The following is a 60948-nucleotide window of genomic DNA, read 5'->3' on the forward strand; positions in this document are numbered from 1 at the left end:
GACGAGTACTCACAGTTAGGGGACGAGGAGGTCCGGGGGTTCGTACTGCTGGCCCGTCGATCGGGTCTCACTGGGCAGGCAGAAATGAGGTGCCCCGACACCCCGCAGTAGAAACAGAGACGGCTTGTCGTTCGTCGTTGGCGCTCTGCCGGGGTGAGCCGTCCTCCACCCAATTGCATGGCTTCCTCAGCGTGGGCAGTCGGCGGGCTGGCAGCCGTCGGAGGAGTAGGGAGAAGACCCGGAGCTGGCTCAACCGTGGCTGGTGCCCTCATCCCCCGGGTGTTGAAACCTGGCTGCCGCCGTTCCTCGTCTCTCCTCTCGCGGTGACGTTCCCGCAGCCGATTGTCCAGCCGGATGGCCAGTCTAATTAGCTCCTCCAAGCTGGTGGTTTCATCTCGCACTGCAAGTTTGTCCTTGATCGACGGATTCAGTCCTTGACGAAAAACGCTGCAAAGTGCAGTCTCATCAAAACGGCTTTCTGCGGCCAAGATACGAAAAGCGATAGAATAATCCGCGACTGACATGTCCCGCTGTTTTAGGCTCAGCAGACGGCTGCCCGCCTCCTTGCCTTTTACCGGGTGATCAAAAACATTGCGAAACTCAGTAAGGAAGTCGGGTAAGTAATTACGTAATGTGGGGTTCGCGTTGCTTACTGCCAACGCCCAAGCAGCGGCCCGACCCGTCAAGAGACTCATTATGTATGCGATCTTTGATTGATCGGAAACGAACGTACGGGGTTGTTGATCAAAAATTAAACTACATTGATGAATAAATTGACTACATAACCCAATCTCCCCCGAGTAGTGCTGCGGATGTGGCAAGTTGGGTTCTCTACCCTCGTGCGTGCCGGCAAGGGGGGCGGGGGCTTCCGCACTGGATCGAGGTGGCGAGCCGGGTGCCTCCCGGGCCGACATCTGGTTAACGCGAGTAGCGAGCGAGCCAAGCTGTGTCGTGAGGGAAGACACCGCTTCCATGAGCTGTCGGAGGGTTTGCTCATGTGTGCCGAGAAGTTGTCCCTGACTGGACAACGCATGGCGGACGTGATCGGAATCTGCGGGATCCATCGTGGTCGGGCTATTATGTTATGGATATGTGTGTGCGTGCGTGCGTGCGTGCGTGCGTGTGTGTGTGCGTGCGTGCGAATAAGGATCCCAGAGCAGCTAATCCGAGACAAACAACAATACTTTAATTTAACAAAGGGCGCATGGAAAAAGTTCCAAGGAAGTAACAACGTACAAAGTAGCAAAATAATAAAACTATACAGTATGAGTACCTAACAACCGAGAGTGCGCAGAAGGGACAAACCGCCGCGAGCGAGAGAACAAAGGAGGGAAACTACTATGCGTCTACAAATAACTAAAAAGAGCCGAAGAGTAACTAAGGACGCGCGCGGGGACAAAACCGCTGCGGACCGGAGAATGCGTCATAAAAACAAACCGTAGCAAGGCGAGGAACGAGTGGTCGCGTTGGCAGCAAGCAAGGGAGCAATGCAGAATAGCCCGACGTCTCCTGTCTGCCGACACTCTGCTTTTAAACCCCTGCTGATTATAAAGTGACAGCAGGTGCGCCGTGGTAGACACCGCCCTTCTGGCACCATGGCAACTTCAACAGAAAACAAACTCAACAAGATAGTCAAAACATAACAGTATCCCCCCCCCAAAAGGGACGCCCCCTGGCGGCCTACCTAGGCTTTGACGGATTGAGCGAGTGGAAGTCACGAATCAACGCGGGGTCAAGGATCCAGGAGCGGGGGACCCAGGAGCGCTCCTCAGGGCCATACCCCTCCCAGTCGACCAGGTACTGGAGTCCTCTACCCCTCCTTCTCGAGTCCAGCAGCGCTCTAACTGTGTACACGGGCTGATCGTTGACCAACCTTGGAGGAGGTGGAGGCACCGTAGGAGGGCTCAGAGGGCTCTCAGAAACAGGTTTAAGCAGCGATACGTGGAATACAGGGTGCACCTTGAGAGTGGGTGGCAGCCTCAACTTCATGGCCGCCGGGTTAATGACCGAGTCGATGACGAAAGGGCCAATGTAGCGTGGCCCCAGTTTCCTCGACTCTCCGGCCAGTTGCAAGTCCCGTGTCGAAAGCCACACTTTCTCGCCTGGTTGATAGGTGGGGGCTGGAACCCGGTGTCGATCCGCAATCTGCTGGTTCCGAGCCGTGGTGCGCCCCAAAGTCGCCCTGGTGTCACGCCACACTCGTCGAGCCCTGCGAAGATGAACCTGGACAGAAGGAACAGAGACACTCCTCTCCTGTGTTGGAAAGATCGGGGGTTGGTAACCATAGGCCGCTTGGAAGGGCGACAGTCCGGTGGCCGAACCGACAAGGGAGTTGTGGGCATACTCGACCCAAGGTAAGTGAGTGGACCAGGTTGATGGGTGTTGCTGGCAGACACACCGAAGAGCCGATTCGAGGGTCTGGTTTGAGCGCTCTGCCTGTCCATTAGTCTGGGGATGGTACCCAGATGATAAGCTGGAAGTGGCCCCCAAAGCCTTGCAGAAAAACTTCCAGACGCGGGAGACAAATTGCGGTCCTCGGTCTGAGACCAGGTCCACCGCGATGCCGTGGAGGCGGAACACCTCCCTGATGAGAATCTCTGCCGTCTCCAGGGCTGAGGGAAGCTTAGGCAGCGCCACGAGGTGGACCATCTTTGAGAAACGGTCCACCACGTTCAGGATGACTGTCTTCCCACGTGACTGTGGGAGGCCTGTAACAAAGTCCAGCGCGACGTGAGACCATGGGCGAGCCGGAATGGGTAAAGGGTGTAGCAGCCCAGCCGGGGGTTGGTGAGAAGGCTTGTTCCGGGCGCAGACTGAACATGCCGAGACAAACTCACCAATGTCCTTCCGAAGCCCTGGCCACCAAAACCTCTGGGCTACGAGGAAATGAGTCCGGGCTATCCCCGGATGGCACGCCAACTTGGAGGAGTGACCCCAATCCAATACCTCCGGGCGCAGGTGGACCGGAACGAACAGTTTGTCTGCTGGGCATCCGTCGGGTACATAAGTGTCCTTGATGGCACCCGCCACCTTTCTTTCAACTTCCCATTGGAGAGCCCCCACCACCCGGGTTGCCGGAACAATAGTCTCTCGGGTGGCGTGGTCCTCAGTCGGACCAAACATCCGGGACAAGGCGTCGGGCTTGGCGTTGCGTGACCCAGGGCGGTAAGTGATTGTGTAATCGAAGCGGGTGAGGAACAACGCCCATCGGGCCTGGCGTGGGTTGAGTCTCTGGGCTGACTTTAAGTATGCCAAGTTCTTATGGTCAGTCAGGATCTGAAAAGGTTCCACCGCCCCCTCCAACCAGTGCCTCCACTCCCCGAGTGCCAACACTATTGCCAGCAACTCCCTATTACCCACGTCATAATTGCTCTCGGCTGGGGTCAGGCGCCGTGAGTAAAATGCACATGGATGCAGACGCTGGTCGACTGGGGACCGCTGAGACAACACCGCCCCCACTCCTGTCTCCGAAGCATCGACCTCTACAACAAAAGGGAGAGCAGTGTTAGGGTGAATGAGAACCGGCGCGTGAGAAAATAAATCCTTCAGACGAGAGAAAACGGCTTCAGCTCTTGGGTTCCACCGAAACTGGTCCTTGTTAGATGTAAGCCTTGTCAGAGGTTCCGCCACCATGCTATAATTTCGAACAAAACGCCTGTAGAAGTTGGCGAAGCCCAGGAACCTCTGCAGGTGCTTCCTTGATGTGGGTGACGGCCAGTCGACCACAGCCTGTATTTTGGCTGGATCCGCTTTTAGTTGGCCCTTCTCCACTATGAAACCCAAGAACTGAACCGAAGCAGTGTGAAATTCACACTTTTCAGCCTTGACGTAAAGGCGATTTTCTAGAAGGCGTTGGAGGACTAGTCGGACATGTTGACGGTGCTCGGGGAGGTCTCTGGAAAAAATCAAAATATCATCAAGGTAAACAAAACAGAATTTGTTTATCATGTCCCGCAACACATCATTGATCAAGTTCTGGAAAACCGCAGGTGCGTTGCAAAGGCCAAACGGCATAACCAAATACTCGTAGTGGCCCATGGGTGTGTTGAATGCTGTTTTCCACTCATCCCCCTCTCTCACCCTGACCAAGTGGTAAGCATTGCGCAAGTCCAATTTGGTAAATATGGTAGCAGACTGTAGTGGTGCGAACGCGGAATCTAGCAGTGGCAATGGATATTTATTCTTTACGGTAATGTCATTGAGACCTCGGTAATCAATACAAGGTCTTAACGTTTTGTCCTTTTTGTCCGTGGAAAAAAAAACCAGCACCTACTGGTGATGTTGATGGGCGAATGAGCCCTGTTGCCAGCGAGGTTGAGATGTATTCGTGGAGTGCTTCCTGTTCGGGCTTTGAGATCCGATATAGTCTCGCGTGTGGCAGGGGCGCGTTAGGTACGAGATTGATGGCACAGTCGTATGGCCGATGTGGTGGAAGAGACAGTGCCCTGTCCTTACTGAAAGCCAGTCGCAAGTCATGGTATTCTGGTGGGACGTTCTCCAAGTTCAGAGGTTCTACAGCTCTAGCTGGAATGATGGGAGCTGAATTGGCCGATCTCAGGCAGTTAGAGTGGCAAAACAAACTCCAGTTGGTTATCTCCCCCTTTTTCCAGTCAATGTCTGGGTTATGCATTGCTAGCCAAGTCAGTCCCAACACTACAGGGGCCTTGTGCATGTGTGCAACAAAAAATTGTCTGTTCTCCACGTGGTTACCCGACAAGCGTATTTTCAAAATATCCGTGATATGTGTTACCACGGCCAACAACCGTCCGTCCAGATCAAATACCTCGGTGGGCTTCTCCAGCTCTAACACCGGGCATCTCAACTTGTTAACAATTGATTCGTCTAAAAAACAGTCATCAGCCCCGGAGTCCACCAGGGCTACGATTTCAACCCTGGCCCCATAACCCGACACCTCCCCTCGTAATTGCAGTCTTTTCCCCTCCGACGGTTTCAACATGGTAGCTGGCTTCGCCTCCGAAACGGCCGACGAGTACTCACAGTTAGGGGACGAGGAGGTCCGGGGGTTCGTACTGCTGGCCCGTCGATCGGGTCTCACTGGGCAGGCAGAAATGAGGTGCCCCGACACCCCGCAGTAGAAACAGAGACGGCTTGTCGTTCGTCGTTGGCGCCCCGCCGGGGTGAGCCGTCCTCCACCCAATTGCATGGCTTCCTCAGCGTGGGCAGTCGGCGGGCTGGCAGCCGTCGGAGGAGTAGGGAGAAGACCCGGAGCTGGCTCAACCGTGGCTGGTGCCCTCATCCCCCGGGTGTTGAAACCTGGCTGCCGCCGTTCCTCGTCTCTCCTCTCGCGGTGACGTTCCCGCAGCCGATTGTCCAGCCGGATGGCCAGTCTAATTAGCTCCTCCAAGCTGGTGGTTTCATCTCGCACTGCAAGTTCGTCCTTGATCGACGGATTCAGTCCTTGACGAAAAACGCTGCAAAGTGCAGTCTCATCAAAACGGCTTTCTGCGGCCAAGATACGAAAAGCGATAGAATAATCCGCGACTGACATGTCCCGCTGTTTTAGGCTCAGCAGACGGCTGCCCGCCTCCTTGCCTTTTACCGGGTGATCAAAAACATTGCGAAACTCAGTAAGGAAGTCGGGTAAGTAATTACGTAATGTGGGGTTCGCGTTGCTTACTGCCAACGCCCAAGCAGCGGCCCGACCCGTCAAGAGACTCATTATGTATGCGATCTTTGATTGATCGGAAACGAACGTACGGGGTTGTTGATCAAAAATTAAACTACATTGATGAATAAATTGACTACATAACCCAATCTCCCCCGAGTAGTGCTGCGGATGTGGCAAGTTGGGTTCTCTACCCTCGTGCGTGCCGGCAAGGGGGGCGGGGGCTTCCGCACTGGATCGAGGTGGCGAGCCGGGTGCCTCCCGGGCCGACATCTGGTTAACGCGAGTAGCGAGCGAGCCAAGCTGTGTCGTGAGGGAAGACACCGCTTCCATGAGCTGTCGGAGGGTTTGCTCATGTGTGCCGAGAAGTTGTCCCTGACTGGACAACGCATGGCGGACGTGATCGGAATCTGCGGGATCCATCGTGGTCGGGCTATTATGTTATGGATATGTGTGTGCGTGCGTGCGTGCGTGCGTGCGTGTGTGTGTGCGTGCGTGCGAATAAGGATCCCAGAGCAGCTAATCCGAGACAAACAACAATACTTTAATTTAACAAAGGGCGCATGGAAAAAGTTCCAAGGAAGTAACAACGTACAAAGTAGCAAAATAATAAAACTATACAGTATGAGTACCTAACAACCGAGAGTGCGCAGAAGGGACAAACCGCCGCGAGCGAGAGAACAAAGGAGGGAAACTACTATGCGTCTACAAATAACTAAAAAGAGCCGAAGAGTAACTAAGGACGCGCGCGGGGACAAAACCGCTGCGGACCGGAGAATGCGTCATAAAAACAAACCGTAGCAAGGCGAGGAACGAGTGGTCGCGTTGGCAGCAAGCAAGGGAGCAATGCAGAATAGCCCGACGTCTCCTGTCTGCCGACACTCTGCTTTTAAACCCCTGCTGATTATAAAGTGACAGCAGGTGCGCCGTGGTAGACACCGCCCTTCTGGCACCATGGCAACTTCAACAGAAAACAAACTCAACAAGATAGTCAAAACATAACAGTATCCAAGTGAGGCTTGAATGAATTCAGTGATTCTTTCACATACCACTAGAGGGAGTCTCTTACTTGTGGAACACATTGGTGGTTGTGGCGTTATCATTGACAAAGCAGAAAATTGTGATATTTAAAAATGTTTTTTTTATAGAAAACAATTATTCAGTGTATCTGCAATAATGTATTATATGTACATTATTAAATTTCAAAATTGCATATAGATAGATAGATAGATCGCTAGACAGGCAGACAGACAAATTTTGATATCTAGATCACGATTATAACGTTTTCCTCTAACCCAGAATACAAAATGGTGATGTCTCGTCATGTTATTCTCAATGTAGCGCTGCTGTGAAATATTAAATGTGTCTTGTTTGTTTTGGAGTTAGCAGCCACTATCGACCACCTCATTCTTATCACTCCTGATTGCAGAAATGCTGCTCGCCACAATGTGGTTGGACAAACCAAAACTGATAGATTGTGCCACTGATTTCTAGGTGTTATTCTGGTTATCTTTGTAAAGCCAGCTGGATTGGACCCCATTGAATTTATAGTAGTAAGGAGATACAGTGGGGTTTTGAAGTTTACATCACTGTGCTCAAAGCTGTGATGTTTTGATACTAGTAACTAGTGTGTGTCCTTGCTGCTCAAGCTCCTCCTTGACCTTTATGGCCGTTAATTTGATCGTGTCCTCTCCACCTAATCCAATAATTACCTCCATCCTTTATTTCAACTTTGATCTGATTACTGGTGACCATTCAGAGCAATTCATCACTCCATGTATGCTGTTCCCAGTTTAGCGTTCACACCTTTGTACTACAAACAATACAAGTAAACAAACGGTTTTGTCAAAATGTGTGGGCTGAGTGAACTCGTATTTGCTCACTACAACAACACTCTGTTCCGAAGTGTTGGACTTTCCCCTCAAGATCAAAGGTGGGCTCATTGACCGGAAAGCAATGAAGTCAAAGAAGCCAAACTTGACTCCATTTGTGTCTTTGTAATTTTCCTCAGTATCCATGGAAATCTTGTCAAGGCAATGTTCTCATTTGATTTCAAAAACAAGACCAATGCTGTGACTGTGAGACATTTTTTTTTTTTTTTTTTTTTTTTTTAGGAGAGCCGGCAATATCAAAATGATGCGTTATTGAAAGTGACACCTCGCCAACTTTATCGTTATTCACTCGTGCGCATTACTTTCGGGGGCTTGAGCCTGGCTGCAGGGAATATGTTGTGTATCACCTCCTGAGGCATCCATGTTTGACATCTCCACAGCTAATATGACAGCGTATTACCACAGCAGCCCGGCTTACCAATAACCTTGGCGCAGTGTGAGATTGTTTTGTGTGGTCACAGCTCATGTAGCCCCTCTCGCTTGTTGTCATAAGATTTCGACAAAGTGCTAATTCAACCTTGCAGGCTGTTGGATTTGATCATCTGCAATTGGTATTGTTGTGTTCATCTTGTGAGAAGTTCCATGTGCAATAATAAATCACTGTTTTCTACTGTAACTCACTGGGACACTTTTATGTGCTTTAAGTTGGGCCAAACTGGATTCAGTCGGTAAATAAAATCGGGCAATATTAGAATAATCATAATCAGCTCAAGTTTTGTCGATTGAATGCCCCAACTTTCTCATGAAACAATATCATGTTTTCACAATCCTGAACATTTGGGCATTTTCGTTACCCACAATGCAACGTGCCTTAGGCGGTGAAAACAACCACCATATTGTATTGCTTTTGCCTGTGATTAGCATATAACGTTCAGAAAATCATCCCGAAAAGCTGTTGTGCAGTTGAATGTTCCAACTTCCAACCATAACTTGATGGAAACTAAATTCCATATTTTTACCATGGACCCCGAATGTCGAAGAAAGTGGATAAAAGCAGAGAAGATAGTGAAAGCAGATGCACATCATTCAAGGACTGTCGGCGTTGCTGTTGGATGATGCTTCAGTGGCAAGGGCCGCTCCCTTGGATGGAGCACAGCTCCCCACAAAAGTTTCAAAATGCCACTTTGAATTTTTTATTTTTTTTAACTGAATTTTGACAGCATGTAAATGTATCATTGACACACTGGATTGCATATTTATCCATTATTTTTTTGGCTGTCAACTGATATTATCTAGGTAAAATCAAATGTAAAAATAACTCCCAAAGGTGTCAAAAGTCATAAAGTGCAGTTTCCAATATGTTCCGACGCATCATAAAAAAATGAGTGGCCGATCGGAGGATAATAACAGTAAAGTGTCCAGAGTTGCCCATGCGGGGGCGGAACATATCGCTGTTGGGGTTACCTCCCTGTTGATTGGTTTCATATTCATTAGTTGTATTTTTGTCCCTTGATGCAAAAATGCACATGCAGGTACAACCTTTTGTTTGCCGAGTTCATTCCCAATGTTCAAATATAGTACTTTAATGCTTGCAACAAATAATTTATTTGGATATACCAGAAAATGTTTTTTTTATTATTTTTTTTTTATTTTTTATAACCAGTAGCCTAGGCTACATGCCACAATAATAACTATCATGTTAAATTATTACCTCTGATATTGCCAAACAAAATACATTTTATTGTCTTTAAAGTCAAAATTAGTTGACAGATTCATTTATTATAAACCATAAAGGTATAAAACAGTACTTGATAGTAAATTAAATTAATGGACAATAACTTTGAACATTCTAGCTAATAAGAGGCAACTGCAAAAAAAGAAGCATATAAGTCTAATATGAGGTCTTTTTATTTAAGCAACACACTAACCTGTACTTTTTAGACATTTTTCTTGATGTTTTACTGGATTGAATGTGTTCAAAAAGTATGACACTTTGAACGAACCTACTATAAATCGTACCACTGAATCAATGGCTCGGAGATATTTTAATAAAGTGAATGTATTGAGCTGATATTCTCTACTTGATCAATTTTCTGCTATATTAACATGGTGCTTTTATTCAAAAAAAAAAAAAAAAAAGATCCAGTGTTGTGGTCTGTGAAAACCTCAAAGGCTAAACACTGCAATTTAGTGAAATGTCTTCATTCCTAAATTGTTATTCAACACTTTGCATCACTTATGTAAAGTCCTGTTCAACCAGCACATTTTGGCAAACATGATTTCACCCTGTGCAACTCATTTATCCCTTGTTGCGTCATTTCTGTTTTTTGTTTTGTTTTTTGTTTTCTCATCCCTTCAGGAGGGCTCTGGCTCATATGCGAGTAAATTGTCTCCCAGCTCACATACATTCCCATTTCCAGGTAATTAAAACCTTGCCTTCCTACCACTTGAAATGGGTCCAAAAAGTGCGCTTGCAACGCGTATGGCTCGTCTCCCCCAAACAAGCGTCTCAACTTTCAAGGTCACCCTCGACTTGCACCTAATTGAAAATCCCGGAGCTCAATTTAGCGTGTGAGTGTTTGAGATAAAGTGATCAACGCAGCGGGGCCTCCGCAATGCAGTGCGCCACTCGTCTCATTATTCCCAAGCTACGTCTCGCTGTGATTGGCAAAATCAAACACTAATATACTTCGTCTGACACTTTTCCATTGCAAATTCACATTACGTGTTAAAAAGACTATGAGCCACCATATTAATAAGTGGGCAGATTCCAATTTCAAATCCCAGCACTCGGTAATTGAAACTGTAAAATGTAATAAACTCAATTTTACGTTTAGATTTCAGTCGTGACTGTGATGGTTCTGTTGTCTCTCTAGCAGTTCCAGAGTGTGGCAGGAGGCGGCGCCAACCTCGCAGGCAGAGGCCTGCTCCCACACCTGAGGCTCATCAGCCTGATGAGCCAACAACCTATTTAACCAGCCCCTCCTTTGGTTCTGTGCCGGAACATTCCCTTGTTATACCTGCTACGTTTGCTTGTCTCCTCCTGCCACACCCGTGTTGTGTTCTAGTCCCTGGTCTCCGGCTTGTAGTGGTTTTTGTTTCTCGTTCTACCGGTCTATTAAGACGGCTCTTTATGTTGCTACTTTGGTCCCTAGTGTTTTATGTTGCTACTTTGCGCTTTAGTGTTTCTTCATCCCTGAACAAGGTGATTTTTGGTTGCTACTTTGTTTTCTAGAACTTTTTCCCTGAGCAAGGTGATTTTCTGTTGATACTTTTGTGAACAATAAACTGTGGACTTTGTCTCTCACTCTGCATCCTGGGTCCTGGCCTTGCTTTGCCTCACGGCACATAACAGAATGTTCCGGCCATAATGGACCCAGCAGAGTCAGAGCGCTTAAGGAGTGCGCTTTCGGCACAAGGAGCACTTGTTGGACAACACCAATCAACCCTGCAACAAGTGATGGACCATCTACAGCAACTCACCACCAGTGTGGACCAGCTGAACAAGCAGATGGCAGCCATGAGTCACCAACTGCCGTCGTCCAGCTCCTCTGGTTGCTCGCCCTCTCCATCGGCGGCAACCCCTCCAGCCTCCCAGCCGTCTTCTCCCAGAGAGCCATTTATTCCGATTCCTGCTAGGTATTCTGGAGACTTAGGCACATGTGCTCAGTTTTTGCTACAATGTAGATTAGTGTTTAACCAGCAACCCAGTACTTATGCTACTGCCCAGTCAAAAATCGCTTTCATTATGAGTCTGTTATCAGGACAAGCGGCCGCTTGGGCCTTGGCAATCTCAGAACAAGGATCGGCAGTGCTAAATGATTATGAACAGTTTACCGGAGAAATGAAACGCATTTTTGATCACCCGGTGCGAGGCAAGGAAGCAGTTGGCCAGTTGCTGGATCTGCGTCAAGGTAGCCACTCGGTCTCTCAATATGCATTAACTTTCCAGGTTCTGGCAGCCAGTAGCGGATGGGGGGACTCTGAGCTACAAACAATTTTTCAAAAGGGGCTCGCTGGGGAGATAAAGGATGAGTTGGCTTTAAGGGATGAATGTAACTCACTAAATGACCTTATTACATTAGCAACACGGATGGACAATCGGCTCAGGGAGAGACGGCGGGAGAGGAAGATGGACATGGCTCGTCGCTCGTCAACTTTCTCACCGTCCAGCTCAACCGTCATGGGGAACTCCACCGCCTCATCTCCGAGCACCGCTCCTGAACTGCATTCCAGCACGACACCTCGCGACGAGCCCATGGAGTTGGGCAGGGCTCGACTCACCCCTGTCGAACGACAGCGACGCATGAGGAGCCGACTGTGCCTGTACTGCGGCCAGGGTGGCCACTTCTTGGCAAGCTGCCCCGAGTTGCCAAAAGCCGGGGCTCACCAGTAGGAAGGGAGGCACTGGTGAGCCGAATATCTTCCCCCTCGTCCTCCCAAATACAGGTACCAGGTATGATTCACACGACACTTTGCTCGTTACCTGTCCAGGTGCTGATAGACTCCGGAGCCGATGACAACTTCATAGACATTGACTATGTTAAAAACAACAATCTTTCCCTGACTCCACTGACCTCCCCCAAGAAAGTTCTTGCAGTCGACGGGAGGCTTCTAGAAAGGGTTACACACAGAACCACACCCATTAAACTGACACTCTCTAGTAACCATCATGAAGTAATTGAGTTCTATGTGATTTCCTCCCCCCTCAACACCGCAATTCTAGGGATTCCCTGGTTGAAGCTGCATAACCCCCACATAGACTGGTCCACAGGCACAATTCGGAACTGGAGCAACTATTGCCATGCCCACTGTCTAAAGTCAGCCCTACCTGCCAGGGGTCCTAACTCTCCCCACTACTCAAAAGATATTGACCTAAGTAACGTCCCCAGTGAATACCACGATTTAAAGGCAGTTTTCAGAAAGGACTTGGCGTGCTCCCTTCCCCCACATAGACCCTATGACTGTGTTATAGAACTGCTCCCTGGGGCTCCACTCCCAACACACAGACTATACAACTTAACCAAACCCGAACGGGAAGCAATGGAAAAATACATCACCGACTCATTAGCTGCAGGACTTATAAGACCGTCTTCATCTCCATTAGGCGCAGGGTTTTTCTTTGTGGAAAAGAAGGATAAAACTCTGCGTCCTTGCATTGACTACACTGGCTTAAACACCATCACAGTTAAAAACAAGTACCCTCTGCCGCTCCTGGACGCTGCATTCAGCCCTCTCCACAATGCAATGGTGTTCACCAAATTGGACCTCCGAAACGCCTACCACCTGGTAAGGATACGCGACGGCGACGAGTGGAAAACTGCCTTCAATACCCATTTGGGACATTTTGAGTATTTGGTCATGCCCTTTGGGCTCACAAACGCTCCAGCAACATTCCAGTCATTTGTGAATGATGTACTCAGAGACCTGCTCGATAAGAATGTTTTTGCATATCTAGACGATATTCTCATCTTTTCTCGATCACATGAAGAGCATGTGGGGCACGTAAGAGATGTCCTGCGGAGGTTACTAGAAAACAAACTGTATGTTAAAGTTGAGAAATGTGAATTTCATGTTTCCACTGTTAATTTCCTGGGCTATGTGATAGAAAAGGGGCGGCTCAGGGCCGATCCCTCTAAAATCGAAGCGGTTAAAAATTGGCCTCTGCCTACCAATCGGAAGCAGCTGCAACGTTTCCTTGGGTTCGCTAACTTCTATAGGAGATTTATCCGAAACTATAGTAGTATAGCTGCTCCTCTCACGTGTTTGACCTCAAACAAACTTCGCTTCGTGTGGTCTGGTGATGCTCAATGTGCTTTTAACCATCTGAAAGAACTCTTTGTTAATGCCCCTGTTCTCGCCCACCCAGATCCCGAGCAGCAGTTTGTGGTAGAGGTGGATGCGTCAGATTCAGGAGTGGGGGCCGTCCTCTCTCAGCGCCTGCCTGCGGACCAAAAACTACACCCCTGTGCTTACTTCTCCCGCCGGCTTTCCCCGGCGGAGCGCAACTATGATGTGGGCAACCGCGAACTCCTGGCAGTGGTCCTAGCCCTCCAAGAATGGCGGCATTGGCTGGAGGGTGCAACTCATCCCTTCATTGTTTGGACGGACCACAAGAACTTGTCCTATCTTCGCACCGCCAAACGACTGAACTCTCGTCAAGCTCGTTGGGCTCTCTTCCTCGGACGCTTCAACTTCACCCTCACCTACCGCCCCGGCTCCCGAAACCTGAAACCTGACGCCCTCTCCCGGCAGTTCGCCTCTGGAGAGGAAGAGAGGGACTCAAGCACGATCCTCTCCCCTGAGTGTGTGGTCGGGGCGATGCGGTGGCGAGTGGAGAAGAAAGTTCAGGAGGCACTTGACAACCAACCAGTTCCAAATGAATGTCCTCCAGGGAAACTGTTCGTGCCACCTGCCGCCAAGACTCCTGTGCTCCTCTGGGGGCATACCTCAAGAATCGCTTGCCACCCTGGGATCCACCGGACACTCTCCCTGATCCAACAGCGCTTCTGGTGGCCAACCATGGCTGCCGATGTTCGGGCTTTTGTTGCGTCATGCTCAGTTTGCGCCCGCAATAAACCTTCTCATCAAGCCCCGGCAGGCCTATTACGCCCCTTGCCCATCCCCTCTCGGCCATGGTCGCATATCGCGGTGGATTTCGTCACGGGACTTCCCCCATCCGAGGGCAATGACACAATCCTTACCATCGTCGACAGATTCTCCAAGTCAGTTCATTATGTCCCCCTCCCAAAACTCCCCACCGCCTTGGAGACTGCTAACCTATTGGTCCAACATGTATTCAGGCTCCACGGAATCCCCACAGACATCGTGTCGGACAGGGGTCCACAATTCACCTCTCAAGTCTGGAAGGCTTTCTGTCGGGCACTAGGGATCTCTCCCAGTCTCTCCTCCGGCTACCACCCCCAAACCAACGGTCAGACGGAGCGTGCAAATCAAGACCTGGAAACAGCTCTGCGCTGCGTAGCCTCACGCCTTCCTGCCTCCTGGTCCGCGCACCTCCCATGGGTGGAATACGCGCATAACACACTGATCAGCACTGCCACAGGCATGTCCCCATTTAAGGTGACCTCGGGCTACCAACCCCCTCTGTTTCCCAGCCAGGAGTCCGAGGTTGCCGTCCCGTCCATCCATGCCCACTTCCGCCGTGCCAGACGAGTCTGGAGGGAGGCTCGAGCAGCGCTGTCCAGGACAGCGGAGCGCAACCGACGCCTGGCTGACCGGAGGAGAACCCCAGCCCCCGACTACCAAGTGGGACAGCGTGTCTGGCTTTCCGCACGTGACCTGCCCCTTCAAGTGGACTCCCGCAAAATGGCTCCACGCTTCATTGGCCCTTTTCCCATTGACAAGATCATCAACCCGAATGCTGTCCGACTCCGGCTCCCGTCATCCCTCAGGATCCACCCCGTTTTCCACGTGTCTCTTCTGAAACCGGTCGTGGATAGCCCCCTCCAGCCACCCGCCCCACCGCCACCTCCTCCCCGGATCGTTGATGGACACCCTGCATACACCGTGAATCGCATCCTTGATGTCCGCAGGCGGGGCAGGGGGTTCCAGTATCTCGTCGACTGGGAGGGGTACGGCCCGGAGGACCGCTCCTGGATCTCACGTGCCCTCATTTTGGACCCGCAACTGCTGCGTGAGTTCTATGCCCGTAACCCTGATAAGCCTGGTCGAACGCCGGGTGGCGTTCGTTAGGGGGGGGGTACTGTGATGGTTCTGTTGTCTCTCTAGCAGTTCCAGAGTGTGGCAGGAGGCGGCGCCAACCTCGCAGGCAGAGGCCTGCTCCCACACCTGAGGCTCATCAGCCTGATGAGCCAACAACCTATTTAACCAGCCCCTCCTTTGGTTCTGTGCCGGAACATTCCCTTGTTATACCTGCTACGTTTGCTTGTCTCCTCCTGCCACACCCGTGTTGTGTTCTAGTCCCTGGTCTCCGGCTTGTAGTGGTTTTTGTTTCTCGTTCTACCGGTCTATTAAGACGGCTCTTTATGTTGCTACTTTGGTCCCTAGTGTTTTATGTTGCTACTTTGCGCTTTAGTGTTTCTTCATCCCTGAACAAGGTGATTTTTGGTTGCTACTTTGTTTTCTAGAACTTTTTCCCTGAGCAAGGTGATTTTCTGTTGATACTTTTGTGAACAATAAACTGTGGACTTTGTCTCTCACTCTGCATCCTGGGTCCTGGCCTTGCTTTGCCTCACGGCACATAACAGTGACGTGCACCCATTCTGATTCTCGACGTGTGGTACGAATACCACTCATGGTACGCAGGCTCCCTCTAGTGGTACACAAAAGAATCACTGAATTAAATACAAATCAAATTTACTATATTTAAAACGTAGACTTTGTTCAACTTTTTTTGAAAGGGGACTGTATTTATTTTTGTATTTTTTTTTTTTTTAAACTTCATGGTACTTTGTTACTCTTCATGTACAGTGTGTTGTTTACCTTTTAAGTACAGTACAGGTATTTAACATCAGCAGTACAGTACAATATATTTGCATTCAATAGTTTAAGACTGGATTGTTTTTAAACATTTATTTGAGTACATTTTTGGAGGGATGTATAAGTCCTTGTTTAAAATGATCTGTCACTATTTTTTTTGGATAATTTTATGTCTCAAAAGTACTACTGGTATTGGTGACTACTGACTACTCAAGTGTTGAATACTTGTGCTAGTATCAGTATGGGGAGAGAAGTGGTTTGAACATCCCTAATTCAAATATTAGAAAGAGGTTTACTTTTTGTGTTGTTGTTGTTTCGGCCCTCTACATTACTTTATTTTAATGTTGGACAGATGGGACTTTCTGGAAAAAAAGTTTTAAATCTGACGTGTGTGAATCTAGCATCATCAGGCTGAAGACATTTCATGTTTTACACCTCTTTTCTTTGCTGTGTCCCACATTTAACACATTCACTGCCATTGACGGTTATAGACGTCAAAGTTCCATTTTAACTAGGCTGGCAGTGAATGAGTTAAAAAAAATAATAATAATTTCCAGCTCATTTCATTGTCAAGTTAATACACCCACGCACACACATCCCGACTTTCTCCTTTTGTGTCACAGACGACTTGGATGGACCCCATCATTCCTTCTGTCACTGTGCCAAGTGAGTCCAGTGACGGGCCGTTTGTCAAGTAAAATGTTTATTGCTGTTGCTGGATTCAAATTATTCCTCCATTATAACTTGTGTGTTTCTGACACGCGCGTAGTCATTTGCCTCTCAACTCGGAATTAGCTGTTCACAAATCATGCGGCTCATAAAACTGCCTAATGGAGCTTGAGTATTTGGGATTTTATGGAACGCAGCCATAAAAACAGATGCTTTTCCATCATGTCTCCTCACAAATATATGATTTCGTTCAACAGTGTTGAGGGTAAGTTTTGGTCATTTTTGATGGCTGATTATGGAAAAGGGAAAACGGAATCAATTAATTGTACGGTAGGTGCCCTGTGGAATGGCTGTTTATTAATATCCTGAACCACCGTAACATGAAAGCTCACCAATTTATGAAAGTGCATGTGTCCCGATGAAAATTCACATACAGTATTTTCATAGTATGACCCCAAAAAAGTAAAAAAAAAAAAATAATAATATAATAATAATAATAATATGAATCCACTGAACGTTTCACTGACAGACATGACATTCTAAAAGTCACTTTGATTTGAAGCGGCCATTTTGTGTCAATTTCAGCACTCCAATTCACTCAAATGAACCATGATTGGATGCCGGTTTCCTATGACGACGAAGCTATTCTTCCTAAGCGATGCAATGTGGCCGGAGGATTGTGTCAAAGTTGATGGTCATTTGAGGTTTGCTGTGAAAAAAGCCCATGTAGATGATTATTATAGGCTTTTTTAATATTCATTTTAGATATGACAACATACTAAGATAAGACATTTTGTTGACGTTTTTCTTTTTCAGTTTCCACAATTTAACAATACAGTAACTAGGGCAGCATAGTGGACAAGTGGTTAGAACATTGCCTCACACTGTACCAAGGTTGGGGGCTTGAATATGGGTTGCATCATTCTAAAGTAGACATAAAAAAATAGGGCTTTTTTTTTATTAGTATTTTTTTTTTATAAATGTTAAAGTTTGATGATGGCAGCAGTTTGAGTGTTGCACAGATAAATGAGATTTTCATTATCTCCTATTGAAATGGAAATCGAAATTCAAAGAAATTGGTGGTTGGCCAGTAACCTGGTGCACATTATGTTTGACATTTGAGCTTACTCCCTATTTTTTTTTTATTATTATTGATATGAATAGAGCAATGCATTCTGACCAATTACCGACCTACTATGGATAAGTCCAAATCAATTTTAATAAAAATGACATACAATCTTTCATTTGCTTTTAAGAGATGAATGATATCCTTTCTTCACAATCAACAATCAATAGTAATGTATCCAGACTTGCAAAATATGTGGCCTAAACTCTCAGCCAAGTTTGTACCACGTTTTATCGAGATTGTACTTTCATTATTGCAGAAATACAGTGCATCATAGTGGCGCAGACTTACTTATGAGTCAGTGAAATGAAGCCAATCATCCGATCCTTGCTCACAGAGAGTCACGGAATGTCGTGTTTAATAAGATCAATCACACATTCAACAGGAGTGATTTGATCATTTGTTAGCTGTAAGATATTGTTTTGTTTGGCCTTGATGCTCAAATCAAGTCAATGTGCACCCGAGTTGAAAGCTGCTGCATAAATTGGTGGGTGTGTCACAAAGCAAAAATGATTACATAGATTTTCTTTGGAAATCTCCAAGTAATCCACTTCTAATTTATTTACTCTTTTGTGTGAATACCAAATAATAGAGGAGGCTTGTAACAAGCGAAGATGATTAATGGTGAAAGATGAAAGATAACCTGAATATATGAGCTTTTAATGTTTTACTGAAGCTATTTTACTTCCAATGCATAGTAACTATACTGTATGGTGTTGTGTCATTATTTTGATCTCAATTCTTTGTCTGTATTTGAATTAGAATCCAAATTATTATGGAATGTAGCTGGATAATTGAACATTAGAATTTGCAGAGCTATTAAAAGAAAGGCAATTTGAGAGTCAAAATGGAACCGAATGAAATGACCCAATTAGAAAGATGTTTTGTTTTTTTACTCTCAGGATTTTAATAGTAATTAGTGCATGACAGACATCTGTCTAGTTTCAATCAATCAATCAACTTTATTTATATAGCACCTTTCATACATTCAAAATACAACTCAAAGTGCTGGACATCCATAATACAATTAAAAAAAAAAAAAAAAAAAAAAAGCCCCCCCACACATCCCCATGATCGTACCCACAGTTCATCCACAGTGATTCCCAGGTTACTATGAATATATGTATGTGGTCATTCTTATAGCGTTATGTGGTAGTGTTAAGTTGATTTTCTGGTGTAGGCCTACTTGAGAATTTATGTTTCTGATGACTTTTACTTTTACCCCCTGCATTTGAAATCAGATACCCGTACTTTCTACTGCTTATGCTGTCAAAATCGGCAGATGTTTTTCAGCTCCAACAGAGACCGACACAGTGGTACCTTGAGACGCGAGTTCAATTTGTTCCATTACCACTCTTATAACGCGAAGGAGAATTAGTATCTCAACTCATCTTTCCCCATTGAAATTCAAATTCTATTTAAACCTTCCAGCTTCCCCCAAAACAACAAAAAATTTTGTTGTTTTTTTAATAAGGACATTTGCACTCTATAATATTATAATAAAACATTCAGTAATAACACAATTAAATGGAATATAAAGAATAGTTTGTGTGTCATGTTTCATTCATTTGAGCTCTTACTCATACAGAGCAAAGAAGCAAGGAAGAAATTGAATGAACTTTTGTGACTCCGTAAGCCCAAGTAAAAAATTTTGCAGAGGATAAAGAATAGAGGTGCGTTTTTACTATTTTACCAGGTATTATTATTTTTCTTTAATTGTTGTTGTTTTGGTTTTGTTTTAGTAGTAGTAGTAGTAGTAGTATTTGCCACCCGATTTCTCCGTAGACTCCATACAATATATGTGTACTGTACTGTACTGTACTGTACTGTACTGTAATAAAGAAATCAATCTAGTCGTGGGCGTTTTATCGTCCTCTGGCGGCGGCTGTCAGCGTTGCAGCCTGCAAGGCTTTCCTGTGTGGGAGCCGGTGTTGTGCATGTCACAAGCGCCGCTTGCATGTGCAGCCAATCGCTTCCTCATGACGCCACCGAGGCTGGACTCCACGGGGCTTCGATCCTATTATTCCACACATCCACGGAGGATGCACACTTGGAAGGGAGACAAGGCAGCGGGAAGACCTCCAGCGATGACGGGGATGCTCGCACCTGTCGGCCGCTCTAAACGTCGCTGACTTCGGACAAGCTCGTGACTGCGCAGCATCCGAGCGGATCAGCTGTTATCTACACGGAATATCATCATCTTTTTATTTTTTATTTTTTATTTTACAGGACTTCTTTGTTTTGTGGACTGTATCTTTTTATTTTTTTGACTTTACATGCGCAGTGGATTAAGATCACAGATATGTGAACGAGGAGGCTCGACGATGTCTCGGACCATTCACCTGTTTAGTCAAAACTACTTGGACTGTTGTCGATCAAATAAAACGATGGACTTTTTAACCCGAGCAAGGAATCCAGTTGACGCCATGAGTGTAAGGTGCGCGTAAGCTGACTTGTTTAGTGGACCAAAACAACAAAGGATGATCATGTTTCGTAAATTCAGAGTCTTGCTCCTCACGGTGTTCCTCGTGGCGTGCACGGTGCACATCATGATAGACTTGCTGCCCAAACTGGAGAAGAGGACGTCGGGAGCGGACAGCGAGGACAGCGGCTGCCAGTGCGCCGACCACGCCGGCGCGGAGTCGGCGGGCTGGGCCAAACAGCAGCGCGTCAGGTCGGTGGCCGATGCCGGCGCGTGGCCCAACAAGCACACGCTGCGAATTCTTCAGGATTTCAGCAGCGAGCCCAACTCCAACCACACGACCCTGCAGTCTCGGGAGAAGGGCGTGGGTACCGGCCAGCGAGCGGCGGAGTCCCACCGGACGAGGACGGACGCCGACGTCTTGGCCGCGAAGGCGGATGAGCACAAGCCGCTCATTGGCGAGGCGAGCGGGGGTCGCACTGTAGCTGGACCCGATCCCGGTGCATCCCGACTCGCGGCTCTCTTTGAGCATCCTTTGTATCGGATTGGACTTCCGCCTCTGACGGACCGGGACACTTTGTTTAACGTCAACACCGATATCAGATTTTATCCCAAAGCGACTGACCAACAAGGATGGTAAATTACTTTAACTCGAATAATATTTCTAGTCTGTCTGTCTCTTCACCTGTCCATCCATGTCCACCATGCACCTCCATTACATACATACATTTATTGATCTATTGTATCCATAACTATTCATCCACCCATCTAATCATACATTCATCTGTCTATCCTTCTGTCCATGTGCCCATATTTATCCGCGTGTCCATGTGTCCACCCATAAAGTTTATCCATCCATCCATCCATCCATCCATCCATCCATCCACCGATCCATCCATCCACCGATCCATCCATCCATCCATCTACCCATCCACCGATCCATCCATCCATCCATCCACCGATCCATCCATCCATCCATCCACCGATCCATCCATCCATCCATCCATCCATCCATCCACCCATCCATCCATCCATCCATCCACCGATCCATCCATCCACCGATCCATCCATCCATCCATCCATCCACCCATCCATCCATCCATCCACCGATCCATCCATCCATCCATCCATCCACCGATCCATCCATCCATCCATCCATCCATCCATCCACCAATCCATCCATCCATCCATCCATCCATCCATCCATCCACCGATCCATCCATCCATCCATCCACCGATCCATCCATCCATCCATCCATCCATCCATCCACCGATCCATCCATCCATCCATCCATCCATCCATCCATCCATCCATCCACCGATCCATCCATCCATCCATCCACCGATCCATCCATCCATCCATCCATCCATCCATCCATCCATCCATCCATCCACCCATCCATTCATCCATCCATCCATCCATCCATCCATCCATCCATCCATCCACCGATCCATCCATCCATCCATCCATCCACCCATCCATCCATCCATCCATCCATCCACCGATCCATCCATCCATCCATCCATCCATCCATCCATCCATCCATCCATCCATCCATCCATCCATCCATCCATCCACCGATCCATCCATCCATCCATCCATCCATCCATCCATCCACCCATTCATCCATCCATCCATCCATCCATCCATCCATCCACCGATCCATCCATCCATCCATCCATCCATCCACCCATCCATCCATCCATCCATCCATCCCTTGTCTGGATGATACTCCTGCTTAGTTTTGCTCTGCAGGAACTAGGGATGTTACGATAGCCAAACATCACGATACGATATTATCACGATATGAAGGTCACGATACAATAATTGTTATGATATCGTGGGGGTGTTGGCGATATTTAAAAAAAGATCACAGTATTGTAAAAAAAAAAGAGCTCATACTAAAAAAAGCACAATATTGGGCTTTTGTACATAACAGGAATGCATATAAACCACCTACAATCTCTAATAATAATATTGAGGCACTTTCTTGCTAATGCTAGCACACATTGATTGCTTCACAAGTAAATTAGGTTCCCCTTCATCTGACAATTAGCATAGATTTTAAACATAGAAGGCCAAAACATCCCAAATGAAAATTAAATTGAACTAGTAAAATAGATACTAGAGGGTGCTAGAACTGCACAAATGGAAATCAACCAAACTTTTTTAACAGATGTGTTCCTTTTAAATATTGTGAATATGACGACGACAATATTGTGGCAGTTTTCATATCACGATATCACAATATTGCCCTTATCGTGACATCCCTAGCAGGAACCCAACTCATTTTAAACACACGCAAGATGTTTAACTGATAATGTACAATTCATTGTTACCTGTTACCTGGATTTTGTTGCAGTGGTTATTTAGGGATCACCAAATCGGCCAAAGTGACAAACTACTAACTCTTTTGTAAAGTTTCTTTATTTGATCCACTTGCATGTTCTTTCTAGTCATGATACCTCTGATTCATTACCATGTGATTACATCTCCTTTCTGGTCACGGAATCTCTGATTCATCACCTTGCATATTATTAGATTATGCTTGTTTAGTGGAAGCATGAAAAAAGAGAACTGAATGACAATGCCGAGGTAAATCAAAAGTCTGACTTCTGTCTTCTCATCCTCCTTTTTATCCAGGCCCACTGAGGACGGCAACGTGCAGGATGAGGAGAGCGCCCGAGTGGCAGAGACGACGGCCGAGTTGTACCCCAACTGGCTGCGTTTCCACATCGGCATCAACCGCTACGAGCTGTACGCCAGACACAACCCGGTGCTGGACGCGCTGCTCCAGGACCTGGGGACGCAGAAGATCACCAGCGTGGGTGAGTCTCTCACGGGAAGCCAAACCTGCGCAATGAAGTTGACGCACAAGCTGCAGTAACAGGATGCTGTTGAGTAAACATATTGGAGCAATTCAACTTGATTTTGACACGCGAGAGCAACACTGCAGTGTTTCCATGCTCTTGTGACATCCTTTGCTGTGCACTTCTTAGATAATTGGCTGACTGATGCTGCTTTGTTGTTAGGCCTTGCAATGGTAGCCAGCTACATACAGATTGTGTGTTACTTACATGACAACATAAACCATCATCACTGGGGCTAACTAGCAATTCTTTTAAAAATTGATTAACCTATCGATTACTCGGGAAATTGCGGTTATCTGCTGCTATTGGAGCGTGGATGTCCACACAAAAAACACAAAAGTGGCCAAACATTGGTCCCGGTACGCTTTTAAAAGTATTAATTATGGTTTTGAGGCTGAGGCTGATGGTTGAATTACATATTTTATCCCCTCACCATCATCAGCATCATTTATAGGAAGGATTAAGGGTGAGCATCCAATACCATTCCAATACAAGACGATTGGATGCATATCTCGATACATGGGGTGTGGTCTGATTCAAGGATGGTTCAATTTTAAAGTGGAAAGATTCTATTTGGCTTGATTCAGTGGGATTACTATTCGATTTGAAACGGTATGTTTGAGTTTGAGCAGGTATGATGCAATGTGTTTCTTATTGTATTTTGTAATATCAATGAACTTGTCAGCAGGCACCTGTAAGTGTGGCATCGCCTTCAAAGATGCTGCATCTCTCCAATAAAGACAATTACATATTTATTTTTGAGTTATTTTAAAGCGGATTGATTTGTTTGGTTCAATTTGATGGACTTGCATCTTTTAAATAAAAAAACATTTTCTATTCCAAATAGGTTTTTGTTACATCCCTACTCATATGGATGGATCCTTACAATGCCACCAAATGCCCTTTCTATGGCTTGTTTTTGTTGTTTTCTAATTTGAGGTGTTGCAAGAACAAAATATATATATATGTTACTGTCAAAGTCACTGTTCTGCTTGACATTTCTTCTCACAAAAAGCTCATATGCTCTGCTTTTCAGTCAGGAATCAGGGTTTTTGGTGAACCTAAACCATGTTCTACGGCTGATGACTTAAAAACAGGCAAAAGAGAGTCGCCTTACATTGTCACGGAACGCTATTCTGAAAGATCAGTCAGGCTCTCAAATGGCTGGCAAAATCAAATATTTGATCAGGTCAATGTAGTTGATTCCCAGCCAAATCAACAGGCTGACAAAATTCTTAATCCGTCAAACCAAATCAATTAGTTTGTCACATGATCACACGCTGTCTGTTGATTCACATATACACATAATGCTATACTCTACCATCTCGTGGTGTTGATGCCATCATTTCAAACTGCTTTCTGCGCGAGTGTTTCCGTATTTTATTTGACTTAAAAAACATCACTTTGTCTGGAGTCACACCTATACAAAATGCAGTCTAGTGAGTGCCTGCAAGCTTTCATTTCCAGCGACTGCACCCCCTAATTTTACACACGGGCGCGGACCACTTATCTGTCTGGGTGACACCGCAAAGCAAAGAGAGTACAAAGCTTCAGCATCTCCTGGGGCTAATGTTGCTTTATCTGCCCTCAAGTCGCACTCCTGAGCGCCGGCTCGGTGTCGGCCTTTTGTTCCGCCTCGGATGAGCCTCATAAATCATACGCGCTCTTTCGTGACGCGTCACAGGTGGAAGCGCGCCGGATTTATCATCGGAACGTGAATCTGATTGCGGCGGAGGGGGGCGATGCCTGGAGCTTTCCGAAAGGCCAGACAACACGAAGGTGTTGCAGAAGAAGACGGGTGGCTGTGATTAATTTGTAGAGCAAAAGATGGATAGTGGGGTCAACAGAAACACGTGTATTACCGCTCTCATACTAAGACAGATGGCCTTTGGAGTGGAAAGTGTCCTGTTGAAGTTTACTGATGCTGTCATGTCATGACATGACGTTGCGTGTCAGGCCTCAAACAACACAGTAAGCTGAGCTTTGCTGGGATTTTTCCACGGCAGGAGGGGATTACCTTTTTTTTTTGTTTTGTACTTTTCGATTAAACAACAAAAAGCGAGCAGCACAGAGCATAGAATTGAGGCCACGTTTTCTTGAGGATAGTGGATTCCAATTGCAGCACAGGGTTGCATCGCCCCAACTCACATGTGAAATTGCTCTCTCAAGGGTTTATATATGTGTTGTTGTGGCAGAGTTTAATCTTCAAACTTGATGACGCTACACAAGGGCACCATCTACTTGACCTGCCCTCAACAAATCTGCCTCGTAGCTTGACCTGATGGCTTTTCTTTGGCTTTGATGAGCTAAATACGCTGGAGTATACTGTACAGTCCAAGAGGAGTTTTTTTTTTTTTTCCCAGGCACAGAAACTGTTTATAATGCAAACACAAGAAAGTAATGGTTGAACATATTATAACTATGATGTAGGGAGTGTGGGTATTTAATGTGGTTAAGGTACATCGTAAGGATGGGCAAGTATTGATGTCTGGCATGATATCAGCCTTATTTCAAGTTATCAGGTATTCATGAAAGCGACCGAAGCCAGCCTATGATAGCCTACTTAAAGACCCAGTCTGCCGGTTTCACTCAGGAAAATGCACTTTTTAAATACAGTATTTAAACAAACAAACTACTTCTTAATTTACAGATGTGAGTTTCTCTTAATTTCTGGTGGTGATTTTGTCCTAAGCTCCCATCCCCCCAACCTGTATTTTGCCATTTTGTGTTTGTTTTGTAAACAGCGGGACGTTTCTGTGGAAAGACAGTGTTTACACCCTTCCAGCCAATCGCAGAGCGGGGGGGGTCGCAAACGGGGCCGGGCGAACGTGTCGGCTGCGTGACGTCACTCCCGCGGCAATTTGAAAGCACGCACTGATTTTTTTTTTTCACTCACTCATTCACACATGTAAGATTCTGTGAGTGAGTGAGTGAGTGAGTGAGTGAGTGAAAAAAAAAAAATCTGTGCATGCTTTGAAATTGCCGCGGGAGTGACGTCACGCAGCTAACACGTTCGCCCGGCCCCGATTGCGACACGCCACCAAATTGAGAAGTAGTTCGTTTGTGTAAATCCTGTATTTAAAAAGTGAATTTTCCTGAGTGAAACCGGCAGGCTGGGCCTTTAAGGCAACAAAACAAACAAAACTTGCATCATGCAAGTCCTGCAAGCCAGTAGCTGGCGCTACTGTGCGGCGGTTTGACACCAGCAAATCATCAAGAAAGTCTTGAAATACAATTTGCATGCATCAAAAACACTTGTGCTATTGGTAGTACTAGTGTGTACTCAAAGGTGAGTACTAGTATCGGTCAGAAAAAAATCAAGATGACTTGACTTGAAAGCATAATTACCAAAGACTTTCTTAACTGTTTTTTGTTTTTTTGGAGAAAAAGAGGGGAAAAAAATCATTAGACAAGAGCAACACGTCAATTTTCTTTAGCTGCTTAACAATCATGTTGTGAACTTGTGAGGGGTCGAAGGTTAGCATGTGGTTGCCAATTTTGCTACAACTTGGCGACATCATCACTACAGGCAGAAATGAGAAATATTTTGTAGGCTTGTGCAATCACCTCACATTTCGTCACTGATGACTGAAAGCCTCCTCCAGTGTATGTCCAAATGTGGTCAATGTCAACAGTGTTTGCTCACAATCAACGCAATTGATCAGTCCCCATCAGTCCTCCCATTGTTATTTTTACAAACTATTGCCCCATCTAAAGTAGTGAAAATAGCTTGCTCTCCTGAAAAATACTATGTTGAGTCCAGATTAGCTAACGTTTGCTGGAAATGACGCAAGAAAAAAATCAGCTGTTATATGCGGTGGGCTGATCGTAAATGTTACTCTAAAGTCCTATTTTCACAATTTATTCAATTTTAAAACAGTGAACTGGATAAGTCAGACAAAATGGATGGATGGATTGAAGGCTCTACTCTACTCCAGAAGTTAAAAAAAAAACTTTAGATTGAAGAAAATATATTTGATATAGTAATCCTCTCCTAAGTATAAAAATACAACTTTATTGACAACTTATTTTGCCTAATGACAAAATCTGTGCCACTTAAAAACGAGACACGCCAGAGACCTCATTGCTGACGGCTGCTATGTTGCAAAGTGTTCACGATGGGACATAAACGACAGTTAGGCATTGGCAGTGGGTGGGCTGTTGGTTGGCAAGGCCCCTCTAGTCACTAAGTGGATCCACCACAGGGGTCTTATTTGAATATGAGGGTTAGCCAGCAGATCACTGTCATGAGATTAGATGCTGAGGTTAATGTGCCGTCATAAATGGACAAATCCCCCAAAAGTCTCCTCATTAAGAGCCAAACAATTTGGTATGACACCGTGGTGGGCAAAGAGTTCCTTTTATTATTTTTTCTCCTCAATAATACATTTTGATTGACCTGTACAGATCAGTGGAATATGTTTTGCTTTTACAGCCAGACTCAGCTAAGAACAAACTTAACATACTGAAATGTAAATAAAATTACATTTTGTGAATGTTTTTCAAGAGGTGCATTCAGGATTTATTTAGCAACTTGTCGTCCTTTGAGGTTTTGGAATTGATTTATGATGATGTTGTGTAGAAACAACATGCAGTACATTTCTGAAAAGTTAGCACTATTTGACATCGGACCTTCTAAAAAAGGCTCGCTGTGAATTGCTGTTCTTTTTCCAAACTGCTTACTTTTCGCCCCCAAATCATTCTGTCCACTTGTACCCGCTGATTATTTTCATGCCACTTGTCCAAAGCGCGCACAATTCCACTTTGATTGCTCATTGTGGTCAGTGGATGATTGGTTTTGTTACGCATTCATGCCAAATTACTTTCCAATTTGACAGCTAGCAAAAACAGCTGTGGCCACTGGCTACGCGTGACTTTTACGTGCATTTTTTTTCTTTCTCTTGCAGCCATGAAATCAGGAGGCACCCAGCTCAAGTTGATCATGACCTTCCACAACTACGGACAAGCTCTGTTCAAACCCATGAAGTGAGTGAATCGCAGAATTCTGAAAACTTGCACGTGGACTTTGTGGGCAAATAGCGAAGAAGCAAAATCTTTGTCTAATGAGCCCAATTGTAATGCGGATGCTTCAAATAAATCTCCTGTGAATTGCTTCCAAGCAATGCCGCTGCATCTTTTGGCGCGTTGAGATACACAGCGCTCCCCTCTATGTGATCTTTTTCTGATGTCTGTCTGCTTTTTAATGAACATCAACAGGCTTACGCGTTAATTAACACCAGCGCCGGGCCGTCATGCCGCCGCCGTCTTTAGGGAGACGTTTACGCCGGTGAAGGCGCGTTGCACATGAAAAAAAAAAATAGCCAACCTCTCTCGCGGCTGTCCTGTTGAATTCCCTCGCCAACACGGATAAACAGCGTCCAGGCCAACTGGGCTGTGATCAAAAGTAATTGCTCAGAAACCCGCTTTGATGGCTGGGAAATGCAGAATGGGTTTCTACATTGAGTCTCGCTGGAGAGTATTAAATTCTGTGAGCGAGTGGAAATAGAGTTAGAGACACACAAAGAGGAATTTTTTTTCCTATTCAGACAAGATTGTGTAGCCTGAGGTGGCTGCACAGTAGTGTTGAGGAACATAACATTCAAGTATATGAGTTATTATTCTTATGTGGCTTATGTTGGCATGGTCGTCACTCATTGTTTGTGGAATATGGATTAAGAAGCTAAATATACCCATTTCTATCCATCTCAAGGGGAGGCCATTTTGACAATTGCTGAAATGACATCACAGTTGCTCAGGGCTCAGCTAATTAAATAAAAGGTAAAGAAATGGAAAATGCAAAGAATCAGTTGTAGAAGCAGTTTGTGCTACATGAGTTCAATGGTCGGCGTTGTGCTGCTCACGCCGGTGTGTATGGCTTGGCCACCGTGGGGCAGTATAGCCATACTACACATTCAGTAGCTTTGTTCATGAAACAGAAGAAGGCTGTCTCAAGTTCATCTACGAAGATGAAGAATACATGACTGTGTGTTATTGTGTACTCTGCCTGCATGCATTACTGCCATATGTGGTCAAATATAAGTTGTTAAAAGGTTTATAAAAATCACAACATCAATGCTAGTTTCAGTAGCCTGTCTGTCACATTTTGCATTTTGTGTTAGCATTAAGCTAGCACACTCAAGTAAGAGAAAGATGGTGTGTTTTAGGGTAAACACACAATGTGTAAATCTCTTTTTAGAGTTTTACAGTGAACTTCAATCAGTTATGACAATTAACAACTTGAAGCAAGCACTTGGAGTAGTATTTCGAATAAATTGTTCACTATATCTGCCCAAGTGCTGCTTGTTGTGAAGTTCGCCGCCACCATAGCCAACACTCAAAACTTGAATTTTAATTCACCAATCCCAAGCAAAGTTCGTGTCTCAAAACTCTCCATTTATAGTGCACATTCCATAATACTGTAATTTAGATTTGTCTGAGCAGGTTTTATCACTAGATACTGCATATTACAAATACATCCATCCATTTTCTTGACTGCTTATTCCTCACAAGGGTCGCGGGGGGTGCTGGAGCCTATCTCAGCTGGCTCTGGGCAGTAGGCGGGGGACACCCTGGACTGGTTGCCAGCCAATCGCAGGGCACACAGAGACAAACAACCATCCACACTCCCATTTGAAACAGGAATCTCAAGGGATCTGTAGCGGAATTGCAGAAAGGCAAGACAAAATAGATAAGATGCAGATATGGTCCGACTCAGAATGGCTCGGGGGCCAGCACGGTCCAGCTGGAGCCTGCTCACAGGCCCAGTCGAAACTTCCATGCCAGGCTTGCATGCCTGTCTGGCTCTTCTCCCTGGTGCTCATCCTCCATGCTCCCTGCCAAGATCCCGACTCTGGTGTGTACACACAAATATAACGTCTGACTAATTGGATAACACCATCGGGTCCAGTCTTCCCCTCCATGCTGTTTTAATCCCACAAATTCATTTTTTGTCTTAATCTTGCCCGTATTGGTCACTGCTGTGATCTGTTATGTCATCATGTTTTCATGTTGATTGCCAGAATAGACATGTAAGGGCACACATGGCCATCCTGCAGCAGTCATAGTGTTTATGCAAAAGGAGAAATTGTCTTCCGTCCCACTCTTGTGTCTCGTGTGCATGCACACGATTGGTTTTGACAAGCTTGGCTCGTAGCACTAGCCACGGCAGTTGCAGCAAAACCGCTGCTTTATTTTTGTCGGCCATTCAAATGGATATATAGTTGTTTGTCTGTCTTTTGTGTTACCAAAAAGGACGCGAGTCACAGTTTTATTTAGAACATGTTGACATTGGTTGGTGGTGTTTTTCACAACATGTCCTTCATTTCGAGGAATTTGGGCTATTGTATATGATGAATTGAGGAAAAATTGCTTAATTAATACGTTTTGACATTTTTCTATATTTTTCAGTTTATTCATTAAGCTTCACAAAGTTGGAATTTGTTCAATGTGTCAGTTAAAATTGAGCCACTTGAGATTCTAAAGCTATGAGAGGGGTTGTAGGCATAAATGTATGTACGATGTTTTATATTTACATTCATTCATTCATTCATTCATTCATTCTCTTGACCGCTTATTCCTCACAAGGGTTGCGGGGGGTGCTGGCGCCTATCTCAGTTGGCTCTGGGCAGTAGGCGGGGGACACCCTGGACTGGTTGCCAGCCAATCGCAGGGCACACAGAGACGAACAACCATCCACACTCACAAGCACACATAGGGACAATTCAGAGCACCCAATTAACCTGCCATGCATGTCTTTGGAACGTGGGAGGAGACCGGAGTACCCGGAGAAGACCCACATAGACACAGGGAGAACATGCAAACGCTACCCAGGAAGGCCGGAGCCTGGACCTCGAACCCGAGTCCTCACAACTGGGAGCCGGATGTGCTAACCAGCCAGCCACCGTGCCGCCCTTTATATTTACATATTTAATGTAATTTTTAATTACTAGTTAATCTTAGGTAATGGTCAAATGTGTAAGATCTAAATAAGTTTGACTTCATCCTATTTCTTTTTGGGCTAGTAGTACATGTTTTCAATTTGAATATTTATTATATTTTAGATCTTTGTTTTGTTTTTCTGTTCTTTTTTTTATGACTGCTTCTTCAAAAATAAACTCCAATCGATCGATCAATCAATCAATCAATCAATAGGTGTATTTAATAAAGTGACCAGAGAGATTAAAACGACAATGACAAGCTTTCGCGATAACGTAGCTGTGTTAAATGGGTCCACGTACAGACGGAAAAAGATTGTCTGGTTATGTCATTGATGTCTTGTTGTGTTGATCTGTGTGCAAACATCGAAGGAGAAGAGCTGCCGTTTTATCATCTACAAGCGTAGCCTCTTCATGTCAGCATCATAAAAGGACTCATGGCCCAAATAACAAGCATCTGTGGGTATTGGGAAAAACACACACAGTGATCTGTCGCTGTTTTGCCACACATCTGTTGTTCGCGGAAATGAATTGAAAAGCAATGATATGTAAAAAGAGGGAAGATAATAGCATCACATCCATCACATTGAGCAGCAGAAAATCCAAACAGCTCGTGTTGTTAAGAGCGTGAATGTTACAGGCGTCACGGGTAAATGCAATCACATACAGATGTGCTGTAAATTAATGACATGTGTATGCATTTATGACATGCTACACACAAGCACATGTACAGATCCACTCTGGAATTGTTCACCATGGCGCACTGTATATCATATTCAAGTCACAAAATTTATCCCCCCCCCCCCCCTTTTCTTCTCTACTCCTCCTTTTTCCATATATACAGTATATACATAGACATTTATTAAATACCGGTAGTGTATCCTCGAAGAGCTGCCACCAGAGCCTTAGAAAAACTGTGGAACTTCAAAGGATTTTGAATTGATTTCTACAATGGAACGTAATTGTAATATAAATATTCTGCTTCCAGATCATGCTGCTGTTCTCAATACCTTTTCAAAGTCCCTATACAGAAAAAACAAGTGTGTGTTATAAATTTGACACACCACAGAGAAGAGTGTTGTTAACGACCCTGGCAAATTTAAATACAGCAATTACAAAAATTGTGCCATGTAAAAAATGAGGCTTCAATATTGTGAAAAATCAAGCCCTTGTCACTGCTCTCAAAAGCTAAATATATGAAACCAGGCCCTGCGAAAAATGCTCTTGTTCCTACTAGGGATGGATGCCGAAAACCGTACTGTTGGTGGTATGGACTGATTTGGGTCCGGTTGGTGATTCCGAGCACCGATTCACGTAAAATCAAACGGTGCCTTGTTTCAGTTCTGAAGCATGTCGTTCAAAGTTGTGACTGTGGAAGAGTTGACGATTTTCCATGGCGCATTTGAACTCAACATTATACGTGCACCAGCGTATTGACGTCACCCACTCGCGCAGGACTTCACGCGCGAAAATACATTTCCGGGTTTTGGAAACGAGCGAGATTTCTTCGGCACCAAGCCAAAAGAAATACAGTATCTGAAGTATGACAGCCTCTGGCCGGGTGCAGGCTGGCCATGTCCCCGGTTCCCTGCAAGCAGTGCACCCCTGAGACGAAGGTGTCGGTCGCGTCCTCACCCACGTACGTCTTCCCCCACCGACTGGAATTATGCTGGAACGAACACGGCTTCACCATTGTTAAGGTATATAGACATTGTAATTTGGATATACTACTGGTGACCATATTTAAAATAGCAAAAAAATTGTGGCCAACATGTAGCGAACATTACATTCAAATGATTAATTTGAACTCAGTTATTCTCTTTGTTCATGTCATGTCCTCTTCAACTGTCATTTTTGTTATATTTGAGTCCAATGTGGGTTCAAACGTCGAGCTCATCGTGCAGCAGGCTTTACATTCTTGAAAAACAACTGCACAAGAAACGAAGTGAACATTAATTATTATTTATATATTTACATTGTAAAGAACTTTCACACGTTTTTTGTAATATTAACATACGTTTATTAATTATACTTCAGTAATTGTAAAATGTTAAACCTTTATTTTTGCTATTACTCTCTGGCTCATCTGAATGAAATTTTATTTTATTTTTTAGTTGTCAAGTTTTATATATTGAAAGGTAATTGTTAAATTGATTTTGAGATTAAATAAACAATGATGAAAATGTATTACCACCCAAATGAATAAATAAATTAATTAAAAAATAAAATTTAACAAATAAAGATGAGAGAGAGAGAGAGAGAGAGAGAGAGAGAGAGAGTACAAAAGTACCGAAAATTGGTACCGTTGAGTACCGGTATTGAATCCCAGGTACCGAGTATTGGAACAGCACTGGTTCAAATGTGAAAGGTACCCATCCCTATAGTGCCTCTACATCTCAACAATTTCAGCCATGAAAATATACTCACGTAAATCCTCTGCTGGCTGGAGTATATCCAACCAGATCCCACACTGAGAAGTGCTAGCCTGCAGCTAACTCGCAATGTAGCAGGCTTTTGGGGCTCATCTAATCTGGCGGCTGGGCAGCGGGCTCATTCGCGGTGTCACTTCCTCACTTGGAGATTCAAATAACAGCTTTTTTTTTTTTTTTTTAATTGTGACGTTCAGGGAAGTTACATTTCCTGTGTGTTCGCATAGCTAGCTTTTCTGGACTTCATTTAAAAATGATGCAACTGGAGCTAGCTGTTCCACACTATTTCTCAGTTGCTCATTCTCCCTAAAACTTGGATCAAATTCCAAATTTCACATCTTCAGGGATAGCCAACTCATGGTTCCACTTTTAAGCATTTTAGAGCTCAATCATCACTCATCTTGGAGTGTGTGTGGCGTGTCGGTTGGGGCCCTGTACTTAAGACAGCTGTGTTCAACCGCAGGTGTCCGACAAATTCACTCAAAAGTGGAAGTTCTGGGGGGGGTGACAGAGTTCAGGCCCCCTCCGTCACTCAGGAGTGGTGCTGGAGAATTGGGGGGTATCGGCGAGCCAAGCCGCAGCTGTGGCCGCTCCGTCAGTGATTTGGATGAATTACGCGGGAGGTGTTGACGGCGTGTCAGCACACTGCACACAACAAGAGGAGATTGAGCAAACTCTTGACCAGTCAGCCTTCAGCGTGGTCTGTGATAAGGCACTAAAAGTTTGCTTTCTCTTAAGGGATGGACATTTTATGATGTTAATTTTTGTCTTAATTAGGGATGCACGATAATATCGATGGCCGATAATTATCGTCACTTATCGACCAATTTGACGTCAAACAGAGAAATCTGCCGATAATTATCGGCAATTTGATTTCATACAGATAAACCAGATAATAAAGAAATCCAGCAATAATTATAGACAATTAGACATGCCACGTTGGTCCATCTGTTGTGGTTGTGGCTCATATCAATAAAATTCAGCTTTGTGGTGCTTTACATACATTGAAACATTGTGCAAAGTTTATACAATGTTTCGGTGTATTTGTTAGACTTATAGTAGGACTCGAAAATATATTTGTATTCAGGTTAATTTTGCAAACAATTATCGGCTTACTTATCGGTTATCGACATCGGCACCTCTAAATTATTGGTTTATCGGTATCGGTTGAAAATAGCATTATCGTGCATCCCTAGTCTTAATGTATGGATGTGATGCCCTTTAATTGAATGTGCTGAGTCTGATTGGGATAGGTTTGTCAAGTAGTTGTTCTGTGGCCAAGGAAAATTTGCAACAATCACCCAAAGACTATCCAAACCCTCTCCTCATGATGCAATTTTCCCCAACCAAAAGGGGGAGAAGAAGTGGCAGTAAAACAGGCCAAAAACCACAGGTTGAGGGGTGAATCAGGGCAAAAAACTAGTTGCATTCTTCGTGTGGTTTAACCAAATGCCAGTCACCAGAAGACCAGCATGTTGTGAGCTGCTCACAACATGGTCAGTTTTTATTTTTGTTTGACGCTCACAGCGAGTATAAAACAAAAATAAAAACGGACTCTCGTAAAAGTAGCCATACGCTTTGAGCTGACCTTCTATTTTTTAAACCCAACTTGAACACAATAAAGTTAAGCCTGGTTCCCACATGAAGAGAATCGGGCTGTTTTTGTCCCGATATTTCCCCTTCCCGACCAAGAACGTCAAACGCTCGACAATCTTTTGTCTTTCTAAGATTATCTTTATATGTGAGATGTGTTAAGAGTGGATTTGTCCTGATAATTGGGTCCAAAACCAGTCGGGGCCGACAATCTTAAATAATGAACATGTTCAATATTTACAACAAAAATCAGGGACTGCGAGATGCGCCTGCGCCACCAACTGTGACGTCAAACGGAATGTAGCCAATCAAGAGGCGCCTTAACTGAAGTGCGCGTAGACAAAAACAACAAGCATATCAGAAAGCATGTCCGACCAGAAGCACAAAGTCCGGTGGACCTCTACCATGGAGGACCAGCTCGTGGGAGTAGTCCGCAAACCACCATCATTACTTCCAGTTCGTCACGTCTGTTGTCTTCCATGGTGTTTCTCGTCATTTCTGAGTTGTTTCAGTTGTTTGTTTGTTTTTTCCCCCTTCTGGTTTTGATTAGATCACGTATAATCATGCAAGAGGTCTCTCACGGAGGACTGGAATCTTGACCAGTGTTGAGATGATCGTCTTTATGTTTGTGAGGGAGCTGTGATGAGATTATCTGCGCACCTTATACACAATACGACCAAAGCTGTTAAATGCCCGATTTTTTTAATCTTTATGTGAGGCATCTGACAAAGATAAAAAATCTTTACGATTTGAAAAATCCTTATACGTGTACCAGGCTTTAGTCTATCCCACTTACGGTTCATTAAAAAGTTCCCCTTTGGAATTAAAAGTTGGCCATAGATATAATAGATTAAAATGGACTTTATATTTTCAAGACTTTAGTTTTGTTAATAATTAAGGAAAAAAAAAAAACAAGTTAGGTAGGAAATGAACATTTCTATCGATTTGTAAAAAAAAAAATATAACATCACAAGCCAGACTGATAACTGTGATTCATTCAAGGGTGTTCTTCACATTATCAATCTGGGACTTCACTCGGCAGATCCGGTCCGGAAAGGAGGGATTTGTGATTCGAGCTGATTGGACGATGTGGCATCTTTGCATGTTTGTTTTGACCAATCAAGGCAACGGATGAAAATGTGCTTTCTTTTTTGTTTATGTTTGATCATTACGCCATCTTGTCAAGACTAAATTCATGAAATCAATTATTGTAAACATAAATTACGTCAAGATTAAGCTTTTATCATTCATACAAATAGCTGAAGTCAAATCACTTGTGGAGAAAAGAAAAAACAAGAATGAATTCACAAATCAATGTTATCCATCCTCGATCATCACAATAACGTTGCCATCGATATTGTTCTGCTTTTCTCGTCGTGTTCACACTGGATACATCACTGGTGGATAATTGGGAGAGAAACTTTGCATCTCCATCGCACATTTCTTCTCTTCCCAATGTGCAGTCTCAGGCGTCATCCCTTTTACAGACATGACATACACACATACGCATACACAAGAACAATCCCATGTCTGGGGAAAGAGAACCAGAGAGAGAGAGAGAGCTTCTCAGGACACAAGCAAGCAATTTGTTGGAGCTGGCTGTCCAAATCAATGACAATCTGGAGAGATCAAGTGGGCTTTGTTTGCAATGTGGGCAGGGAAAGAAAAGAAATCAAGATAGATCTGAAGAAAAATCATGTCCTTTTTTTTCCAAGTCATTTCCCAGTGTGCTTATGGAGGTCTTAATATGCAGCTAGTAAAGTAGTATTCAGTTCCATAAATCAAATGTGCTTATAGATGACGGTGTCTTTTTCTGACTGAATTCTACTCTATTACTAAGGGAATACCATTTTCCTCCTGTTAATCACACTGTTGAACGCACTATTTTGTCAGTAGCGGTTGAACGACTTGTCGACACTAAGTCGAAGATAGTTGTTGATGTCGATTAATCGATTAACTTTTTTTTAAATCATTAACTGACTGTGCACATTTTTGCCTCAAAACACAACCTCTCACACACCACATAATCTCCCTCTCATACTCATTTATATCGGGTTAGCCCAAACCACTCCTTTGTGCTCTAATTCTACAGTATAATGTGTTTATTCCTATTCTTTCTTACGTACATCTGTTCTATATTATTTGTTGGCTGTCAAAAGAAACAAGGCCTTTGTGTCTCTTTCTGCTGTCTCACTTTTGTCCGCTTCATCCTCTCCTCAGCTCAAAGTCTGTTCTTGATTTGGGAGGGTCGGCAGTTTAACGTGTGCCACTGAACGCGTCAGTCTGTCATCACAAATCTCTGATGAGTTTCTTTCTGACAGGCCAACTGCCAACTCAGACACTCTGGAAGAGAAAAAACATACACGCACAGAGCGCTTTTCTTATTTTAGAATCCCAAGCTTTCAACTCCCCTTACGCACTTCACATGGAGACATCGCTCATAAATGTTTTACTAGGTCAACTCCTCGGGAAGTGGAGGACTTTTTCTTTTTTTGTCGCTCACTCTCTTTCTTTATATACAGTACACATTCTGCAATGTCAGAATAATGTGGTTAAGCTGATAAAACTAAATTAAAAATAAAGCCAGTACACGTTTCAGGTTCAACCCATACAAATGATGACTTTAGTATTCCAGGTTTTATCAGCTATGAAACGTGGGTTCTCTCGCCTACAAAGCTCTTTGGATAGGTGTACAAATGTTAGTCGGATCACAAGCTTCAAAGCAGCAAGTGGGCTCAGACTGCTGTGATTTATTCATGCAAAACCTCCAAGGACATCTCTTAAAATTGGCTGTTCTTTAATTACAATGTCAAACTGGGCACTCATTTGAGCGCAGACCTCTGCACAGATTGTGCTTTGATATGAATGCAAAATATTCCTGTATAAAAGACGGGTTAAAACATTGTTGCATGTATAAATGTGAATTCTTCAATTTTCCATAACGTTTTTCAAATTTCAAGGTATTCAAACGATACGGTATTGACTGTCTTCTCATTCAACTGGAGCAGCCGTGAGGTGCTGCTCGTGGCCCACGACACCTTCACGGATACCCACCTGCTGCATATTTCTTGTAGTCTTTCAGATTCATGCAGTAAAATCCCTGTAAAGTGAAAATCAACATCTTGTAAATTTGACACACCACAGTGAAGAGAGTTGTTAACAACCCTGGCAAATTTGAAATCAGCCCGTCTCCGATCACAAACGCCGCCGGCATCTCCGCTGAGTGCAATGAAATCACACCCCACTAAACGCAACTGTCAATCAAACCTTGGAAAAATTGATGCCACTTTATCAAGCATCTTTTTTTATGCCTACTTAACTACATTAGCCGCAAAAATATAACTTTTCTACATTGTGACAATGAGGCACTCTAAACTGGCCACGCCACTTGGAAACAAATTGTCCGTATGTGGGCTATCAAGTTGGACTTTATTACAAAAAAAAATAAAAATAAAAATCACCCTCTTTCTTTATTGCCTTTATCTGTGTGGTGTGCGCACACTCATTGCTGACAATGAGGCGCTCTAAAGCAGCAATGTCAGCAGATTAGATTAGAAGCATATTCAGGGTGTACAACTTTAGAAAAAGTAATGAATCTCCAGTTCAAAACAAAAATAGTCATGGCTTCTCCCTCAAACTATTTAACACAATGTGTCCAAAAAAAGAATAATATATTGTTGTAAAATACTGCAGGTGGTGTAGCACCTGCCCTCTGGTTGATGTTTTAATTGCGGCCATCAATCTTCATGCTGCAGATTTGAGGTTTTTATTACCAGAGCAAAAATGTCAAATTTTGTGTTGCTGCTTCAGCTTTTTAAATAATGTAATGATATATATATATTAGGGGTGTGAATTGCCTAGTACCTGACGATTCGATTCGTATCACGATTCACAGGTCACGATTCGATTCGATACCGATTAATCCCGATACGAATTTATAAGTCGATTGTTGCGATTTTTTTCATTCAAATTTAGAAAATACTAATCAGTAAGCTTGTAGAGTGTAAGATTTATATGAAAATGTATTGTTTATTTATCTGAAATTTCAGTCTTATAGAGGTTGTAATCTGTTTCATGTTTGAACAGAATTAAAATAAAATATTAAGGCTTAATGTTCCGTTCATATAACATTCTTCCATGCTCAAGGTGTGAATCCTAAAAAAAAAAAAAAAAAAAAAAATCGATTCTGCCGATTATTGAATCGATTCGAGAATCGCGCGATGTAGTATCGCGATATATCGCCGAATCGATTTTTTTAACACCCCTAATATATATATATATATATATATATATATATATATATATATATATATATATATATATATATATATATATATATATATATATATATATATATATATACACACACACACACACACTGCAGGGCTCGACGCTGCGACCAATTCACCCACAAATGCGGCCCACTGTACAGCCTGTGCTGGTGAAATATTAATCCAGTCGCACGGCGCGAGTCCATATTTTAGTGAGTTGTGCAACATGTTGGCTCATCTTCGAGCCGTGATCCGTATGCATCAAGCGCCATGGTTTGGGTCGTACATCCAGGTTCAAGTCCAGGCTCCGGCCCTCCTGGGTGGAGTTTGCATGTTCTCCCCGTGCCTGCGTGTGTCTTCTCCGGGTACTCCGGTCTCCTCACACATTCCAAAGACATGCATGGCAGGTTAATGGGGTATATGCTACGGAAGAGGCGGAACGTGATTTTGCACATCAGTTTGTTTCCGGTCCGGGTTGCGAACGCGCAACCGAGGGGCACAAAGTCAGAAGCACAAGTATTTTTGACGCAGCCCACATGTCGGAAACCGAACCGGAAACAAACTGATGTGCAAAAACAGTCCCGCCTCTTCCGTAGCATATATCCTATTGGGCGCTCTGAATTGTCCCTAGGTGTGTTTGTTTATGTGGATGGTTGTTTGTCTCTATGTGCCTTGCGATGGGCTGGCAACCAGTCCAGGATGTCCCCCGCCAACTGCTCAGAGCCAGCAGAGATAGGCTCCAGCACCCCTTGTGAGGAGCAAGCGGTTCAGAAAATGGATGGATGTTGATATAGCTGCCTATATATTGTCACTGTCAATCTTTACGTCATGTGAAACTATGCTATGCAAATTGAGACAACTTTACTTCAACAAATACAGTCATGCTGTATTTCCCTCAAAAAGGGTGCGACCAACTGAAAAAGTGGGTAGCACCAGTGTTACCAGAGCAAAGGTTCTGAAAAGCTCTCTACTGTACCCTGACTCACTATATGTGTACAAAATGTTTTTTTATTTACAATGTTGTCCCTTCTTTGGAATCACTCAGCCAGGTTTTGGGGGGATTTACAAAAATACTTGTAACTGCAAGTACTTGTAACTGTAATTTTGAAGCAAAAGGGAAATGCAAGCAACCATCAGAGTTTAGTCTGAACACAAGTATTGAGTCATTGTCAGAACTTTTGGCCATAACTTAAGTTATAGGGAAAAGCACATATAGTATTTTAGTGTCTATTTCCAGTGAGTTTATGCTTAGTATGTATTTAATGTTTATATTTTTGCGTACTTGTCAAAGTAAACCAGAGAGAATTTGTGTCCATTTGTCTGATATTTGTGTAATTATGCTTGTGTGTAGTGGCACCCTACCATGTCTGTTACGACCTGACTCGCTTGCTCAGACATCCCAGCGTGTCATTATAAAGTTTTAAATGTGGGATGGGTGAATTCCCAGGCTCCCCACAAGGAATGCCGCTGGTGCTTTTTGTCTGGAATGCTGCAAATGTGCCTCCAGGAGGTGAATTTTAGACATCCAAATTGACCATGACTTTTTTTTATAGATATGAGGAAAAGCAAAGCAGGCCTAATGTGATTTATGGGATGAGATGGGAAGGGATTCAGTCAAAAACGACACAGAATATCCCGAGTGGGTTCTCTTAAACGAGCGCTTGACATAATTGTGCTCAAGTTGAGGGAGAGTTCAAAGGGGGGTTGTACGAACGCCGCTAATCAACTGGCGCTCGTAAGCCAACGGACCACACGCAGTTCTCCATTCCGCGCTGCAGCATTTGATTAGAAGCTTCGAGATGATGGATCAAAGCGCACCTAAATGGACAGTGCTGCCTTCAGATATGAGTATGAGTGACTTGGGAATTTTTACAGGAACAGACTGGGTTTGGGCCGATTTTTTATGTTTTTACTTGTGAGTAAAAACTTGAGATATGAACATTATAGCTATGGGGCAGTGAACTCAACTCATTTAACAGCAAGCGGCAGTTTGGCATAGTAATAAAAATAATGAAAAAAGAGGCTTCAAGCTGTTTTTTTCCCACTCTAAGTTGCAAAAATCAAAGAATTACATCCCGTGTATTTACAACAACCAAACAAATGCCTAAAGCTAGTTTAATGTTTACGCTAATTAGCGTATGTGTTGTGCTACTTTAACCCATAAACTCATTCAATGCCAGCCAATTTTGGACCCTCCTTCACCTTCCCATGCGGAAAAAATTAAGACATACAAATACGTAACTGAGGATTAGACACAAAATATAGACAGACAACATAACAGTACTCACAGTCATATATTCTTTATCATCTGCATAGAATGACTAATGTTATTGCTGTACTGATGAGCTGAGAGAGTTGAGACATTAGTATGAATCCCACTTACGGTTTAGGCAAGACACACCCCAGTGCAATATAACTGGATGCTGCAACCAGGCAAGGACTACCTAGAACTCATGTGAGATTCAGAATATCTGTGTTATACTGCCCCCTGGTGTCCAAAGTGGCCACACAAGAAGGAACAGCATTCAATTCATGCAATGTCAAATAAAAAACAAAAAAAACAAAACATCTTTACATTTCAACATGAAAAGATGATTTGCGGTATGACTGTTTTAATTATCTCAAGGCCTTGCTGTATCTCCAAGCAGAATGAAAGAAACATGTCAACATGGAGGAAGGAAAGAAATAGAGAAAGAAAGAAAGAAAGTTGTGGTCATCCAATTTTGTGTGAGGCAAGGTAGCAATTAGCACCGTGTGCAAGAAAAGTCAGGTGACAGCAGAAGAATAAAATCATTGTGCATCAATTAAATCCGAGTCGGGATCTCTGTGGCTATGCTCATTGTCTGGGCAGGAAGTGGGAGGGGCTACCTCACACAGGTCTGGTATCACCAGGCCAACGAGGCCCGGAACCTGATCTGGACTCCCCACCTATCCCACTTAGCGCCCTTTTGGCAACCCTGGGTGGCAGTGATGCTAACACAAGAGCTTCTGTCTTGGTTCTGCTGGAAAGATTTTTCACTGAATAGTGTTTTTTTTTTTTTTTTTTCCCCCTTTCTCTCTCACCATGACACAATTACGGGATCAATGAGAGGCTAGAAAAAGAAAAGCCAGAGAAAGGTTTGACAAACACTCACCCCGTTTCACTGAAGTCGAGCGAGTGAGTTGCATTAGTGGCTCAGTGACTGCAAGCTCCGTTTATAAATATAGACTTGCTATTTTTACCTCTACAAAACACCTTTGCTTTCCCTTTTTTGGTTGTTTTCATGCACAACTCCTAGTTTACAATGCACATAACAAAATCAATATGTATTAGAATCACATTTGGTGATTACAAAAAACTTTTTAAATGCACATACTAATGGGGATTCTTCATTTTTTTTATTGCTGTGTTTCTTATGTTTCTATTTCGATTTAGGGTAATTTGGCAACATATTTTACCAAAATTGGAAACTGCACTCGACCTTTTGGTCCTTTTTGTATTCCCATTTCAAAATAGACTCAACTTTCAAATTAATTCAAATCATCTTCAAGTGTACTGAACTTCCATGCTTCCAAGCTGCTTATTCTTTTAGTTTTTATTTTTCCCTACGGGGGTTTTACCACTTCCTCATTCACGGCCGTCACCCACTCTTGACCACAATGACATCTCTCAACCACCACTTAGCCTCTGATAGATGGTTTCTATTTAGAAAACGCCAGCCGACCACAAGCCGGCGAGCACGACAGGAGAAGGCTTGACAGCTCCAAATAGGAGCGCTCGGTCGGAAGCACAAACACTTCTGCCTCCGTTGGCAGCCTCGCTCGCAAAACACGTTCCCCAAAAAGACTCTTTAAGTTGTTTTTTGCTTTTTGCAAGTCGAATGTTGTTCATTTTCAGTCTCTGCTGAGCAATGAAGAGAAAATAACTAGCAGGCAGCCCAAATGTGGTTTTTGGCCATGGGGCTGGATGTTGTGGTAGTTCAAGTGCAGAAGTTTAAAGGTTTTTGGATTACACAACTGTGTTGTTATTGCACATTCCCAAAGGAAAATAAGTGGACAAGAAAATCGAGTGTGGCATTTTAAAGAGCCACGATAATAAGTAAACCTGACACGTAATCGAACGATCCGTGCTTCTCCAACTTTTTTTGCACAACCTACTCAGCTCTCCAAGTACCACAACCATGACCAAAATGAAAAATACAGTAGCGCAGAAGGCCAAAGGGCTTATCAAAAATAAGACACACTATTCCGTTTTAAGACACCATAACATTATGCACAGTTTGAACATTCAGACTGTGCCTAATTATAGCAAATTAAAATATTTACAAATGATTCAGTTAAATTGTCCTACACCGAAAACTGTTTTAAAATAAAACAGTTCCATGTGTTACATATAAGAGGCAGTTGTTTTGTCTGTAGTGAAAGCATGTGTCAAATTGCTAGACTGTGTGCAAAGGGAAAATTCTGGCTATAATGAGGCGAATCTTTTTATGAAGTGGGGCTGCCTCAAGTAACAATTATTTTGGGGAAGCACAGGATGAATCATGCAATATTTTTAGTATGGGAAACTCCACTTGTGTGTTTATTTTTCTTTGAGAAAAATCCAGTGGAACCACTAGTTCCGTTTGCAGTTGTGTGGTCTTCAATATAATCAAGCGCCTTTCCTATCACTGCTGTCCTCTGCTGGCATTACAAAAAAAAGTCCAAGAAAAAGCAAGGCACACATTGTTGAATTCTAACTTTAGACCAGTGTTTTTGGTCTCAAATGTTTTATTCAAAGTTCCACCTCAAAAAAATACTTGACTCTCCTGGTATCCGAATCATGACCTAATGCAAATTGTACCTCAAGATATGTTGAAAAACAGGGATTAATAATAGGCAGTGATTTTTTGATAGCCTACCACACTTTGAAAATGAATGTTTTAGAATTTTACTAAGCTGCCGACTTGCCTGATATGCTGTGGTCTGACATGAAATAAGTGGTATCTGTGCGGCTCTATAGGCATACTTCCAACTTCCAAATTTTAGACTATAACAATGCTGAAAATAAGCATCACAGTTTTCATGTCAAGATGTGGATTTTGCAAGCCAAATGGACACACTGGCTAGCAAAACTGTGTGCAGGCACATCGCTTTTACGCAAGGATTATATATAACGGAACTCTGAAACACAGACATGTGCACGTTTACAGAGAGTAGCTTTTTACGGCAAAAATGTCATATGCACACATTTACACTATAAATGCACTGTTCTTGTTGCACCTCATCCTAATAAAGGTTTTGACAGCTGGTATGCGTAGAGACTTTTATTTTTGTAAGTACTGCGGGAAATGGTCAGTGAATCTTGACACCGGATCCCGGACTTACTTGAATTTATACACAAGTCCGTGAATGTCTTTTCCACCAAGAACTAATCGAAAGAAGTTTAAACACACTGACAAAGCAAGTAAATGTTGGCCACATGATATTTGTTGAACATTCAGTTTACATGCTCAAACTAGCTATCAAACTATCCGTCAAAAGATCACGGCTGCATGTTGTCATTCCAAATGTAACAGCGCTAAAGCCTGGTTCATACGGCAGAATTAGTCCGATTTTAGCCCGAATCTGCGCTGGTGACAATCGTAGAGACACACAGATATCCAAAAGATCATCTGAACAGATATTCTTGCCGTGCGTGGTCTGTTCAGACTCATCTCGGCCGCTCGGAAGATCGTAACGTTGATTTGAAAGCAGTCCGAATGCGGATGTTAAAGAATGCCGTTTGGCTCACCGCAAAGTAGGGTTGTGTTTGTTTGTTTGTTTGTTTGTTTGTTTGTCCTAGCTCAAAGGAGTGGCGGCGCGGATTGAGAAGTGGCGGCCTGCCGCCGCTAACTTAATATAACTGAAACGCTGAATATTATATTAAAGAAACCCTTTATTCATATGCATACAAAATACTGCCATATTTTATATTTCTATATTTCTAGTCGTACTGTGCAATTTCAAATATTGATGGCGTTTTGTCAAACGGGCATTTCTTTCGGTTTCCCGACAAGATTTTGTTCCCCTCACATCCGTTCCCGCGTCATTGTGAGTGCCCGTGTGTGATGACTCATGATGATGCCCTCTCATTTCTTGTGTGGGTAGAAACAAAAACATTCGCAGAAAAAAGCTCTTAACCCCCCCAAAAAAGTAGTACCCACCCACCACCACATTGATTCAAATTGCCTTTCATGTAGGATAAGATGCTGAACTCAGTGCATTCATGTCAAGCCCTCTTTTTCTCTTTCCGCTTCATGACTTGGTTCAAATCTTTTCATTTTGGTTCCTTTGAAGCGTCGGTCTGAACTCACCTGCTCTTCTATCCTTTTGTATCTACCAGCTTTGAGGGACGGAAGCATCTGGAAGAGAAGGAATAAATTGTAGGTGGAATATGCTTAAGTGTGATTGTGTGTGCATGACTAAAACAACAATTATCCACCTCTCCAGTCTCACATTTACAAAAAAAAAAAAAAAAAAGCAGAATATAGACTTAAGAGTTTGATTTTCTATCAAAGTTGGCGCAACACGCTACGGCTTAGGATGTAAAAATGTACAGTCGGTAGTCAGTGACGACATAAGCGCTATGTGGCTTATTGTTGTAAATATCCCCAATCTGCTGCATTTTGACATCTGATCACAGCTGACCCAAGAATACCCTCCATGTTGCGAAAAATCACACACAATTTGCAGTCGGTATTCTATGCAAAGCCGGTGGAGAAAATGCCAAGGATTTCCTCACTGCTATTGAAAACGTTTAATCCTCCGTGGATGGAAATGTAAATATGACCAAGAGTGGATATGCGTTGCTGGAACACTCATGCTTGTTGAGAATGAACCAATATTGCTTTTGTTTGTTGTGTAGAGCCAGTGAGAGAAGCTAGGAACCTGTCCTGTCATTCTTGGATTTTAAAACCAACTAATCCCCTTTGGTGGTATGTACACATAACATGCAAGGCATTCAGATGATCAGGATCTGAATACGCGACCCACCCGATTTCGGTCCCGGCAGGTAGAATCCATACATAATGTACACCATGCGGCTAAATATTACACTCCAATGTGATGTGACTGTGTTTCCTCGCACCAAATGTACAAACCAGAGGTTTTTGACACGGCAGTGAAACTGTATTCATCAACCATTTACTTCCACCGATGAATATATTCATAAAGTACGCTTTTCAGTGGGTGGTTGGTCTCTCGCCCAGCCTGTATAAGTCAAATTCAAGTTTGTAAACAACTCAAATCACTAACACATTGAAGAGTTATTGGATGTGCACTCATCCATCATTGTCAAAACTTTAAACAGGAAATAAGACGGTTTTAGTAAGTGTGAGAGAAGGATGGATGGATAGATTGAAAACCCAACGATTAACGATTACTTTCCCACTGTCAAAACCCAGCAACACATTTTTGTTGGTCTTCATTGCGGTCTTGTCATAAAGGAGTTTTTTGATATTCTGGTCAGAACCTCAGGGATTATATTTAACTGGGTTTGTGCAATTGTATGGCCTCAACACTTCTGGCAAGTGAGCTTTTTTTTTTTTTTTTTTTTTTTTAGCGCAGTCATGTCCACCCAACTGTTTTATTTAGTATTCTAGATGTTTTAACTTTGGGTCAGTAGTTTGGAAGTGAAAAGGGAGATGCATGATGGATGAGCACTGTGAAAAGCGTTTGTTTGATCCTAAACTTGTGGCACACTCCAAAAACAAAGTTGAACTTGAGCTGCACTATTGTTTATCAAATCAAATGAGCCAGAGGCATTTCTTTCACATAACAGTAAACTTCTCCACAAACACATGAAAAATATCAAATATCAAAATTACAAAAAAGTGTTTGGCTATTCAGTAGTCATGGCATCTATCTATTTAGAATCCCTCAACATCACAAACTTTTCATTCTGAAGTCAATTTGAAAGCACTGAAATGATTTTATCTTGAATTCAGTATCTTCAACTGCAATCCTGAAGTCAACATACTTGTAAAGTGACAAAAGCATAATGGAAAAAGCATATCGGCTCACTACCAAACATGAACTAAAACAAGCAGTCCTCTGACTAAGATTGTGTTTTCCAATACACAGGAGCACATGTGCTGTCACTCACTCTGTCACTTGAAGATAAACAAATATTAATATACTATAATTAGCTTCCAAAATAAAGCACGAAAGTAGACAAATCAGAATCCCAAAAAGAATATTCAAACATGTTACAGATGTTACCGAGGTTGAGATAAATCAGCACCTGATGGGCACCCGATTAAGCATCTATCATCTGTCCGTTGCTCGTTTATCCCAAAATGATTTCCCTTGTTACCCACGGCTAGCCTGAAAGCAGAAATTGGATTCCTGGTCTCCAATGACAGTGTTATCTATTTTCATTCAAATAATGGTTGAGTCTAAATTTTCAGAAAACTTGCTAAAATGCCAAATTGCAGGCATTTAGTTGTGCATTCTCTCTAAAAGATTGTGTGCGCTGTTGGTGGCCCTGTTACACATGGTTTAGTAAGATTGCAAAATTTTTACTCATACCCCAAATGGTGGCCACTAAATTGCATGTTGACTCACTCTAAAAGATTGCACGCACTGTTGGCAAAATATTACAGAGTTACAGAAGAAATCTATTGCTCGGTTCATTTATGTAAAGCCACATCCACATAAAAGCCATATGTACTATTTAACTGCAAAATGACTCTGGAAGAAGCCCACATCAGGCAAATGCCATCACGTTGAAGTGATCCAGCCACAAGGAAATGCAGAATCAAAAAGAGTTTGTATGACATGACTCCTTCCTGTGATTGGCTGTAAGTTAGCCCATAGAGCATTGTCATGATCATTTTTGTTTCTGACATTTCAAAGTTGTTTACATGTGCTTCACCTTTCATTTTGCGTGCGCCTCATCATCATGGGTACACACAGCGTTGTGGTTTTCACCTGCCTTTCACACGTGTTTGAAGAAACACAATCGGCTATCGCAATTCCATCTCAGGTTTGATTAAATTAATCACATTCCGCCGCATAGACAATCAATCAATTAGCAAATACTCCTCATAGAGTGCACAAAATGAACTAGGTGGCAATTTAGCATGTTTGGTGGTTCCACATCTGTTTACATATTTGCACACATTTATTAAGTCAGGCATTTTGTGCCAAGATACTACAATGATCTTCTGAAATTCATTTAAACTGGTTCATGTTCCTATTGTACATGCACTAATCTCACGTTGTTGTTTTTTTGTTTGTTTGTTTGTTTTGCTGTTTGCGACATTTTTTTCATATACCTATTGAACAATTTAGACATAATTCACAAATTATTAACACTACACGTTATTAATACAGGAAAACAAACAAAGAAGCCAGGGGGGTATATTTAAATGAAAACATTTTAAAAGGAGCATAAAGCCACAGTTCTCATTTCTTTCTTGTTGATAGAGCTCAATATAGTACAGTGGTACCTCTACTTACGAAATTAATTGGTTCTGGAAGAAAGTTCTTAAGTAGAAAATTTTGTAAGTAGAGACGCATTTTCCATGTAAATGCCCTAATCCGTTCCAAGCCTCCCAAAATTCAGACATAAATGTTTTATAAAGCATAAAAATGCATCAAAACATGTAACAAATACATGTTACAATTAGATTATTGCACAATAAATGAGCGTTGTGCGTAATGTAAAAAAACAAAACAAAGAATAGAGTAAAGAATAAAAATGATGGTCATTCACCTTTTTAACTGCTGTCTTTATCGTTTTTTGCCCTCTTTGGTTCATGTCCTCCTCTCTCAGATGTTTTTTTTTTTTGTTTTTTTTGCCTGGTGTTTTGTAAAGAACCGATTCAAGGATGTTTGCTTTTGCTTTAGTTTTTTTTTTTTTTTTTTTTTTTTTTTTTTTTTAAACAATCCTTTGAAAATGTCCAAGGCAAACATCATCTTAGTGAGCAAACGCCCGACTGGTGAACACTTTTTCTAGGCGATTCTTTTAAACAAATTCTGAAACGTCATGGAAACTTCCGGTATTGCGAGGCATCTTTTTTTTTTCCCAAAAAAGGCCCGTCTCGTCGCAATTAAAAGCGTACTGTGCCTTCATCAATCACCAATTGTTTGAATTTTTGCACAAATTCGTCGGCCGTTAGTTCATAAATTTACGAAAAACTATTGGAACACGTCATGGGCCGCGGGATGAATGATGAGGACGCTGTATAGACACCGATCTAGTATACGCTCATACCTATGGTAGAGGTTCCTCTTAGCCAATGGGATGCCAGAACGATGCACAAACACCGATCTAGTATTTACGCTCATAGGTACCTATGGTAGGAAATAGCCATAGCCGAAAGTATGTTATGTTCGCTAATATATTTTTACCTTTCGTATCTAGAAATTTCTTTCGTAACAAGAGGCAATATTTTTCCGTTGAGGCGTTTCGTAACTCGAAAATTTCGTATGAAGAGACGTTCGTAAGTAGAGGTTTCACTGTATTAATGTATTGTTTGGTTTTGAATGATTTACTTTGGAGTTGTGTATATGAAATTTCGCCAAAATAATTATCAAGGCTATTAGAAATATTTTTTAGTTTGTTCACTATCATTATTACAGAAAGCAAACAGTACATTTTCCCAGAAATGACAGAAATTAGAGTCAATATGATCAATAATAAAATGAGACACATCTTTCCAGAATTTGTTGGTGTCAGGACAGTGCCAGAATAGGTGGATCAGTGTGTCAGTGGATTCTGTTCAGGGTTTTCCATCATCAAGATGGAATTTTATACCTTCCGCATCTTACCCTCTGATTCCCAATCATGTTTTGTCCACAGTGTGGCCGTGTGTAATAACGTGTACACGGAGTGTAGATAGAGCGCGGCAAAGCTTTGAAGAACCGTAAGCCCCGGCCTGATCCTTTGACAGCGACTTCGAGCCATCTGGCCAGATGAGGCCGTCTCTCTCCTAGCTGATTCTCGATCAAGACTCCAGCTCGCGTGCTCACAATTTATCTGTTGTATGTGAAGTTTTGCCAGCGAGGCCCTGGTGCTCACAGATAGTGACCTCGCCCGCAGGCCCGCTGCGGCTGCCCTCAAAGCTGCGCGTTTTCTGTTCGAATTCCAGACCTTGCTTTCTCCCTGAAGACTTTTTTGTGGGGGGTCAGACAGCGAAGAACGAGGGGAATGCTTTGCCGATTACATTTGAAACAATGTTATTGTTTAAGATGGGTTGACTCCTTTTTGACTCCTATTGGGATATTTTTGACCCAAATGTTTTTTGAGTGTGTGACCAACAAGTTTGTTTATCATTGATTTGAAATTGATGCTGCTCATCCGGAGATTCTTTCGCCAATGGCATCAACACAGATTGAGGACGCAAAAAGTCTGTCTGTATGCATGTGGGAAAGTAATGAGACTCTGAAAAACCATGCACACTAACAACACCTCCACACTGTCACTGTTGACATAACATCTGCCTGAAGAGTTTTATGTCTGACTGTCACAGTGAGAGAGGTGTACTGAGTACTCCACAAGTTCTCGGAACACAAAATATACTACAGGGAAAGTAAGTCAGCATCTTCATCCCTGGCATTTACGTCCCCAATATTCTGCTCCTCTGCAGCCAGCATGCAGCAGCTCTAAGCTCAAGTAAGTAAGAGCTTTAAAACTGCCGAGTCAGAACAAAAAGACTGACAGGAAGCCCAACACGTACGCACACGCACGCATACATAAGTTAGTTCCATGACTTTTCTATTTACTCCTTGTGGTCGTGGTAGAATTCCAACCGTGCAAGCTCACAAAATCAGAAGAAGGACGAGTAACCGTATGGAAATGCATCGTGACTTGGGAATCTAATTCATTTTGTGACCATGCTCATACCTCGGATCAGTCGCACACACATTTGCGTTTATCTTTATCTCTGTAATAATAAAGTTGTCTTCCTCTTCTTGCTTAGATATCAAATAAGTTGATGCCTTGCTCCTGTTTTTCTCTGATTCCAAGCTTTAACGAAGGACATCATCCGCTTCTTCTTTTCAGCAATCACTTTCTTTGGACCCAGAAAAAAGGAATTTGGCAAACCATCTGCACACAAAAACAAAACAAAAAAGAAACAGACAGAAAACATGAGTACTTTCACTACATGGTAACCAAGGCAAACGGATGGGTTTTAATGTTTAACACCACATTATCCACACCCACCTTTTCTTCTGCTGTGTGAGAGCAACCACAATAGCCGCAATTGATTTTAAGATTAAACGGTCACTTTGTTGTTGTGCCATGTTGGACCGCTTGGCTTTTTCAAGAAAGCGGATTAGAAAACGTGGGACAGCTAAGCTACGCCCTTGTAGTTCAGTGCATTGAAATGAAGAGGAAGCATCAAGGAGGATAGTCCATGTACGCGTGTGCGCGTGTGTTTGTGTGTGTTTAAATGGGAAGTGTCATAACATGCTGGCAGACAGACTTCCAGCAGTTTCTGAGTCAGACCCATGACTTGGTTGGCACAAATTCACTTCCTTTAAAAAAATGCTTGGCTGTGAGCGTGGCGGTGTGCGTGTGTGTGTGTTTATTAGAGATGTTACGCTCGAGCCTTCCTGCTCGAATCTGAGTAGTGCTCCGAGAACTACTTTGGGCATCCCAAAAATCACGTGACCCCTGCAAACGAGGCCTCGAACGTCACAAACGTGTCAGCGACTTCACGCTGTTTCGCGGGAAAGATGAACTCGGTGTTTGACCAACCTGCCTGCAGTAATTAAAGCCCCAATTACTTGATACAAAAAATGGGCAAGGTCATGATCATTCGGCTCAAATATTTTTTCCATTCTAGGATTATCATGTATTTGGGTTTTTTTTCAATTCTTTATTTTATTCTCTTCCGAGTGTAAATAAATAATAGCCTACTCTAAAAATACTGTTTTGAACACCAAAGACAAAAGCAATACACAGACTTGAAAGTTCAACTTTACTTATGTAAATCACACTTTAAAAGTACGACACAATCCCACAGTTGAAAAAGATAGACATCTACTGAAACTTAAATGAACTTATGAAATGGTGAGGCTCAAACATGATCGCAAGTAATGAAGCTTTGTAAACAGTGATTCTAAAAATTCCATGTGCGCAGGTTTGACCAGTAGATGGAGCTCTTGCAGTGTGTCAAATGCCTCGAAGCAGTGCTTCGTTTTAGCGCAGCCAGGCGCAATTGTCTTGAAAGTGGTTCATTGTTTCGGAAAGCCTCGGTTTATCCATCACTAGTGTTTTATGTGTAGTGTGTGCGTGTATTAGAGGAAGCCCAAAAATCTCATGCAGCCTCACTCCAGCAGCCATGTCCGCACATTAGCATTAGCCTCTGCGCTAGGAAGGGCTTTACCGTAGATGCTTCACCCTGAGGTCAACTCAAGCGCGATGAAAGATGAGAATATTCGCAAAGACGCGAATAAGACGTCCCACCACTCACAATGGGGGACATGTAATTGAGAAGAAAAAAAAACATTCAAGTTCACTTTCAAGAAAACGAGAAGTTGTTGGTAGTTAACAATTGCAGTTAGCATCGCTAGCTCAATTCTCCATCACCCAATCTCCCTTATTGTCTTCTTCTGCACGTTTTATTATAGAGGGTTTTCTTTTTCAATATTTTGATAGCTGCCACAGCCATTTATCCAGTGAAGCATTTGACAGAACATCACCCTAAAGATTTGTATTTATTTTAGTTTTTTGAACGTGCTTTTCTGTCAGTTCGTTCTGCTTGTGCTGACATCATTCTTAATTTCATCCTGCAGGCAGACGCGTGAGCAGCAAACGCCTCCAGACTTCTTTTACTTCTCTGACTTTGAGAGGCACAACGCTGAGGTTGCCGCCTTCCACTTGGACAGGTCAGCCTGACTCTCGCTCTGTTCCCATAAGATCATTGTTTTCACATCCTCTGTGAGTGTGTGACTTTTTTTCCCCTTGTAAATCATCCTTTTCGGTTAGTTCCGGGAAAGACAGGGTCACACCTGTTCATCCGCACAGACGGCGGCGCATTAGAACCGAAGGTGCAATGTTAATAGACTTAAAGCGTGAATATTTGAATGGGATTTGAACACATGAGGGATTAGATGAGCACACTGAGTGCTGGGATCATCTCGTCATAATCGCTGTTGAATTTGCGGATTTTAACACGATCCCGTTACGCGACAAGGTAAAATTACAAAGTATGAATCATTTCAGCGCAGGTTATTTAAAGTTTACTTGCAGCAACTAATCAGGTTTACATTAGCCTGCACAATATTTGCCTGCTTTTTTCGTTGCTCGAATTATAGTTGTTGTTTTTTTCCATAGGTTTGGCACATTTCTTGAAACTGAGGTGACATTTTCAAAACTGCAAGCTCCTTTGGCCATTTGTGCACAACCTATCAGTTCATAACTGGTCACACATGCTTCATTCCAAGTTCCTTTCCCAAACAAAGAGTCGGTACTGTCACAACTGCAAAGATGCTTCTCAATTCCTTTTGCTCATCTGCATTCACTTCATGCTTTTGCCAAAAGTAACTTGATTGAACTTAATGATTTTGCAGAACACCATGGATCATCTGCAAAAGCTCATATTGCTCCTAAAATAGCTCACCTATGTGTCAAAATCAAATTTCTTTGTCATACAAGTAGTCAGTGCCCCCACAATGCATCATCTCTTTGGAATTCTGTGAGCACTGCAAGTCAAAATCATTAGATGTTTTCTCACAACAGCAAAGGTGCCGCTAATAAAATACAATGATATAAAAAACTTAGGGGGGAAAAGGATTTTACAAGAGCAGTTTTCAAAGTTTGACATACTCCACTCACAGTCAAGGAAATTGCAACACTTTTTATTCACACGAAGTTACTTATACATTAGTGCAACAAAAGAATACCAAATTCTGTATATTTATGAAAAACTAATAACTAAAATTATATCTCGTGCACAGCATAAATGAAGTAAGTTCTGTTGAGTAAATTTGACTCTATTTAGAATGGGACCAAATAGACTCAGTTTTAGAGTATTATTTACACTTGGAAACAAGTAAAATAAAGAATTGAAAAAAATAAAAGTCACTCAAGGGTTGAGGAGCAAACTCAAGACCTTCAGCTTGGGAGTCAGTTGATCGACTCGCTGAGCCACAAAGCTCCTGCTGCCTGCTAGTATATCGGTCGTGTCAGCTGGAATCTTCACAACTCAAAGACCAAAAACTTGGAGTTAAGCAAAGAGTAGAACTGGCGTAGCTCAGGCGGTCCTGCGGCCGTCTCCCAGCCAGAAGGTTCCTCAACCCTTGAGTGACTTATTTTCAATATTTTATTTTACTCACTTCCAAGTCTAAATATTACTCTAAAACTGAGTCTATTTGGTCCCACTCAAAATAGTCACATTTATTCTAAATAGAGTCAAATTTACTCTACAGAATTTACTGTGCAGTCAGTCACTATCGTCACTTTCCCCTCTTGGCCATCGTCCTCATTCTTTATCCACGTCGCAGCGGATATTTTCCCTTGCATTGAAGAGAGGAATAAAACGACGGGAATGTCTCAACCATCCTCTCCATTGATTCCCCCTGTGCTATCCTGGACTAATTTTGACAATTAAACGGATGATTTTGCATATTATGACTTACACACTAAAATCCTACGGACATGTTTTGGAGAGGACAACCATTAGAGTGAAAAACAACTACCATATTTTTCGGATTATACGTCGCCAAAAAATGCATAATTAAGAAGGAAAAAACATATATAAGTCGCACTGGAGTATAAGTCGCATTTTTGGGGGAAATGTATTTGATAAAATCCAACACCAAAAACATACATGTCATCTTGAAAGGCAATTTAAAATTAAAATAAAATAGAGAACAACAGGCTGAATAAGCGTACGGTATACTAACGTTACATGACTGACATGCCTGGTAATGTCAGTAACGACGTAACATATTAAGAGTTTGTAGCAAGACGTGACGGGAGTCGGAGGCGGAGTGTTGAAGCACGAAAGCCAAAGGCTGGTGTTTTGACATCAGCTTCTGAGGTCTTAACAGCAACTCCCCACTCAGCTAGAAGCTAACAGGCTAACTCCCCTTTTCCACATAACAAAACCTTCCCCCCGGAACTCCCTTCGTCCCAACGTTCCGTGGGTGAATTATGTTCCCATCACTACAAGTTATTCATATAACTCTAGCATAAAGTACATGCTAACAAGTTTACCAAACTATCAGTTTCACTCCAAATCACTAAATCCAATGAAATCTTCATCCTCGGTGTCACTTCCAAACAACTCCCCCAACTCGGGAGGTAGACGATGCGCCGCTTCCTCTTCTACCGGCAATGTTGAAAATTATCAACACAGGCCTAGAGCACCCTTTTGCGGTTTAGTGTGAAAATAATAATGTGTTAATAATTTCACACATAAGTCGCACCAGAGTATAAGTCGCACCCCCGGCCAAACTATGAAAAAAAACTGCGATTTATAATCCGAAAAATACGGTAATCCACTTTGATCAGCAAGATCTATTCATTTGGAAAATGTACTAAATGTGGGCACATTGTGCTAACTGTAGGCTAAACGTACACAACCATTTGCACAGATTCACTGAAGCAATTGAGACATGTATTGAGACATTGGCAATAGGATGAAAGCAATGAGGAATGCCATTTAGTTGGCACCAATTGTACAGTGGTTTTGGGGATTTGTCCATGGTATTTTGAAAATATCTCAGTTTCAAAAAATGTGTCAAACCTTTTGGAGAAAAACTGTAAAGAAATGTATCATAACCTCAGATCTGTATACAACTGAATAGGAACTGTTTCTGGTATTTGATATCAAGAAGGCGTTGTAAACGTAAAGATTCAAAGTCAAAACACAGCTACTATTACTTCTTTCCATTTCTTACCTCCTAATGTAGGTAAGCCTTCTAAACTGTTTGAACTCCTTAAGTGTGCATTCATGGACACACCCACACGCATACACGCATACACCGGCACGCACACACCTAGACGGCCAGACAGGTGCTCCTTTGTCACAGCGGCCCAACATGACGGTGCGGATTGCGGCTCCTGAATGCCGTCCTTTGTCAGCTTCAGTTTCATCAACTCTGCTCGGATCAGTACGTCAGCTTGTACGTGTTCGTGGAGGTGTGTGTGTGTGTTTGTTTGTGTGTGTGCTCCCACGAGGCTTACTCTCAAGTGTCACTTGGAAAAGTAAACAAGGCATAGTGTTCTTACGTTAAACAAAAAAAAAAAGCGGGGGGGCACACAACAAGGGTGAATTGTTCTTGTGGGACGTCAAATTTGTGTTTTGTTTCATCTGAATGCGTGTGCGTGTAAATTCAGTCTATAAGTTAACCCTAATTTTTAAAACTGTGAATTGATGTCTACCTTTTTGGTTTTGAGATAATAAGATGTCAAAACAAAACTGGAGACAAGTTAAATGTCCGTTAAGAAGATGTGCTTCATCTTTGACTTGACTCCGCCCCCACTCACAAATTTGCCTGCAGGGTTTTGGACTTTCGGCGAGTCCCCCCAGTGGCCGGGCGGCTGGTCAACATGACGCGAGAGATTCGAGACGTGACGCGTGATAAGAAGTTATGGAGGACCTTCTTCATCTCACCAGGTAAAAACAGCAGCAGCTTCACACAACACAACACAAGTCATTGCAGCTTTGCACTAGACTAGAATGAATGTGAGGGTAAATTAGTGATTGCCAAGTCTGACCACAGGGTGGTGCTGTTGCAAGCAGACTCTTAAGAGGAAGCAAGCCTTCCATGAGCAGAATAAATATTTTACAGCTGAAAAAGCATGTGATTGCTATACTGTAAAGTAGTATATATATGAGACATTGTTTTGTAAATGCCATCAATGTTCTCTTGTGACAGCCAACAACGTGTGCTTCTACGGCGAATGCTCATACTACTGCTCCACCGAACACGCGCTGTGCGGCAAACCGGATCAAATCGAAGGCTCCCTCGCCGCCTTCCTGCCCGACCTCAACCTGGCCAAACGCAAGACGTGGAGGAACCCCTGGAGGCGCTCATACCACAAACGCAAGAAGGCGGAGTCAGTAACGCACTCCATCACTTTAAGATCTTTTTTTTTTTTTTTTTATCCTTTTATTCACGATTCTTTATTAATGTGAGCAGGTGGGAGGTGGATCCAGATTACTGCGACGAGGTGAAGCAGACGCCTCCGTATGACCGCGGCACGCGACTCCTGGATGTCATGGACATGACCATCTTTGACTTCCTGATGGGTACGAGCCATTTGAGCACCTCCTCATAAACTCGTGTTCAATATTTCAATTGTAACATTGGGGGGGGAAATATCCTTGCTTGGATATCATTTCAATTGAATAGACTTGTAGTGCCAAATTTTGTGCCTTGACCTCAGTTAAACATGACATTAAAAATCACATTTATCAATAAATTGCCTGTTAACGATGGTTTTTCTCTCCAGGTAACATGGATCGCCATCATTACGAAACTTTTGAGAAGTTTGGAAATGACACCTTCATTATTCACCTTGACAATGGAAGAGGGTAATGTCAACACTTCTGAAAGTACATTTTGTTCTTTTTAATGCATAGGAGCGTTGATATTCTGCGACATGAGTAAATATGTATGTTTTAGTCCACCTTTGTACATTCCCTTTCTTTTGTCAGTCCTAGGGTTATATTATTTTTGGCATTTTCCATTATAGTTAGTTTTTATTTTTGTTTTGACTTTTGTGTTATACATTTAATTAGTTTTCAGGACCAGTGTATTAGTTTTTATTAGTTTTATTTTTTTAGTTTTTGTATTAGTTTTTATTTTAATTTAGTGTATTTCTTGTATGCAAAATAAAAATAAGCATTACAATAAGTATTGCTTAGTAAAAAATCCAACAAAAATATTATTTTAAAAGCAACCATCCACAAATCCAATACAAGTCAACAGAAAGTGGATTTGTGGCATGAATTCCTGTAGAGAAGTATTAAAGAAGCAATTATAGGAGCAATTCCATCTGGTGGCGTTTCTTTATTGGCTGCCGCTTGATGACATCACGTCTACATGACACACATTAAAGGGACCACAACTCCCAGAAGGCAGTTCAACCATCTGACTTCCATCTGACAGCTGTTAAACAATACCCAAATACATTTCATTTAAAATCAACCCCAAAGGCTCATGAATTTAATGAATTGACAAAGATGAAAATGAAGAACATTTTTGCAATAATTGTAGTTGGTTTTGGTGAGTTTTATAAATGTAAAATGTAGTTTCAGTTGTTTGTGTTATTTTTTTCTTATGTCATTCATAAAAATGTTTTTGTTTCAGTATTAGTTTTAGTCATTTTCTTAATTTTAATTTTTTAATAACCTTTTGTCAGTCCAAACACTGATTCTGAAATATTTTTCCTCAAGAGATTCACAGACCGAAAACTGTCTATTCACACATTTCTTTGCTCCTTTCCTTTGTTGCTTGGTCAACATTTAGCCCCAATTTCTGCATAAACTGCAATTAACACTTGATATGTCTTTTTCAATTGAACCGTTCAGGTTTGGGAAACATTCCCACGATGAGATGTCCATCCTGGTCCCTCTCAGTCAATGCTGCAGGTCAGAAGACGAGAACGTTATTTCTGCATGACTCGAACGAAGAAAAGGACGTATACAAACAAGCGTTTCTTTGTTTGTAGGGTGAAGAAGTCCACCTTCCTCCGTCTCCAGCTGCTTGCCAAGGAAGACTACCGTCTCAGCGCCCTGATGGAGGAGTCCCTCCTCCGAGACCGCCTGTCCCCGATCCTCATCCGGCCTCACCTGCAAGCCCTGGACCGCCGGCTGGGCCTGGTGCTGCGGGTGCTGGCCGACTGCGTGGAGAAGGAAGGCTACGGCAACGTGGTGGAGGAAGATGTGGACGGCGAGGCGGCCACGCACACGGCCTCCGCTCACAGGTAGTGAGGGAGGATAACGGCAACGCCGGATGCGGGAACGCTGGAGCCAATCCCGCTTTTCATATCACGCTGAATTCAGTGAATTCCAAGACTTGTCATCAATGGTGGAGTGTGTTTATACAAGAGACGGACCTCCAAGTGCGGCAACAGACTGGACGAACATTTGGTTTGGTTACGCGCGAGATCCGTTTGCCAGTGTCTGCTTCATGTCCATGTTTTATTCTATCTTTACGTCATCAAATGCACACTTTTGGCAGCAGTACAGTGAAACCATCTGGATTTGTCATAGGTGGGAGCAAAACCCTGCCTTGAATAGCCAAAATCCAAAAGTAGCGACGCCACCTCAGAAAAAGTTTTGAAATTGCCTATGATGCCACAAGATGGCGGCAGAGCACTTTTTCTATTGTGTCACGTTGCTTATAATAATCATTCCTCCCACTCATAATCACGACCAGAGAAACTTGCTCCAGGCTATGATGTGACTTTGTACAACACTTTAGTGCCCCGTGGCAATAACGTCCATGTGGAAATATGCTATTAGGCCACGTCAATGAGAGCATTCTAGTTTTATTAATGTGCGTTTTAGACAGACTAATGGCAGGTAAGTTGCATCTATGTGAAGCAAACATATTTGCAATTGTTAATTCCCATGTCCACTATTATTCCTTATAAGACCATTAAACAGCTTATATTGTTTACAGTTCTTTTGTTGACAGTTTAATTATTTTAATTTAGTATTCTTCTGCTTCTTTGCCTTGAATCATATTTTGGGTAGCGTAAGAATTTGTGTTCTTGCCCAGTTTATATCAATGTTCCTCTTTCATATACTGCATATATATCGGCGGAGATAGCAGATATACCGTATTTTCCGCACTATAAGGCGCACCTTCAATGAGTGACATATTTTAAAACGTTTTCCATATATACGGCGCTACAGTAGAGGCTGGGGTTACATTATGCATCCATTAGATGGTGCTGCGCTAAAGGGAATGTCAACAAAACAGTCAGATAGGTCAGTCAAACTTTATTAATAGATTACAATCCAGCTTTCTGACAACTCCATTCACTCCCAAAATGAACAAACAGCTGTTTTTTTTATTTTCTCTGAGGTAAAGTATTAGTAATAGCTAGCGATCCAAGATGGCGGGATCTTCTGCGCATGCGCGTCACCGATCGTGCAGGATCACCGATAGCGTCTTGACAGCGAGACCTGTTGCGGCTCAATATTGATCCATATATAAGGAGCACTGGATTATAAGGCGCATGGTCAGCTTTTGAAAAAATTGAAGGCTCTTAGGTGCGCCTTATAGTGCGGAAAATACGGTAAGTTTTATAAGTTGTTTGGTTTGGTTTTGCCCCCATTGTCAATGGCAACAGCCACAAAAGTGAAGTATTGGTCAGGCTCCATATGGCACCAATGCATATTTTATATTAGACATGGCTTTGCCCTGAGCATAAAAACTGCACATGAAGCCTCGGTTCTGTCTAATAATAATAGTAATAATCTGCAAATATGCAGGAGTTCACTGTATACTGTCAGCAGAAAATAATAGTGCATCATGGAAAGATTGAGATATTCTTAAACGTTCACGTTTTTCTCACATCAGGACATTTTTTTTCTCATCACAAGCATGTGAAAACATCCACGTAAAGAGTGATAGTCTCTTGTCATAATACACCAAAACATTGTAAACGTTGTCCAACAACATCATATGCAGTGTCATTTACTTGCCTTATTCCAGTCATGTTTCAAGTAGTAGAGGACATTGAGGTCAGCTGCAGGATTAATGTACACTAAATGCAATCTGAGATTACAGT

The 60948-nt window shown here is 43.0% G+C and overlaps 1 protein-coding gene across 1 annotated transcript; it reads left to right on the top strand.

Annotated features, from left to right (window-relative positions):
- Positions 1–19612: 19612 nt before the first annotated feature.
- Positions 19613–59833, top strand: fam20ca (FAM20C golgi associated secretory pathway kinase a). Its single transcript, XM_077532509.1, has 10 exons — positions 19613–20774; positions 22783–22967; positions 27917–27995; positions 52986–53078; positions 56700–56815; positions 57078–57258; positions 57342–57451; positions 57655–57736; positions 58736–58795; positions 58876–59833. The coding sequence occupies exons 1-10, from the start codon at positions 20197–20199 to the stop codon at positions 59132–59134; spliced, it is 1743 nt and encodes a 580-aa protein (XP_077388635.1). The 5' UTR covers positions 19613–20196; the 3' UTR covers positions 59135–59833.
- Positions 59834–60948: the final 1115 nt, after the last annotated feature.

Source organism: Festucalex cinctus, chromosome 1 (assembly GCF_051991245.1).
Source record: "Festucalex cinctus isolate MCC-2025b chromosome 1, RoL_Fcin_1.0, whole genome shotgun sequence".
In the NCBI taxonomy this organism is placed as follows: Eukaryota; Metazoa; Chordata; class Actinopteri; order Syngnathiformes; family Syngnathidae; genus Festucalex; species Festucalex cinctus.

Coding starts and splice junctions, on each gene's coding strand:
- fam20ca (XM_077532509.1), top strand. CDS start 20,197: ATGATCATGTTTCGTAAATTCAGAGTCTTGCTCCTCACGGTGTTCCTC. Junction 27,996..52,985: donor GCTCTGTTCAAACCCATGAA/GTGAGTGAATCG, acceptor TTCATCCTGCAG/GCAGACGCGTGAGCAGCAAA. Junction 56,816..57,077: donor GACCTTCTTCATCTCACCAG/GTAAAAACAGCA, acceptor CTCTTGTGACAG/CCAACAACGTGTGCTTCTAC.